Consider the following 72,089-nt stretch of genomic DNA (forward strand, 5'->3'; position numbering starts at 1 on the left):
CCCAAAACTCAAGCGAGAGAGCGCAGAAGCCTCCTCGCAGCGCCCGCCTGCCCGCCCGGACCCCACCGTCCAGTCCCAGAGCTCGACGACCCTCGCCTGCACCTCCTCTCCCATTCACCCGCGCTGCGCTGCCATTGGTCCAACTTCCTACCGATCCTCACAAGGCACAAAAAGGCGTTGCTCAGTGTGCTGCTGCTTCTGTTGCTTTATATATATATAACAAACCTCTCCCCCCCTCTCCCCTCCACCACCCCAATTATCCGTCCTTGTTCTCCTGATGGTGACTCTTCGCTCACTTGCAACGTGTCCTTTAGACTGTTCTCTCCTCTCCAGCGTACACGCGTCTCTCCCGCGATCCCTCCTCCCTTCTCTTTGCGCTGGTGCCTTGAGAGCTGGTACCTTATTTCCCTTCCTTCCTTCTCTCTCTCTCCCCCCTTTTTTTTGGATGCCTCGCAACAATAATACCGCTGATGACCATCCAAGAGGAAGCAGGTGGAGAATGAAGCATCCTTTGCCCAGGAGAGCCATGGCTTAGCTCAAGAAGGAAAAGGCAAGAGAGGCGCATTGGAAAAGAAAAATAATAAACACCACCGCGCGAAAGAGAGAGGAAGAAAAGGGGGTCAACATGAGTTTCCACAAGGAAGACGGGATGGGCAGCTTGTGCCACAAGGCTCTGCAGATCATCTCCGAGCTGTGCCTGGGAGGGCAAGTGGAGTTGGAGAAATGTTCGGGCATCTTCCCGCTGGAGACCACCAACCAAGGTATAAGCAGCGCAGGTAGAGTCAAGCCTCTCGCTCTCCTTGCGCATCCCTCGGCGCGCTCTGCTTTCCGCGTCCTCGGCCGCTGCTTCTCCCCACCTCGGTCTTGCCCACCCCTTGTGTTTTCCTCTCCTGTTGATCCTCTGTCTGCATCGCATCTCAAGGAAGGAGCGAGAGGACTGGAACCGAGAGGCGTGGGGTGCTGATGGTGGTGCTGATGGTTGGGGGGCGGACATACGCTTCCTTCCACTAATGGCAGCCGCGGTAGTGGGTTTGAGTGGGCGTCTGGAAAGTTCAACTTTCTCCTTTTTTTACCCTTCTACTTTCTTCCTTCCGCTGCCTCCCTCCTTCCCCTAGCTGGGGAGAGCGAGAGAGAAAGGAAAGGGAGTCATTTCCAAATTTCGGCAGGACATTTTCGTGTCCTCAAGGGGCTGGTGCGAGACCAAACAGAAACGTGTGTTTTGTTGTGGCTGGCTAGCTAGATGCACGTCGGAAAGTGGCCATGCAATGCCCCCCGGGGTGGAGGTTGTGCAGCCTGGCAGCGGTTCAGGCTCCAGCCGATCTGGAAGTGTTTCTCAAGAGCCGAGTTGCCGCTGACTCGGTAAAAGTAGGGGAAGGAATAGGGGAAATCATTCAGAAGCCACAGGTACTTCATATGTATGCTTCATTCTCCCTCCTCCGGAAAGGAAAAGGGAAATCTCGTGCTAGTGTATGGGGAGGACCTTTTATGTCTCTTATTTTTAATGGGAACCCCCCCTCGCCCTTTGGAAAGGTAAAGTGGAGAAAGACCCGGTTCTCCTAGTGAAGCACATTAAAACACAGGAGCTGATATCCGGTGAATCAGTGGTTAATTTCCTTAAAGCCTGCCTGAAAGCCTTATTCCGCTATGAGAGGGGAAAGTTAACATCTTTTCCTCCACGGGGATCTTGTTTGTGCTTGCAACAGCTGCACAACAGGCAGAAATGCAACTGGTGCAGATTTCCCCCAGGGCATAGAGAGGCAGAAAGTTGTGCATGTTGACTCTCAGTTTGGCACGCAGCTCCTTAAGGGTGCAGAGCCTCCAGAAAGGGAAGAAGAGGAGATGGTGACCCCATGAGAGGGAATGTGAGGGAAGGAATGCATTCTGGATGTCTTGGAAGCAGGGCAGTCCTCCTACCGTACTTGCTCCACTTGTTGAATGGCAGGACCTTGGGACTCTGATCTGGGACTGCCCTGCTCTGCTTTGGTTCAGAATCATTCCATCCTCAAGACAAATGCCATATATCTTGGCCAAGGTAGCAGAAATGCAAGAAAGAGTTGAAGGCATTTCTTATCTACCCAAAATGTTCTCTCCTGCTTGCTTGCTTCCTCCCATCCATCCCTTGCTAATGAACTCTAATGAGATTCACCAGAGATTTTAAAAGATAATGCCACCTTGTTTCAACATTTTCCTTTCTATTAAAAAAAATTACGATAATAATTGAAGGGCAGGAGAGAGATAGTTATTCTCTAGCTGTTGGGGATGGGGCAGATGAGCTTAACTTTTGGTTTTAAAACTCTGCTGAAGGATGTATAGATATATCTCAAGCATGCGCATGCACATATATGAATGATTATGCGATTGATCTCGCCGCCCTGTGGCCCTCTTGACATTCTTATCATAGCTGAAATTGGCACACAGTTTCAGTCAAGCTGCAGAGCAGGGCAACAGGTGGCAGAAAGGAGAAGCGCTTGAAAGTACCTGTTGCTACAGGAGGAGAGAGATTTTCATGAGAGACAGAGACAGAGAAAGGACTCCTGTCTGTGTATATTGGAGGGACAGGGAATGACTTCTGTTCCTGCGCCTTTCCTAACAAAAATTTCTTTTGGTTTTAAAAAATAATAATCATGCGAATGTAAAGCTTATGTGTGGATTAGCCATCTAGTCCAGAATTTTGTTTTCCCAGCACTGACCAGCCAAGATACCCCCCTAGTTCACAAGCAAAGGGATCATAGCTCAGTGGCAGAGGCACATGCCTTGTGTGTGAAAAGTCCCAGGTTCAGTACCCAGCATATCCAGATTATTGCTTTGCTTTTTTAAAAGGATCAGGTAGCAAATGATGTGAGAGACCTCTGCCTGACACCCCGGAGAGCTGTTGCAAAGTCAGAGCAGTAGACTATAGATGCACAAATAGCCTGACTTTGTATAAAGCTGCTTCCTATGTCCTCTTGCAGGTGATGGGCTTTGTACTGGCACTGTTATGTACCCAGAACCTGTTGTATAAGAAGTGTATCGTTGCATGTCATGAATCTACAAAGGAAAATGCAGGGCAGTGCCACTTGAGGAACAGCAGTGAAGGATCTATAGCCTTATAAGCACATAAAGAATATTCTGGCTATACCATAAAAATTACCACCAGCAAGCATCATTTTGTTGGGGATTTGTGTGCCATTTCAGCTCTATACAGTATTGGTGAGACAGTATCTCTTATGCAACAATGTAAAATAGTGATGCAACATTTTGTGGTCATCATGGTTAGGGGAGATGGTGCAGTGGTTAGAATATCGAGTTTGGCTGCAGAACATCCTTCTGCAGTGGCATTCTCCACTTCAGTCTTCCACTTGTGAGGATCAGCCAAAATTAAAATAGGTGGGTGGGGTGGGGAATACTTGCTAAGCATGATAGAATGATAGATACCACTAGGTGGGAAAGTAAACAAGCTCTTATTTTATGCTAGGTTGTTGCATGTCTGTATACCTGTAGATTAGTCATCTGGATTTGCATTGGGGCTGGGTAAGGGCTATGAAGACTTAACACTTCGCGGCAACTCTTTCAACAACCCTATATAAGAGTAAATTTTATTATTCTCATACAACATTGCCGGGGATCCCGAGGCAGCTGTCATTGCTTCTTCCCTGGATGAACCATAACACCCAGATTCTCAGCTTTCATTTTTAAAAGGGACCCCCCCCCCAGTATTTGTAGAATCCAAAGTATGAGACAAGATGTACAACTACTGTTCCTCTCTCCTCTCCCATTTGTGAGAAATAAGGCTGCTCCCCTGCTTTCAGTGTGTTACTTTGCCGCCGCCGCCCCCCGCCCCTGAAGATGCCCATGGGTGAGAAAACACTTACATGAAGGCCCACAGTAAAAGTCAATTGGGGGCCACAGCCAACGGTGGGTGGAGCCAGAGCTGATGGCAGGCGGAGCTAGATCCAATGTAGGAGGAGCCAGAGACAAAAGAGGGCAGAGTTCACAGCACTGCAGGATGAATGAATCAATTTATTACAGTCACAGACCAGAAATACAGACATACACAGCAATAGAGAACATGTAAACTACACATAGGTTCAAATTAAACTCTATAAGCTAGAGCATGGTAACTAATACAGATATAAAACAGTTAAAATGTGGAGGTTAAGGATTGCATAGCTCTTTCTCTCTGTACTACCCCATACTTTTAGAGTTGTCTGGCAGTGTCAACAAAGCCAGATGACATTGAGGGCAGTATGAAATGGGAAGCCCCACACCAGGTGACAGCCATAAAGGTACATGATGCAGTCATCACTACAAGTTCTATTCAATGCTAGGCCTTCTCAGAGTAGGTCCCAACTGAAGGAATGTCAGGGCTTGGCTTTGCACAGTGGCCTGCGGGGAGGAAATCGGGAACTGGGAACTGGTATCCAGCACCAAAGAGCAATCAGGTTCAGAAACATCAGGAATCCAAGCAGAAGCCAGGACCAGAGGAAAAAGTCAGGGTTCACTCCCACAAGATGTAGTGAAGGCCACCAACTTGGATAGTTGGATGGAGGAAGCCAGGATAGATCTGGAAGGATTTTCAAGGAGAGGTTGTAATTATGCAGTTTCTGGATATTTAGCTTATATTGGCAATGGCACAAATGATAAGAATGGTCTAAAGCAGGCATCCCTCAAACTGCGGCCCTCCAGATGTTTTGGCCTACAACTCCCATGATCCCTAGCTAAGAGGACCAGTGGTCAGGGATTATGGGAATTGTAGTCTAAAACATCTGGAGGGCAGAAGTTTGGGGATGCCTGGTCTAAAGGCACACAAGGTTACCTCATTGCTAAGTTTAGCAAATCTGGGTCTGGTCAGTGCCTCCATAGATATGGAGTGGTTCCTTGGAACCACTTATACACCACCTTAGGTTCCATAAGAAAGGTGGATTATAAATGCAATGCAATAAAATAAATAATTGAATTCTTTTTAGCATGACCCTTCCCTGGTTTTTATAGACGTGCATTCTTCTCTTCTGTATACCAACCAGCGTCTGTTATGTGCACTATTATACCTGGTTAGGGATAAGTCCAGTCGCTACACATTGCCACTCAATTTTATCCGGTGGGAATATTTTTTTAAAAACCCACAGCATGAGTGTGTATTTCAGCGACAAACTGACTTCTAATTATCCTCAAGGGGAAATGTGTATGTATTTACATGCACACATTTCCCCCCCCCCACTTCAATACAGAGCTATCAGATGACAGTTGTCAATGGTGTTTACACTGAGTGGCATTAAAAGTCAAATGCAGTTAATTAAAAGCTGCTTCTCCAAGCTGACACAAGGTAAGGAATACCATTTCTAAAACCTTGAATAGGCATCAGCATCTAAAACTTCTTAAAAATCCAAAACAGTGAGACAATCATAGATGTCCTCATAGCCTTTGAGTAATTGGTGCTGAACGGGAGTAATTACAGTGCTTATTCAGCAGTTACCCTTAACACCAAAGCATATTTACACTTTTCTTGTCCTGGAAGCCAGAGTACAGTTGCACTTTTCTTGTCTTGATGATTACATAGTTCCTTTACAATGTTGAGAGCTCACTTACCTGTCAGGAAAACTGAGCAACAATAGGTTCCAGTAAATCCAACAGGATCTCTAAATCTACTAGAAAGCTACACTCACCCAGTGCCAGGAGAGACCCCCAACTGAAATCCTGGGGAGCCACTGCTAGAGATTACAGACAGTACTGAACTATGTGGATCAAAGGTCTGGCTCAGTGCACAGCAGTCTTTCCATGACCTTCTGAGCACTGGCAGGGAGGTGGGTTCACTTGGAGAGAGAGGAGGGGGGTTTCCCAAGAGAACCCCTGAACATGGGGTTGATTTTATCTTGGTATGAGGCCTTGCGAGAACGATCTGCTTGATAGTAGCACAACCAACAGTTTTTCATGAAGATGGTTCAAAATGGTAATTCAGATAAGTTGTGGGGAGGTAGGATTCAAAATATAGGCTGCCTCTCAAGTGCACAGTGTCCAGAACGTTTTCAAAGGAACTGAAGTCCTCTTTTGACATAAGCAAAAGTGGCTGCCCTTGAAAAAGATAATGGTTGTGTGGGATGTTTTTTCCCCAAGCACTGTGCCATTGTACAGAAGTTGAAAAGGGAACTGTTGGCTACCCTATTTAGCTGAGAGCAACTGTTGGGATATTCTGAAATTGGCCTGCATATTTTTCTCAACAAAAACAAAAACAACATACCGTCCATGCACAGCGTGAGTCCATGTTACAAAACCATGGCACAGTAGCCCACCGGTTCCTTACAACAGAATATTGAATGGCAAGCAGTGCTTTTCAAATGTGTTTAGTGGTGCATTGGGAGGGGTGGAGCAGGGAAGGTCAACATGACCCAGTTTGACCATTATTATTTTTCTGATTCAAAACATAACAAACAAATTATGTCGGACAGGAAAACAGTGACAATCTCGCGTCTGAAATGGCATGAAGAGAGATGAAAGCTCTTTCTGAGGTTCCCAATACAGACAGGCAGGTCATCATCATGATATTGCATCCATCAGATGATGAGCTCGCATGGATGATATGGTCTCCATAAATGTGAGGAAGAAAAACAGTCTCTGTTTTTTAAAAAAATATTTTTATTAAAATTTTCACAAAAATAACAACCGTATACAAAGAATTAGAACAAGAAAAAGACAAGGAAAAGGAAAAAAAACAGGTAAAAATAAAGCAAAAATTCTAGTGTCACTTCACATAGTATAATGGGAACTCCTCGGGTTCCCCTCCCTGTGGTTCTTTAACACATTTATACTTAGCAAATTCTAACTCATTTTAATCATCTTGTATAATCTTATTATCTTCCTCTCATATAACATAATCCTAAATTCCACAGTCTATTTGCAACTTATTTTCTGATCTAATATGTTACTTTAGCATGTTTTTTTTAATACAGTTTAAAGTCTTTCCATTCTTCTTCCGTCACTTCCTCTCCCTGGTTGCGGATTCTTCCGGTCATCTCAGCTAATTCCATAAACTCCATCATCTTCATCTGCCAATCATCGATCGCTGGTAATGTTTGTAGTTTCCAGTTCTTTGTAGTTTCCAGTTCTGAAGCATGGTACAGTCTCTGGTTAACAACCAGTTATATTCCATGTAGGAATATGATGGTCAATGATGATCAAAACAGACCATCTTCCAGACCATCTTCCAGCCTACCTAGCTCTGTATCAGTATGATGTGCTTTCTCCTCTTCTCTCTATCTTTACCTAAGAGCAAAAGAACATAAATAGAGCCCTGCTGGATCTTGCCAATGACCCATCTAAGTCCAGCATCCTTTTCTAACAATGGTCAAACAGATCTACCTAGATAATTTAATATTTGTTCATTCTTATTCTTTTCTTCATCATCATCCACCTATAACAATGTACACAACAAAACATGGCCTAATTCACAAGCTTACAGGCTTCACCAACCATTTGTTTTGGGCTACAACTCCCACCCGCCCCAGCCAGCACTTCCAATGGTTAAGGATGACGAGTGTTGTAGTCCAACAGCTTCTGGAAGGCATTAAGTTGGGTTAGACTGAACCAAGATGAGACATGACACAGAAAAAAAGAAACAAGAAGAAATGAAGCAAATGAGAGGGTAAAGAATCTAAAGAAATTCCTGCGGAAGCCTTGGTTGACTACCCATTCTCTCAGGTCTGAATTGAGTAGCCCATTCAAAGCAAGTTCCAAGTACATTATGTGTTTGTTTTGTTGTTAACCTATTAATTTTGTCATATGGGCAGTTGTCATATATTGTAAAGGCATAGCCTCTAAATCAGGCATTGTACCTTCCTGATATCTGAGGTCATCATCTGAGAACTTTCCATGAATGGCCCAGTGCAAAGTGGGTGGTAATGAAGGAAAGTGCCTTCTCAACAGCGCCCCCACCCTGGGTGGAATGCCCTCTGCAGAGGGGCCCACCTGGGCTGGTGCCTACCTTAAATTATGCATGGCATTGAGATCACATCAGTGAGGCCGAGAAGGGGGGGGGGTCTTGTCTAGGCAGCCCAGGACCTCAATACACACTGCCTGGGCTTGTGCCCTGGGGAGGTCATTTCGGTGCTAACACAACAGTTTGACTTCATTCCCAAAGGTGCACTCCATTGTCTCTCGAGACAGACGGATGACGACGACAATCGTGAAAGTGGCCTCTGTCATTAGGCTAGAACAAGGGATCATCCACTGAAGTTAAATGTTGGGAGATTCAGGACAGACAAAAAGAAATACTTCTTCACACAGTGCTTATTTAAAATCACTCACAAAAGAGGCAGTGATGTCCACCACCTTGGATGGCTTTGAAAGAGGAGTGGATAAATTAAGGAAGAGTATATGGGACGCGAGTGGCGCTGTGGGTTAAACCACTGAGCCTAGGGCTTGCCAATCAGAAGGTCGGCGGTTCGAATCCCCACAACAGGGTGAGCTCCCGTTGCTCGGTCCCAGCTCCTGCCAACCTAGCAGTTTGAAAGCACATCAAAGTGCAAGTAGATAAATAGGTACCACTACAGCGGGAAGGTAAACGGCGTTTCCGTGTGCTGCTCTGGTTCGCCAGAAGCAGCTTAGTCATGCTGGCCACATGACCTGTAAGCTGTACACCGGCTCCCTCGGCCAATAACGCGAGATGAGTGCCGCAACCCCAGAGTCGGTCACGTCTGGACCTAGTGGTCAGGGGCTATCCTTTAAGGCTATCCTTGTTGGCTCTGCTGTCCCTACAGAGTTGAAAAAGTAATACCAGTGGCTGGAAACCACAGGGCAGGAGAGTGTGGTTGTGCCCAGGGCCTGCTTGTGGGTTTCGCACAAGCATCTGGGTGGTCACTGTGAGAGCAAGATACTGCACTAGGTGAACCATTGGCCTGATCCTGCAGGCTTTTCTTGTGTTCTTAATGCTTTTTTGCTGCCAGGAAGGTGTAAGGGGGTGGGCTTACAGGGAACAGCCACCCCCCATCAATTCCAGCTCTTCTAATGGCTCGGACAACGGCGGAAGGACAGGAGACAGGAAGCAGGAAGTGAGGCCCTACCTGCAGCCTGTGATATCAGCAAGGAAGGAGGGGCCAGCAGAGAGTTCCAGCGGGGAAACAGCAGAGGGGCGTCCTTTCAAATTCACCCCGGAACTGAGGGGATCAACAGCTCGCAAACACAGGGGGAGGAGATTTGGGGTCCCCAAACTACTCTGCTGGGCGAGGAGCCGAAAAGCGCCATTGGGGGACTCTGGTAGAACTGAGTAGACATGTTTTCATGAAGCTCTTGCCTTGTAAATGTTGTTGTTGTTTAGTCGTTTAGTCGTGTCCGACTCTTCGTGACCCCATGGGCCAGAGCACGCCAGGCACTCCTGTCTTCCACTGCCTCCCGCAGTTTGGTCAAACTCATGTTCGTAGCTTCGGAAACACTGTCCAACCATCTCGTCCTCTGTCGATCTGTCCATCTCGTCCTCTGTCCCCTTCTCCTAGTGCCCTCCATCTTTCCCAACATCAAGGTCTTTTCCAAGGATTCTTCTCTTCTCATGATGTGGCCAAAGTATTGGAGCCTCAGCTTCACGATCTGTCCTTCCAGTGAGCACTCAGGGCTGATTTCCTTAAGAATGGATAGGTTTGATCTTCTTGCAGTCCATGGGACTCTCAAGAGTCTCCTCCAGCACCATAATTCAAAAGCATCAATTCTTCGGCGATCAGCCTTCTTTATGGTCCAGCTCTCACTTCCATACATCACTACTGGGAAAACCATAGCTTTAACTATACGGACCTTTGTCGGCAAGGTGATGTCTCTGCTTTTTAAGATGCTGTCTAGGTTTGTCATTGCTTTTCTCCCAAGAAGCAGGCGTCTTTTAATTTCGTGACTGCTGTCACCATCTGCAGTGATCAAGGAGCCCAAGAAAGTAAAATCTCTCCCTGCCTCCATTTCTTCCCCTTCTATTTGCCAAGAGGTGATGGGACCAGTGGCCATGATCTTGGTTTTTTGTAAATAGCTTTCACAATAAAACCATTAAAGACAAGATGGTTTGGAGTGTCGTTGCTCGAGGGTAGCCAGCAACCTACCTGATAATACCCTTTCCTTTTCCCTTCCAAGTTACATTGTGATTCAAACATACATTTAGCACAATAGAATTTTCACCTCTGCTTGCTGATTCAAATTGTTTCAGGGCTGTTTTTGTTCTCTGGACTTTTTTATTTTAAAAAGGTAATGCATTTTGATATATTGCCATTTTTGTTTTGGTTACCTTGTATCATGTTTCCTTGTTGTGCTTGTTAAAATTTGCTGTTTGTGTTGTAAGCCACCCAGAGAACATTTGTGGTTTGGCATCATCAGCATCAGCATTACCTAAACAAACAAACAAACAAACAAACAAACAAACAAACAAAGGTCCTGGCCCTGATGCTTCAATTGGAAATTTAATTCCTCTACAACCTCAGAAGGGGGAGAAGCAATGGGAACACCTGGGTAATGTGTTGATGTAAATAAGGGATGAGGAACCTCAGGCCTAGGATCCAAATTTGGCCCTTGGAGACTCTCTATCTGGCCCTTGGAATCCTATCCTGGCCACACCTTCACTTGACTTGCTTTTACACCCCATGTTTTCCCCCCATTGTTAGAACCTGGTAGTTAGAACCTGCACTCGACAGTTCCTCTTGCTTGCCTGGATCAAGGATAGAAGGGGGAGGGGACTAGGCTATCTTACAAAGGTGAAATTTACATTTGTGGCTCTGACCAATTTTGCCTCTGGCCCTGCCTATCACTGGCATATGGCACTCAAAATCTTACCCAGAAGACCCTCCAGCTGAGATAGGTTCCCACACTTCTGGTGTAAATAATGCTTCCCTGTTTGCATCAGTATAAGCAGAAAAAGTTCATTTGGGATGCAAGAATCCCCTCCAAGAGAAGTTTGTGCATCATGTTTTCTCTTTAACTTTCTGCTTCTGCTTCCATTTGTTTTCTCTAGCCCTTGTCTTGCTCCTAATGTGCTCTCTGCTGCATATGAAATACGATCAACTCTTTTGTTAGAAACACTGTTTGTGTCATTAATTGTGTCATTATTCATCCCGCATTACATGAAGGGGTGAACTGTTGTCTCCTAGTGTGTGCCAGATGCTGATGCTCCAAGCTGGGTGGTGTAGCTATGGGATAGATCCAAATTGGATGATGTAGCTATGAGATAATTCAGCCTCATATAACCAACATGCTTAACTCTAATTAATGCATGAAAGGGTTAAGACCATAAAGTAAGCTGTCCTGCCAGGCTTATCTAGGTCACAAACTTGCATGGATGGCTTTTGGCTCCACCCACCATGGCATGGTAGCTGGTGAAAACAATAAGGATGAGTAACTGCTCCCCCAACTTCTGCTGATAACTGACCCTGGGGGAGGGATCTAGTGGGAGCTCATGGGGGTCATATTGGCATACATCTATCCTAAAAGCTAGAGCCTTCATTGTCAGAAGGTCACGATCTATGCAAGTTTATGTTGGACTTACATCTGAGTAAATCAGCAGAGGTTTTGGGCTGCAAAATTAATCAGTCTACCAATTATATCCATTACATCTTTGATGATTCTTGCAAGCAAACGAATTAAAGCTATCTGGATGATATCACCTTGTCTTCTTGTTCTTTGCAGACATCTCTGTCAGCTTGCTTGCAGTTGTCGTCAGCTTCTGTGGGCTTGCCTTGCTGCTAGTCTCACTTTTTGTTTTCTGGAAGTTGTGCTGGCCATGCTGGCGGAGCAAACCGATGACATCAAACGCTACAAGCATCCCTCAGAGCACCTCCAGCGCTCCCACTGAGTTTCTGGAAGCTAATGAGAAAAAGGAAATGATTAAAGAAAACGGGAAGCCCTCCACGAAAATCCTTGAGGCGGCAATGAAAATTAGCCACACTTCACCTGATATTCCAGCAGAGGTCCAGAATGCTCTGAAGGAACATCTAATCAGGCATGCACGCATGCAAAGGCAGATCACTGAGCCTGCATCCTCATCAAGGTAAGAGAAATAGAAACTAACACTTTTTAAAAAAAAAAAAGCACCTAAGAAAGACCATTTGGCTGAGAATTAAGGAATGAAAAGAAGATGAACATCATATTCTTAGCCTTGTGGCAAGGATATAAGAGACACAGGAACAATAACCCTACTGATATACATACTGATTTCTCTGACAATTTCAATCAAGAGTGTGTGTGTGTGTGATTGGCAGGTTTACATAGGTCATTTTTAAAGTCTGTATCTCCTGACTTTAAGGAAAGAGACCATAGCAGTAAATTGCACATTAGAGTTGCTGGTATATTTGTACAGTGAGGGGCAAAGCTCTTTTACATCCTAAGCCCAACCATGTTTATTTGGCTACATGGCCAATTAATACAGATGACTGTTTGCCGAAATCATAGGTTACCATGGTATGCAACCTGCAACCATATGGCAGCCCAGTTGACTGTATTGTCCTGCAAAAAATAAAAATAAAAATTGGTGACCAATATCTTGCCACACTTCATCAGAAATCTGGGGGAAACAAGAAGAGAGTAGTTAAATGTCCCTAACCACTTAGCAGGATGACACATGGTATATAACGGCCATAACAAGTGTTTTCCCCACCCACAGCAAAGAATTTTTCCACTTGGAAAATGTTTGCCTGTGTTCATGCTCTGACATGGTGATTTCAGTGACATTCCTTTCTAAATCAGTGTGATTCAGATGGCAGCCTAGATATCGGATACTAGTTGCACAATTCATAGAACATTACAGGTTTCCAACTTATGCTCCATGTTGCTTGCTATTGCTTGCTTGTTTTATCTGACACATTTATATTCCAACCCATGCAATGGCAAACTTTTGTGACAGCACTAGCAAATATTACATAACGTTTCCAGTCCTCCTTAATTCAAAGTACTTACTTTGAAATATCCCTGAAAGCTCTCATATTTCAAGGATTTGGAGAGTGCATGAAAATATGAACATCAATAAAAGGCGGTGTCGTGCTATTGCTGTGAGGGCCCCATTACAGTTGAGGCACAAAATATGTAAAATGGGACATAATACTGGAGCAACTTCAAATTTAACTGCTCTTAGTGATCAAGTCGTATTTGAAAATAACACCAACTCTTTTTAGCAGTTAACATTTCCATCCTTAACTGACATCAAGGCATCTCTGAGAACAATACCATTGCACTTAGTACCACCTGTAGCCATCAATCAAGGAAAGATTTTATGAATAGAGTGACAGAGGCATCTAATTTTAATGCACAGGGAACATCAAGGCGTGAAATACACATGTCCTCTGCAGATGAAAGGATTTAAGTAACGCTTTTTTCAGACACAGAAAGAGAAAATGACAGCTAGGAAGTGACAAGTGCCATGAGTGACAAGTGCCATGAGAACAAACAGATAATCATAGGTGATGAATGTAAAAGTTCTGACTTTCTACTCAGTGAATTATTTACATTATTGCATTTACGTGCAATAAATGCCTCTTTTATATTTCCACCAGAATAAACCAGTACAAATGTATCCAACAAGTGGGCACCATAATTGTTGAGTTCATGTATGAGTATAGTACGTATGAGTAAGTGACCAATGAGCTCTATGATATAAGCTCATAGTATAAACAAAATGCATAGGACATAACATGGTCTGACAGGCACAAGGGGAAGTCATGTTTGCATGGATTTTGTTTTTCAGCTGTGCAGGCAGCATATTTGTACAAAAGGACCAATTTCATTTTTTCCAATGATGCTTTACCATAAAAAAACATGGGGGAAAACATTTATTTTTATATGCACTGAACTATGTATTTCAATTATTTATATAAGTGTTCTAGTATATATAAGCATTCAAGTATATATTTTTTCATTGTCTGTCTGCCTGTCTATCTATTTGTAGGCCCCTTCCTACTCTACAAGTCTGTAATTCCATGAAATCTGAGTTAATACAAGTCTGTTTCCATACAGCTTTACAACAACCAGAACTTAAATATCATAGCCAACAATGGCCGATGGTTATGTTTTCCATTCATTGTACACATTAACCCACTGGTGCATGTAAATATAAGATTTGGTTTGTATACGAAACATGCTGGGCTGCATTTAGACCAATGGTTCATGCACCCTAGGGTGAAATATCATATACAGCTTACACTAGACAAATATCTTCCATTTGCTTGTATAAACTCTATACACACAGAATAATATGCATCAGTTGGTTAATATTTATTTTATAAAGCAATTGTTTTAAAGCTGAATGCTCAGTGCGTGGAAATGAACATGTATTAAAAAATTTATAGGCCACCATGACTTCTGAATTTACAAAAGCATTTACTTTTGCACTTGCTGATCAGGGAATATGCATTCATTCTTGTTCTACCTTTACCCATCTGAGTTCCCTCAGACCCTATCGCTGAGGCGGTCCAACCCCATGCATCTCAGATCTCAAAAAGACAGACATCTGTCAGGATGTCAGGAGCATTGGGGGACACACCCATAGCAACCCCACATTTACACCAGCATCAGCAGCCACCTCCAGGCACCAAATCTCCATTCATTCATTCATTCATTCATTCATTCATCCATCCCTCCTTCCCTCCTTTCTGCAGCTGGTATCAGAGCTTCAGCAAGTTGAGTGGCTGGATGGATTAGACCAGGCATCCCCAAACTGCGTCCCTCCAGATGTTTTGGCCTACAACTCCCATGATCCCTAGCTAACTGGACCAGTGGTCAGGGATGATGGGAATTGTAGTCCAAAACATCTGGAGGGCCGAAGTTTGGGGATGCCTGGATTAGACAGAGACAGAAGCTGGTTGAAAGTCCTTGGGTGGGTAGGCAGAGGGAGGGAGGAGTTGAACCTCTAATTAAAATCCAAGCTGAAGAAGAAGCGCTGTGTGTGTGTGTGAGAGAGAGAGAGAGAGAGAGAGAGAGAGAGAGAGAGAGAGAGAGAGAGAGAGAGAGAGAGAGGGATGCTTGCCTCAAATTTACAGCTCATATTTGTGGCAAGCAATATGACTAATCAAGATTCCTATCCTGAGCCAATGAAACCTGAAGCTCAGTGAAGTCTCTGTTGGCAGCTGGTTTGTTTGTTTCCCACCATAGTTGCCAGTGCTGTACCATATATTCTTCTGTTATGTATCCCTGCATGATAATAAACTTTAGAAGCTGAGGTACTTGCCTGGAATCTAGTTTCAAGGTGTTGTCAGCAACGTGTTGCATCCTATGTGCTAGGATAACAAACAGTGGTGTGTGCCTAGGCCTATGTAACCCTTTCTCTGCAAATCTTCCAAATTCTTCCTCACATTTTTAATAATAATAATAATAATAATAATAATAATAATAATAATAATGTTTATACCCTGCCCATCTGGCTGGGTTTCCCCAGCCACTCTGGGCAGCTTCCAACAAAATTTTAAAAATACAATAAAACATCAGACATTAAAAACTTCCCTAAATGGGGCTGCCTTCAGATGTCTTCCACTGGAATCATTATAAAAAAATTCCTTCAGTAGCACCTTAAAGACCAACTAAGTTTATATTTTGGTATGAGCTTTCGTGTGCATGCACACTTCTTCAGATATCTGAAGAAGTGTGCATGCACACGAAAGCTCATACCAAAATATAAACTTAGTTGGTCTTTAAGGTGCTACTGAAGGAATTTTTTTATTTTGCTTCGACTCAGACTAACACGGCTACCTACCTGTAACTGGAATCATTGTGTTACAAGCAAGGATGTCTTTGACTGACTCAATAATAAAACTGACTAATGAACCTAAGTAGTTTCCACTGAAAAGCAGCTTAGATAACCTCACATCATGATTTTTCTAGTTTCAATAATCTAATATGGAAGTTGACTGGTATAGACGGGGGGGGGGGTTGAATGTGAGAAATCTTAATTGGAACACTTTACATCCTCTTTATGTTTTATGCTATTAAGGAAGGGGGCTGCTTATGAAAAGAAATCATTTTTCAAGTCTCTGGATCCCCAACAAGCAATAAATGACACCAGAATAAGTATTTCCACTTTGCTGTTGTTTATCTCCGGAGTGCAATTTAGCTTCACTCCAGAGTCCATGGCAGGCTGAAGAATATCCTTGTTGATTTGGGGGGGGGGGGGTAGAGAGAGAGAACCAGACATTAATGGCAGGAAAGTGCTTTTGGGGCAATGTATCTTAATCCACTGTACCAAGGCGAGATCAACAGTGTTTTCTCCAAAAATAAAGTGAATTTAGGAGTGGAGTGTTTGAAGGTGAGGGGGGAAAGACTCTCAACCCTTGGCATGGCCAGACCAATACATTTTGTGGCCTGAGGCAGAGCATCAAATGTTGTCCCTCCCCAAGTCAAGGGGCATAACCTAAGGGAAGCCAAATGTGACAGATTCCCTCACTGAAAATGGAAGCTCAGTAAAGAGACCAATTTTCTGGGCGTTTAAAACTATCCCTGTGAATAACAGTAGAGATGTCTGCTCTAACTGTTTGTGGTAGTGTTTCTATATTAAATTGCAGCCAGGGGTTTTACTTATGTGAAGAATGTCTCGTGTTCACTTATTATCCCCCACTCAGAGGTTCAATGTAATGTGGAAGCACTTCTGGTGCAAAGCTAGTTCTTTTATTTATTTGCACTCAAGGAAAGTTTTGACCTTGACGGTTTTTCATGTGAGGCACAACGCTTCATATCAGGCAAACACTCTTCACCGAAAACTTTAAAATCTTAATCAGCACCCTTGTTTAACACTAGTCTCAGGATAGACTATTTCCACCTAGAATAGCTGCTAGTATTCCTATACCAAAACACTCTCATAGCCCCTTCTACGATTTCGAATTCCTCTCAGGGAATCAAACTGGGTTGCCCTGCCTAGCTGACCCCTAATCCTTATCAGAACAGGTCCCCCTTTCCTGCGTGCCCCCATCTCTTTAACTGTCAAGTGCTGAATTTTTGACTCACCAGTCCTTCATGATTAACTGACATTCTGACTAGCTCTGATTGGTTGCTGGGTCCATAGCTGCCAAGTTTTCACTTTTCTCATGAGGAAGCCTATTCAGCATAAGGGAAAATCCCTGTAAAAAAGGGATAACGTGGCAGCTATGGCTGGGTCACCAGCAGGCTGACTCAGGGCCTGTCCATCACACCAAGGTATTTTGACAGCCAAGGTTCTGGAGAGCGCCTCTCTAATGTTTCATAGCTTATTGTAAAACATTAAAGCAGAAGGGGCTAACCTGTTGTTGGACTCCCAGCTTCCACTACCTCTGATCATTGACCATGCTGATGAGAACTGAAGTCCAACAACATCTGGAGAGCCACCTCTGCATTAGCCACTGCAATAGCAGTGGTCGTGCAAGAGCTTTCCGAAACCAACCTGGCCACAATGCTTTGCTCTAGAGAAGGAGCTTATGTACCTCAGAACAAGACACGAGCAAGAAGGTCCCTGAGGTGAGCGACAGAAGGAGGAAGTGCCACTGCTGGAACACACATAGGTCGACTTCACCTCAGGTGCTGAAATGTCTTGCATTAATTCTCCCAATCTTTCAGTAATATGTGATAGTACAGTGGTACTTCGGTTTACGTACACAATTGGTTCCGGAAGTCTGTACTTAACCAGAAGCGTACTTAACCTGAAGCGAACTTTCCCATTGAAAGTAATGGAAAGTGGATTAATTCGTTCCAGACGGGTCCGTGGAGTACTTAAACTGAAAGTACTCAAACCGAGGCGTACTTAAACCGAGGTATGACTGTACGTACATGGGCTTTTTGTTCATTTCTTCTTTTGTTCATCATTTTTAGCCACTGTAGCAAACCTCAGCAGCGACTCACACAGCCTCACAGCCACTATGCCCAGAATGCCTTGCTCTGAGTAAATACCCCCTTGGCCTTTGTAAGAGAGGAGGTGGCAGGCCAAGCCATTGGACCAGGGATATGCCAGTTTGCCAGGAGGGAGGCACAACCACCTCCTGAGACAATTGCTTCCATTTCCCTAATAATACAACTGCCCCTGGATCTTATGACGTCCAGCCTTAATGTTTTCTCACAGTCTGTGTTTTCCTCTTGTACAGACTAATCCATGGCATTTGGAGTGGATCCTAACTCTGGTCTTCCTTGTGGAATCCATAGAAGTATGGGGGTCCAAGCATAGGCATGCACTGAAACTGCTCAACTGAATAATACAATATGCTTTTCGGATGCAAGACTTTCTTAGTACTCTGACCCCAGAGACCCCTCCATGTCAGAATTCAGGTTCAGCCACTTACAGCCCCAGCCTGACCCAGACAGAAGGAAAATTTCCAGATACAATTACTAGCAGAGGCATTTTTAAAAAAGAATGGTGGGGAGGTTAAAATGAGTTTTCGGGCTTTGTGAAGAGATGGAAAAGCAATAACATGCAAAATATTGCAGCCGTAATTAATGGCAAATTGTCTGAACTTCTTTGTCCTTGCTCTTAATAGAACAGCCAGGAAGGATTAAATGAAAATAAAAATGGATGGCAACTATTAGAAAACCAAGATTAAAAACAAATGATACCAAATAACACATATTCTCAGGGGGTGCTGACGGTTTACCCAAGGGCTCAGCAAGGCAAATTGAATATGTTCTACTTGTTGGACTCGATTGTTTTAACCAATCAAGGAGATTCCTTCCAGAGTTCCTGAGTGAGAATCTTACCATTTCTATAAGTACAAGAAAACAGGTTTTGAATTAAGGGAAGAAATGCAGAGGCAACACAGAGACATACCAGGTCAATGTGTCAGTTAAGCCATCGCTCATTCAAGCATTTCTACACATGTTGAAACTGAATGGAAATCAATGCAATGCAGAAGTAACCGATGTGCTCTCCAGCTGTTGCTGGACTCAGCTCCCATCATTCCTAACTAATGGTCGTGCTGGATGTGGCAGTTGGGAGTTGTAGTCCAACAACATCCTAAGGCAGGCATCCCCAAACTGCGGCCCTCCAGATGTTTTGGCCTACAACTCCCATGATCCCTAGCTAAGAGCACTAGTGGTCAGGGATGATGGGAACTGTAGTCCAAAACATCTGGAGGGCCGAAGTTTGGGGATGCCTGTCCTAAGGACACCATGTTGGCTGCCTTTGACCTGATGCAGGCATAGGCAAATTCAGCCCTCCAGATGTTTTTGGCCTACAGCTCCCATGATCCCTAGCTAGCAGGACCAGTGGTCATGGATGATGGGAATTGTAGTCCCAAAACATCTGGAGGGCCAAGTTTGCCTATGCCTGACTTAATGCCTGGTTCACACATGCCTGTTCAACTACCGGTGTCTCATCGCTTGGCTAATACATGTGGTGACTCATGGACAGACAGAAGTCATCACTTGATGCAGCAGTTAAATAAGCAGCTGTTATCTGCTTTAACTGTTATTTTAAATCTGGAGGTTTTTTATGCTGTAATTTATTGATTTGGAGGGTACCTGCAAAGGTAAGCTGGAAATCCATGAAAACAATCCATCAGCAATATATATGCACATGTGAATCAGCCCTGGCACGGGAACAGAGAACTTTATGGGAAAATATCTCAAATTGTGAATGGCGCAACATTCTATATAAGTGAGTGTTTTGAGCTCCCGTGCTGGTTCAGAGCATCCAAAACTGAGTCCGTGTGTCTACCTTGCACAACCAACAAATCAGATGAAGCTGAAGGAAAATGCAGTGGGTCGCAGTGCTCACCTTTGATTCCAAGAAAATGTGGGGTCAAGAAGCACTCCCGCCAGGCCCATCCTAAGCAAGCGAACTGAAAACCCATCAACCACAGACATGATTGTCTCTCTGAGAACCTCTGAGTCTTCTAGATCAGATTCGTCAAGTAAGTTTTTGGGCTATGGAACTTGCAAGAGCAGGGAGGGGAGACGGATGCAGGGACAGTTGTGGAACAGTGGGGAGCTGGGAAGAGATTGGAAGTCGCTGGATAAGGGTGGGGGCAGTTGGACAATCTTTAGTCTTCTGCATGCCTCTAAATGTGTGTACTGTAGAGGGTGACAGGGGGTGCACAGAACCTGCTGGAGAAATCCAGCTGGCTGTTTTCTCTTCCGTTGCTTCTCTGCAGTGAATTTCCATTTTTTTAAAAAATCCACTGTCTGAATTGAAACTTCGCTGCCATTCTATGAGCTTCCAACCTTAACCAGGTTGCCAGGTGTCTGAAGGCTTTTGTAGTCCAGGATCTAAGTGCTGGCAAAGGTTGGATTTTTTAATTTATCAAGGGAGCCAGAGAGATGAAGCAGTGCCCCGAGCAGTACAACAAATCAGAGTGCACTGCACCAGCCTGGGAAAACAGGGCAGCAGGTGTGAGCCATTAACGGTGCGGCATCCCAGCTACCTAATTGGCCGAGTTTCTGATACTTCGGCGCAGCAGTCACATGAAGGCCCATTGTTCCTGCAGACTCGGAAAAGCATTCCCATGTTGCCATGGGAACGGCGACGCACTTAAATAATTAACGCATCAATTAGCCCTATCACTGAAATGTTGTGACTCGGAAGCCTTGCAAACTGCCGTGGCATCGGGATATTGGCTTACTAGAGCGAAAGTGCCACTTTACATTACACCCGCCTGGGAATAGCTGTTAGTGGCATATATAACATTGCAGCACTTCAAAAAGATGGGAGGGTATGGCAGAGGGAGATTGCAATTTAGTGATTACATCATTCTGTATTTTGAAATGGGCGTTTTGAATTTCAACGGAGCATTTGGCAACTTGGAAAAGACATCTCACATTCCGTTGAAAGGAAAAAAAGCAGGGGGTGAACAGATGTACGGTTACTGTTTCAGATACAGGGCAGCTGAAAATGACTATGGCAATATAAAATCATAGAATTGAAGAGTTGGAAGGTGCACCCCAAAGGCCATCTAGTCCAACCTCCTGCAATGCAGCCACCCACAGCTAAAGACTCCCTGACAGATGGCCATCTGTTCAGAAAGCTCCAATGAAGGAGTCCATTCTGAGGGAGTCCATTCCACTGTCAAACAGCTCTGACTGTCAGAAAGTTCTTCTTTCGCCTTTCTTGCAATTTGAATCCATTGGTTCAGGTCCTGCCCTCTGAAACAGCTCAAAACAAACTTGCTCCATCTCACAACCCCTCAGATATTTGAAGATGGCAGCTGAATCACCTCCCATATCATCATCAAAAGACGGACAATCATAAGACCTTTGCCATTTAAATCTATAGTCTGTCCCATTCCATTGGCTCAGGCTGAGAGATTGCCTCCTCCTCCTCCTGCTGCTGCTGCTATTGCAAAATATTCATTATTCCAATGTCCAAACATGAGTGCTGTTGCTTCTCAAGGGCGCCAACTTGGGCCCCAGATTATGGGTGCCCAATGGCACCCACAAAGTAATGTGACGTCATGATGTCATGATGTCACATTATGTCAGAGTGCCGCAGCAGTGCTTCCGAGGCATCGTGGGGCCTCAGAGCTCACGTCGGAGGTTTCACGAGACCTCCAACCTGACTTCCGGATTCTACCAGAAGTCACGTTGGAAGCCTGACAGGCCTTGGACATCAATTCCAAGGTCCCATGTTGTGGGGGCCCAGGCACCCAGAGCCCCTGTAGAGTTGGCACCAGTGTTGCTTATGTCGTGAAAATAGCACCGTCCATGCACAAAAGGTAAGTATCCACAGGCTTTGGGAAACAGTAAGTTTGCAGAGGTCCAAAAATTAGACCCAATGAGGAGAGGGTCTGCTCAGCAGCTATGGAGTACCACCTGACTGTAAAGGGGGGAGGACTGGAAAATCAGGTGGGAGAGGGAATGGGATTGAGTATAACGGAGAGACTGAAACAGTGAACAGGAGCATACCGCACTGCACCATGTTAGTGCTGGTCTCATTTGTAGAGAATCCTAATCGGTAAAAGCTAAAACAAAGATACTTAACAGCAGAGCGTTAAGTTTTCCACTTGGCTGAAAATGGGAAGGGAATGAATGAGCCTGTTGTATCTCCCAAGATTTCTGCATTAAAGAGGCTTGGAGTAGATTACCCTTGTGGTCTCTACCACCTTCTGTGATTCTATCTCCCCAGGGATTGCATTCCATCATTTGAGTGCCACCACCCCAAAACCCCTTGTACTGTACTTGCCCATCATCTTTTCAGCGGAGATGAGACAGAGGGCAGGCCCTCTCATGCCGCTCTCAGGGCTTGGTCAGGGTCATATGGGTCAAATTATGGATGCCGTTAAAATATATGCAGAAGGGCCAAAGGGAACTTGGATGGTGGAAGAAATTAGAAGACCAGGGATTCTATAAATTAAAAGATATGTTTGATGAAGAAGGGAATTTAGTTACAAAAACAGCTCTTTTAGAAAAAATAGGAAAACAATATTGGCTGATAGTAGAAGGACTTTATGATTTAATAAAAACAGGAAGAGCAGAGGAGACAATGAGGACAGAAATGAAAATAGATATGGTGCTGAACAAAAGACAAATAATGGAGAAAGAGATAGCAGGGCTGATATATAAACTGATGATAAGAGAAAAAGACAGATTGACAAGGATAATCCAGATCAAATGGGAGCAAGAAGGTATGATTCATTCAAACACGGTACAAGAAATGATGAAGAATATAAACAATATCAAAATAGAAAAGTATAAGGAATTAAGTAGTTTTGTTTTGGTTTTACTAAAATGGTACAGAACCCTGGCATAAATGGCGTACATAGTGAAAGGATTTAGCCCCAGATGCTGGCATTGCGATTGCGAAAAAGGATTCTATTCACACATGTGGTGGGAATGCAATCTGGTTAAGGAAAATAGTGGCAGAGGATCATAAGGGTAATTTCTGGACTATTCCAAATAAACATAGAAATTAATAGGGACTTGCTATTTTCGGGAATATTGGGAAATAATAAAGTAAAAAGTAACAATCAAGAGTTGTATAAGATCATGATTTTAGCTGGAATGGCAGTTATTACTCTAGGATGGAAAGAAAAAGCTAAATGGAATATGGAAAAATGGAACGATTACAGTATGTTTTTGAATATGTACAATCAGAAATATTTGCACAGGTAGCAGCAGAGGATAGATGGGAAAATAAATGCCAAAAAATTGCAAACAAGTGGGCATTTTATAGGAATTGGGTAGAAAGGGGAGAAGCCAACCCGAATATACAAGCACGAATGAACAGACTGTCCACATGGTTAAAGATATGAAGAAGGAAGTCCTGATCAGGGGGGAGGGGGGAAGGGGAAAAAAGGCAAATTGTAAAGATACGTGGAATGAACTTACGCTTTAGTGAAGTTAATTAATTAATTAATTAAAAAATATGGCAAATGATGGTCCTGGGGGTAACCTGGCCCTGAGCTGTCATGGACTTTTCAAAGGAGCCCTTCAGTTTGGTTACTTGAAATAGACAACAAACATAGCTGGCATAGGTTCAACATTCTATGGCCCAGTTTGTGAGCTACATTTTGGACAAACTGGAGCTTCTGCAGCCACACAGAACATAAGAGCATGAGAAGAGCCTGCTGGATCAGGCCAATGGCCTATTTATTCCAGCATCCTGTTCTCACAATGGCCACCTAGGTGCCCTTGGGAAATCTTCAGGCAGGACCTGAGCACAAGAACACTCTGCCCTCCTGTGGCTTCCAGCACCTGGTATTGCAGTAGTTCAGTATGGATGTAACTAGGGCATGGATGGCAAAGGTCAGGTCCAGCTATTCTAAGTAAGGCCACAGCTAGCCAAAGATGCATAAAGCCCTCCTAGCTACCTCCACAAGCCTGACTATACAAACAGATATAACTAAACTAATATTGTTACATATTTGATTCCAGGATGCTAAATGCGCTTCTTCTCAACCTAAGCTACTTCACAGGGTTGTTGCTGGGGAGAGGAAATGGGATATTCACTGCCTTGATATCCTTGGAGTAGGATTTGTTGTTGTTGTTGTTTAGTTGTGTCCGACTCTTGGTGACCCCATGGACCATAGCACACCAGGCACTCCTGTATTCCAATGCCTCCCGCAGTTTGGTCAAACTCATGTTCGTATCTTCGAGAACACTGTCCAACCATCTCATCCTCTGTCGTCCCCTTCTCCTGGTGCCCTCAATCTTTCCCAACATCAGGGTCTTTTCCAGGGAGTCTTCTCTTCTCATGAGGTGGCCAAAGTATTGGAGCCTCAGCTTCACGATCTGTCCTTCCAGTGAGCACTCAGGGCTGATTTCCTTCAGAATGGATAGGTTTGATCTTCTTGCAGTCCATGGTACTCTCAAGAGTCTCCTCCAGCACCATAAAATGGTGATGGTGCTGGAGTAGGATACGAATGTAATAAATACATGAAATGGTTGCATGAGCCCAGAGTACATTTACACAGGGCCGTCTTGAGCAGATCGCGCGCCCTGGTGCTGAGGGGCGGAGATCGCTCCACCGCCTGCCCCGCCCTCGCAGGGCACAATTGGTTTCCTCCTTGCCAGGCCGGCGCCCAGCTTACCAGCCCCGCGCCGTGGTGCACTGCGCCACCAGGGGTCTACGAAGAGCCGGCCCTGCATTTACATATTGATAAACCACAGTTGATTGTTGCATCTGAATGCAGTCAGAGTGCTCAGATGAAATGTGATGAAGAGACAGGGGGGGGCGAAACAGGCTTGCATCTGTGCGGCTTGCACTTAGTTCAGTCTGACATTCCTGTTCAACAAAAGATGGCAACTTGAGGGTTTTCCATTTAGCAGACACTCTGGGTGTAAATGGAAAGAGTGCTTTTTCACGAAGCACAACACAATAGTTTTCTCATGGACAATTTGTACTCCCGGTATGAAAGAGCGAGCGTCACAGCTGGGTCTCTTCTTTATTTCAGTGCACTCTAAAAATGGAGAACCTGGAGAGTGCTGCACAGGTACAGGTACCTTCCCCATGCATGGATAACAGGGGAACATGCAGACAAACTGCCTCTTAATGACATTACATTCTGTGTACAAGAGCAATTGGCAGGCTGGCAAATTCAGCTTTGATAGGGGTGAAAGAATCTTGACTTAAATTCAATAGGGGGTAGGGAGAATGAGGTGTTAAGAACAAAATCTGTATGTCCGTGCGAAAGTAAAATAAATAGTACAGGGTTTTGTTCTTGCAAAAAGAAAAGAAAAGTGGGGGTTTAAAAAAACCAATATTTTAATTAAGCAATGTAATCTCCAGGGGAAAGTACTCAACAGAACACTGGAACATTGTCCCGTCCCGTCCCCACCTCATTGAATTCAAGTCCAGCTAAACAGCTGTGGAATATCTACTTTTGTAACCTGTCCTCTACTGCTGATGTTCTCCAGCTTCCATTCTCATCCTTGTCTGCATGTTAAAAAGAAAGAAAGGCTTCCTCACTTTTTTAGGTTGTTAACCATCAAGCAACCAGTGGAGCTTTGTGGGGGGGGGGGTTCACTTTTGTGGCACAGTCAGGTCACTGGAAATGCTTCAGATTAATACAGATAGCCATCTTATCAACAAAGCTTGATCTTTCAATGAATTGGATCCAGAATTCTTAAATGTCACTGAACTGCAACTCTCATCATTCCTGGACATAGGAACCAGCTCCTAGGGGCCAAGGTCTCTTCACACACACACACACCCCAATAAAATACTTGAGGGGGCTGCCCCCCAAAGTCGATGGGCATTGCCATTCAAATGGTGTATGCATGCCACATCATGTGATTGATTATGCAGGGCAGGATTTATCCCCCCCCCCAAAAAAAATCAGGTTTGCACCCTTGTCCCTGGAGATCTTGTTTGATTAATTCACTTTTAATGGTTATCATCTGTAGCAGCCAACAATTGCCTGTGAGGTGGGAATATACTATGCCCAATAGATTCTCTCACACATGGGTAGGCAAACTAAGGCCCGGGGGCCGGGGCCGGCTCAATTGCCTTCTAAATCCAGCCCACGGACGGTCTGGGAATCAGCGTGTTTTTACATGAGTAGAATGTGTCCTTTTATTTAAAATGCATCTCTGGGTTATTTGTGGGGCCTGCTTGGTGTTTTTACATGAGTAGAATGTGTGCTTTTATTTAAAAATGCATCTCTGGTTTATTTGTGGGGTATAGGAATTCATTCTTCTTCTTTTTTCAAAATATAGTCCAGCCCCCCACAAGGTCTGAGGGACAGTGGACTGGCCCCCTGCTGAAAAGGTTTGCTGATCCCCGCTCTCACATATCAGCATTCCTCGGTGGTCTCTGCCTCTCTTGAGCAGGGGTAGGCAACCTAAGGCCCAGGGGCCGGATATAGCCCAATTGCCTTCTCAATCCAGCCCACGGACGGGCTGGGAATCAGCATGTTTTTACATTAGTAGAATGTGTCCTTTTTTAAAAAAATGCATATCTGGGTTATTTGTGGGGCATAGGAATTCGTTCATTATTTTTTTCATAATATAGTCTGGCCCACCACATGGTCTGAGGAACGGTGGACCGGCCCACGGCTGAAAAAGGTTGCTGACCCCTGCTCTTGAGCAACTTGATACTCTCGTTTCTGCCTTTTGCTGCTCTAATACATACTGACCAGAAATAGGGTACCCATTTTTCATCAAGATTCTTTTTTCTAGGTTAAGCATGGCCATTCCCTTCAGTCTACCAAATAGAATTTGCTTTCTAAACCCTTTGTAATTTTTGTAGCTCTCCTCTGTATTTGCTGCTGCTGTTGTTTGCTGTTGTTTTCCAAATTGTCAACATTCTTCTTGAACTGAATCATTGAATTATCTTCCTGGATTACCTAGTGTTGTTAGTAATTGTTCTCTCCAGAGTGTTATAACAATAATGGAAACTTGTTAAATGTGAGTGGCTGATTTACTCCTTTCATTTTTAGCTATATGAAAGTTATTCTCTTTCCCTTTGAGATTATCAGTGTTAATTTCTTTGTCTTTGTGCATGCAGGCACAATTCCTTCAGGAGACATCTGCCAAGGCAAATGCAGGTGTCCAGCATTGATTTTAACATGGGGACAGATCCTGTTTTACAAAGAGGGGAGACAACTACCAGCATTGGAAGGATAAAACCGGAACTTTATAAACAGAAATCTGTGGATTCAGAAGGCCAGAAAGAGGATGTGAAAACTTGTGGGAAACTCAACTTTACCCTTAAGTATGATTATGAAAATGAGATGCTTTTGGTTACCATTGTCAAAGCCTTGGAACTACCAGCTAAAGACTTCACTGGTACATCAGACCCCTATGTGAAAATCTACCTTCTTCCAGACAGGAAAAAAAAGTTTCAGACACGGGTTCACAGAAAGACGTTGAACCCTGCCTTCAATGAAACCTTTCAGTTTCCTGTAGCCTATGATCAACTTTGCAACAGGAAGCTACATTTCAGTGTATATGATTTTGACAGATTTTCTAGACATGATATGATTGGAGAAGTCATTCTGGATAACTTTTTTGAGGTCTCCGATCTCTCTAGAGAGGCCACAGTATGGAAAGACATCCATTGTGCCACTGCAGTAAGTAGCAGCATATTTCAAAATGTGATACGTGATACAAAAATATCATGAATTATTATTCGACAGCATCATACTTTGTAGGACAAAGATCATTTCACCAATATACTAAGATTCAGTTCCATACTTTCCCACATCAATAATTGCCAGATAGAAAGATGGTAAATATCCTGCACTTTACAGTTGGGGGGGAGAATGTTCAGCCCTGTCCTACCTCAGATAAGAACATAAGTGTCCTGCTAGTTCAGATAGCATTCTGTTTTCACAGTGGCCAACCAGATACCTTTGAGACGCTCACAGGCAAGACATGAAAACAATTGCACTCTCCCACTCCTGTCCTTTCGGTAGCTGGTATTTAAAAGGCATACTTTTTCTGATCCTCAAGGTACACAGTTATCATAACAGATAGCCATTGATAGCCTTGCCCTCATGATTTTGTCTAATCCCCCCTTAAAGCTGCCCAAGTTGGTGGCCATCACTACAAATTCCACTGCTTTAACTAAACACTGTGCGAATAAGTACTTTTGTCTGTTTTACAAGAGACGGGTTAGTTATACCTATCCACTTTCTCCACACCATGAAGAAATATTGTGTGGGAAAAGTACTTTGTTTTGTTTGTCCTGAATCTCCTGACTTTCAGACTCATTGGATGACCCCAAGTTCTAGTATTATGACAGAGGGAGAAGCAAAATAAAAAAAAATTCCTTCAGTAGCACCTTAAAGACAAACTAAGTTTATATTTTGGTATGAGTTTTCGTGTGCATGCACACTTCTTCAGATACAATGCACACGAAAGCTCATACCAAAATATAAACTTAGTTGGTCTTTAAGGTGCTACTGAAGGAATTTTTTTTATTTTGCTTCGACTCAGACCAACACGGCTACCTACCTGTAGACAGAGGGAGAAGTTAGGCCTACCAAATATCTCCACAATATACATAATTTCATACAACCCTAAAATGGTTCACCTTTTCCCCAGCTAAGCTATTAAAAAAAAAAACTCCAACTACTGTAAGCTTTCCTCATTGAGTAATTGTCCATCTCCTTGATCATTTGTCTGCATCTTTTATAGATCCCAGTACAGGTCTTTATGGGATCCATTGTTTACTTCTTTCCCACTATAAAAAACGGTTCATCTGTTCCTAACTTTTGTTTCACTACCTTTGAACCAGTCACCACCTTAAAAAAAAATGTCCCGTCATCCTTTGGCTTCTCAGCTGCATGTTGTGAACGAGAATGGACAATGTCCATGAGAATGTCAATGAGAATGGACAGACATGGAGTCTGTCATGAAAGAAAATACCCTTGAGGCAGTCAAGGAGTGTGATGCTCTTTACACATTGGGAGCAGGATGTGTGCAGGATGGAGATAATCTCTTTCTGATCACATTAGAAATGCCTGCCCCTGAAATCATGATTTTTAATAAATCAATTTACTCTTAGATATCTAAAAAGAAAGCAATACACTGATCTTCAAGGAGGAAATAAATGGGCCACGGGTAACAGCATAATATCAGGAAAAGCCATAGAATGAACCTTAGACAATTAAACAGAAATACAAAAAAATAGGGTTGCGTACAACTTGGTTTGACTCACAGCAGACTCACTGAAATTAATAGACCTAAGTTAGTCATGTCCATTCATTTCAATGTATGGGATTTCAACAAGCCTTTGAAACAAAGATCTGTCCCGGGCTGGAATTGTTTAAAATATGTTTTTAGATGTTTTAATTCTTTTAGCCCTTGTATGTTTGCTGCCCTGAATTCCATTAATGAGACAATGACATACCCTCCAACATCCTGCTGATCAAAATCAGGATGCTCGAATTATTTTGGGCCCAAGTTCTCATGAGAGGTAGCTGACATCCCTCTTGGCAATCACTAACTGATGGCCACCTCCCTCTCTCCTTCACCCTCAAATGCTGAAGGCAGTGTGTCATTTTGGGGGGAGAAAATGGTGTCCCTCATCACCACCACCATTTTTTAAAATGACACCACCACACACATATGCCCTGAAACAACGCTGTGCCGGTGGCATTCAAGGAGACAGAGAATGACAAGTGCCAAGCAGTAGCCACCAAGAGCTGCTCTTCAGTTATTCTTAAAATAAAGTCCAGCAACATCTGGAGAGCCACAGGTTCCCAGCCACTGCTCTAAGCATCTCTGAGATACTCCATCAGTGTTTCACTGAACTGAATATGGAGAGAATGCTACACAAAAAGAAGGGGAGAGTTTCATGATGAATAGCACTCCTCAAATATATATGGGTGCCACAATAATATGCCTGTTCTTGAACATACAAATAGGTGTCAGCCCAACCTAATGCTGTGAATTTAAGGGTGCATTGCTGTCAGTCTACTCAGAAGTAAGTCTCATTTAATTCAGTGGCGCTTACTCATTTAGAGGCTGGGGTTGCAACTTTAATCAATGCCACGCTGCAACTTTCTCCATATCCTTTGATGCGCCTGTGACTTAAGTAAATACTACATCGCATTAAATACTTCAGACTGCAGGGCTTTAAAATTACATCTGATGGCTCTTTACAAATATCATAATGGCCCACTGGCATGCAAAAAGAGTGAGGCCATCATACCCTATACAGAGCCTCAAGGATCATCCAATGCTTCATTTTGAGCAGGACTTTTGTCCTCTAAAATAGAACACTATCGTTAGAGACCTGCTAATATGCATGCAGCTGAACATTATTGCTGTTCTTGCCTTCTGACATTAGTACAAGTGCCTTCAGCTCTCCGAGACACACAAGGCCAATTATAGTGTGTGGCTTACTGTGGCTGTATCCTGATTTGCTGGTAATGAACTGCTTTTTAGAATTTTAAATAATAACCTTGCCGCTTCGCAGGAAAAAAAAGAAGCACAGATTGAGAGCTCCAACCTTTCAGCTGGAAAAGAGTCATTGTGTGCAGCAAGCAAAGCTTTCTCTATAGCTTTAGTAACAAAGGTCAGAGTAGTTATCCAGCTAGTTCAGCCTGCTCTGGATGGCACCTGGTCTCCAGGGTCTTGGGTGGAGACCTTTTATTATTTTGCACCACTTCTATATGATCCACTTAATTGGAGATGCCAGGGACCAAACCTGGGCCTTTCTACAGGCAAAGCGGGGCCCCAGCACTGATCGAAGGTTTGCAGCCTTCAAACCTGTGGGCTATACCTTGGGGTTTTACTAAACCTGGGGTGTAGGGGGTGGGATGAGATGTACACTTAGAATTAAGGAGCAGGGTACATCTGTTCATGTGCCAAAACTATTATTTGCCAAAACTGAGCTCAAGAGTCATTTCACCCAAATATTCATTTCTGGTTGCCCCCCATGAAAACCCTTCTTCCAGCGGTCTACTTTAGCACCCCCACCCGCAGGTTCTTTTTGCAGTTGCCATTGTTAAACAACTGGAGGAAGCAGAAAGCCCTGGCGTCCCCCTGGCTAACCTACTACAAATCATTCAGAAATAGTTGACCTACCCCTGTTTTCTGGTGCCCACCCAAGTTTCTTGTTTCATCAGGAGCAGTTTCCTCCTTTCAATGGCAGCTCTGGGATTTTGGAGGCACTTGAGTTTCTTGCCATCAGTGGAGTCCAAGAACTCCTAGCTGTTCAACACAACCTCAAGAATCAGGGCATGCTGAGTTGCCTCAGCCTTGATGTTCACCACATCTGTTGCCTCTTACTCCACCCACCACTGGTGTGGAGGTCCCGCTGCCCAGCCCAGAAGGTTGCCCGTGAAGGAATGTGTCCCTCGAGCTGGAAAAGTTGGCCCACCCCTTGTTTTAACCTATGTTTTTGTTTGTGCTTCTTTTTTCCAGGAAAGCATAGATTTGGGGGAGATCATGTTTTCCCTTTGTTATTTGCCAACAGCAGGGAGGATGACCCTCACAGTCATCAAATGCAGAAATCTTAAAGCTATGGACATCACTGGCTCATCAGGTAAGCGCAATGTTCCTTTTCACTTACCTTCACCTGTGGGTAGTGATGACTCTCTGGGGAAAGGCTCTTGCCATCAGGATTTCAGGGCATTTGATCTTGAGTTCACAGACGAGGAGACTTAAACAATATGTGGATCTCTTAGGTTTCTTTCTTTCACTTTTGAAAACAAAAAGCAAAACTAAAGACAGTCTGAGTGGAAGCAACTGCTTAGCCTTCTCCTTTCCTGTCATTTCCCAACACCCACAGCTCAAAATTGCCTCCTCCAAGCTGCTTTTTCTTGAGCAGGGGGAAAGATTCAAGGGAGAGAGAGAGGAATTCTGTATCTTCCTTACATTGGTGATTGATTGATTGATTGATTGATTGATTGAGGAAGATTATTCTGAGCTGGAAAAGTACTCGGGGACACCCTTCTTCTGCCCAGATGAAACCTTCCCTCTGTTGGCTTTGGATTTAAACAATGTGTGAGACTCTGTGTCATTTTAGCTTCAGGATAACGAAAACAAAGGAATACCATCATGTGCTTTATTTCCTCATTCCAAGACCTTGACATATTCCTGATAAGTGTCACTTAGTGCACTACAAACAGCATTAGCAATGTTCTTAACTTGTGACAGCTTCTGTGCATTTTGCAGCTGCTTTAGGATGCAGTTCTAGAACATGCATACTTAGAAGTATGTTCCGTTTAGTTTGCTGAATTGAGGACCTAGCCACACTTCCATTTGTTCCGTGTTTTCTTCTCTTGTCTTGGGGCAGATTAGTACAAATTTTGTCTGGGATTCCGAGTCCTCATGCCACACCTTACTCTGTAGTGGCATAGCGTGGGTTGCCGTCACCCAGGGTGGGGCAAGTGTTGCATCCCCCTGGTAGACTGGGCAGAGGGGGGCACACACAGAGACCACAAAGGGTGAACAGAGCCCAGGAGAAGGAGAAGGAGAGTTTGGATTTGATATCCGGCTTTATCACTACCCAAAGGAGTCTCAAAGCGGCTAACAATCTCCTTTCCCCTCCTCCCCCACAACAGACACCCTGTGAGGTGGGTGGGGCTGAGAGACTTCAGAGAAGTGTGACTAGCCCAAGGTGCTGCATGTGGAGGAGTGGAGACGCGAACCCGGTTCCCAAGATTACGAGTCTACCGCTCTTAACCACTACACCACACTGGCTCTCCAGTGGCAGGAGGCACTTTCTTGCCTTTCTCACCCTCCCTCCTCAGTAGGTGGCAGTGGTGGGGCCTTCCCCCTTCCTCCCTCTCAGCCAGGCTGGTTGGCGCACAGGTGGCAGTGGAGAGGCATGGGGGTGGGGGGCACACTGGCAAGCACTAGGACTGGCAGAGCTCGGGGCTGCCCTCAGGCAACCCGCTGTTGCCCACCAGCCCTGGCCCCCCTGCTGCTGTTGCTGTGGTAGCTGCCTGCTGCTGCATCTAAGCCTTCTTCTGCCTCACCCCCACTCCTCTGCATCTAGCCAGTTTATGACAGTACCAAGAATTCAGTTTGTTTGGGAGGAGCTTATCTGAAGTTGCACCACACAGTCATTATCACGCCCATTCCAGTGCATTTTCCGATCACTCTTTATTGCAAACAAAAAAAAAGTCCGATTTTTCAAGGAGGTGGTCTCACAAAAGCACCAAATCCACTTTAAATAAGCAACTGGAACTTGCCGGGATGTTGGTTGAATCCCAGCCAAAAAGAGTGACAATCTGCACCCCAAATGTCATTGAACCTGGTTTGCTATGTTGGGCTTTTCACCACCCTGAATAAATGGGTGTCATTTCTGAATACAAGGACATAAGGCAAGCCTGCTGGATCAGCCAATGATCCTGTTTTCACAGTGGCCAACCAGATACCTGTGGGAAGCCTGCAAGCACAAGAGCACTCTGCCCACCCGAGATTCCCAGCAATTGGTATTCAGAGACATAATGTCCCTGACAAGGAAGGGAGAACATAGCTATCATGGCTAGCAGCCACTGTTGAGCACATCAGCTAGTGTATATTGGTGGTAGGAGAAAGGCTTTGCGTGCAGAAGGTACCAGACTTAATTCCTGGTGTCTCCTGCTCAGACTGGGAAGGATCCCTGCTTGAAACCCTGGAGAGCCACTGCCAGTTAGTGTCGAAAGAACTGAACTAGATAGACCAAAGTCTTGACTTGGCGTATCAGTCAGCTTCCTATGCGTTCGTGGTGGAACCAAATGCTTCCTCTTCTCTTCTACGTGAGAACTGTTGTTGTCCTCCTGCCCAGTTGTGTTGACCTCCGTTCCTGTTATCTCAGATCCATACGTCAAAGTGTCCCTGATGTGCGATGGTCGGCGCCTGAAAAAGAGAAAAACAACTACAAAGAAAAACACTCTCAATCCAGTATACAGTGAGGCCATCGTTTTTGACATCCCTCCAGAGAACGTGGACCAAGTCAGCCTCTCCATCGCTGTTATGGACTATGACCGGTATGCTGCATTTTTCTCTTTTTTGATTTTTTTTTGGGGGGGGGGCGGATTCAAGAAGAACAGGTGGTATAGTAATCTATTATTATTATTATTATTATTATTATTATTATTATTATTATTATTATTATTATTATCTTTATACTGACCTAAAGCAGGGACTTTCTGGGTATACAAGGTATAAGGCAGTCTGTCAAGTAAACTGCTCCTGAGCTGTAGACAACTTTGCATGTACAAAAACCTTGCATTTTGCCCAATAACAGATTGGTAGCCTAAGCAAGCCCAACAAGCAAGGTGTTACACACTGGCAGTAGTTTACCCCCACAAGCAACCTAGTCACCATATTCTGCACCAATCCAGACCCTCCAAGTGTCCCGATTTTCCAGAGATGTCCCTGAGTTAGAGAAGCCGTCCCGGTTTCTGATTTGATCCCAAAATGTCCCACTTTTTCTTAGGATGTCTCTATTTTCATTGGAGAAATGCTGGAGGGTATGGAGTTATCAGACCCCCCCCCCATCCATCTGAAGGCAATCCTGTATAAGGATTTTTTTATTAAAAAAATGCTTAATGTTCTATTATGTTTCTATAAATGTTAGAAGCTGCCCAGAGTGGCTGGGGCAACCCAGTAAGATGTGTGGGGTATAAATAGTAAAATTATCATTACGGAATGGGGCGTCCCTATTTTCATTGGAGAAATGTTGGAGGGTATGCCAGTCCTTGGACCAACCTCAAGGATAGCCCCACAGAGAGTGCATGGCAGCCTTAAACATATGATAAGTAAAGAAATAATGGCAAGTAGGTAGACACTTTCACAATAGATTAAAAACTGAGAAATAAACAACTATCTGGCTTTTAGAAGACATCTGAATGCAGCCCTCTTTAGGGAAGTTTTTAATGTTTGATGTTTTATCGTGTTTTTAATATTCTGTTGGGAGCCACCCAGAGTGGCTGGGGAGGCCTGGCCAGATGGGCGGAGTATAAATAAATAAATTATTACTATTATTATTGTTGTTGTTGTTGTTGTTACTATTATTATTATTACCACACTGGCTCAATAGGAAGCAAGCCCTGCTTCCCACCAAACTGCTGCTATGCAGGCTTGCCTCAGAATCCTGAATATTAAGGAGCCTTGTATTTCTTTACCTTTCCTTATTAAATGTAAAATAGATCTAGCTCTCATGGCTAATGGTGCTTTTAACCAAAAATAATAAAGGTTAAAGGGGCACATTTGAAAGTGTGCCTGGCAGTATAGAACAGAAATTCCACTGTTGTCAAGATACCAGCAAAGCATAATAGATAGACGGAGATGTGTTTATGCTGACACTTTGCCGAAGCAGAACCGGTGGCAGCGGGTGCCTCATTACAGCAGAATTGGAATGATTGTTTGTTTGATTGATTGATTAAAATGTAGTACTCTGTCTGCTTTTCACCACCATCAACACAAAGTGGGATATACACGTATACTCATAAGTGTGCCCCATAGAATTCAATGGGGCACACTGCAAGGTAAGTGTGTACAAGGTTGCATGCAGCCTTAATATTGCCAATAATTTACACACACACACACACACACACACACACACACACACACACACACAAAATTCCCAGTGCTTTGGGGTGTAAATATCTAGCTCAGACATCCCCAAACTTCGGCCCACCAGATGTTTTGGACTACAATTCCCATCATCCCTGACCACTGGTCCTGTTAGCTAGGGATCATGGGAGTTGTAGGCCAAAACATCTGGAGGGATGCCTGATCTAGCTTTTCCTGTCACAGAATGTGGCTCCTCTACCTATCATTTGCAATATTTGTGGACGCATAGCATTGTGGATACTTTTTAGACGTTCTGTTCTCCACCTTTAATCCTAGAGTGGGACACAATGAGGTGATTGGAGTATGTAGGGCTGGACTTGACGCTGAAGGCCTTGGAAGAGACCACTGGAATGAAATGCTGGCGTACCCTCGCAAGCCAATAACCCACTGGCATCCCTTGGTAGAGGTAAGAGGACTAAAGCATCTCTTCAGCAGCCTGTTCCTCATTATCACTATTTTATATAATACCTTCTTTACAAATAGGCCTCTCAATTTCATGAGGCAGCATTTTTGTCAAATAGAAATGTGAAGGGAGACCAAAAAAAAGAGGTTAAATGCAGAACAGCGTATGTAAGAAGAGCCTAAAAACCTTTTCCACCAAACAAAGGTGAGAAACCCTGTTTTGTATTAAACATGTCATTAAATTATTTGAAAAAGCCGGTAGAAGAGAGTACCAATTCAATTTTTCAGTGGCTTTCTTTTACATTCTATGCCACCTGTTAACAACATTCATACTGATGTATTTCAGACAAAAACAAAACCAGAAAATCTGGGACTGAATTCTCTGCTGTTTCTTTTCCTTTCTTTTCTATATTAAAAAATACTGAATAGGATCAGAATTACAGGAAAGTTTTTGAAAACACTTTATCCATACAAACACCATTTCCCCCAAATTAAATGACATTTGCTCTGTTAGGAGAGGCATATGACACTAACCCCACTGTAGCATGGACTAAAGTTAGGACAAAAAATATTACTGGATGCTTCTAAAATATGTGCAAGAGTGAAATCCAACTTTAATCCCAAAAGGCAATGTAAACATGTAAAGAGAGTATAAATAAAATGGCTAAGATACAATAATATACAACCACATCTATCCAGGATAATGCCTGAACATCAAACTGATGTGATAAGCAATAAACTGATAATGTTTGAGCCCAAACACATTGCAACCCAGTGAGTCTTCCTCATTGGTCGAGACATTTTTAGCACACAATTTGCCACACACAAAAAAATAGCCACTTGGCTAATCTATATAGATGATGAGGTGAACTGACCACACATAACTGCAAAATTGCTATGCACACCTGGGGCTCATGAATATAGAAGATGGTACTTTCATAAAATCCCCAGCGATATGTATTTTAGGGCATCCTCCAGATCTCCAGTTTTAGATATGGGCTCCACCACCAGTCTTCTCTGACCCCATGATAATGCACAATTTAATGTTCAAATCCAGTAAATATATCTTCTTTTTGGACCAACAGAAGCTTCTAGAAGACTCTCCAGTGGTCTCTCATGTTGAACAATTGGCAATAATTCAATCTTGATTAAATTTGGTGCCACAAGATGTGGTGGTGGCCTCTATCTTAGATGACTTTAGAGGGGAATTAGATACCTTCATGGGGTAAGATGGGTCTGTCAATGGCTGTTGATCACAATGGCAAGGTGGAGCTAGTAGTCCTTTGAATGCTAGAAGCTGGGGAGAAAAGTGGGGGGAGGGCTCTTGTGGACTTCTCTGAGGCAACTGGTTGACCATTATAAGAAACAGGACGGTGGGCTTGATGGACCTGTGGATGCAACAGGACTCTTCTTAAAATATTTTATTTCTTCTAGTTGCCAGGCCGAGCAACCAGTTTTGACAGTCAAGGATCTTGCTCATCACCAAAACCACCACTTACACCCTAGCTTGAACAGTGGATTCTTGATGACCAGCTTGACAACAAGCTCACCATGTCTATATGCTACAAAAGGTTTGGGTCTAGCTGATGACCTGCATCCAGATTTTTGCATTTTGATCCATTGTATTTCTACTGCATAATAATACCATTGATTCTCATTCTTAACTCACCTTTCACTTGTTAAAGATGTCATGAACAGACGTCATGATCATTTCTTTCTTTGTTTGAACAAGGCATTCAGAAGGACACAAATACAGGTGTGTGTAAGGCCTTGAAAGCAACATAATGCTCATGATAGCACAAATTGTGTCAACATAAAGCTTTCTGTTGTACTTTCCTTTCTTGTGAACTCGCCTCTAAGTGGTGACAATTTTATATATTACCTAGAGGCAAAAACAGGTTTGCCACTGGGTGAATCATGTTTTGGGAACTGCATTCTATCACAGCTCCCTAATGAGTGTGCCAAACATTCATACAGTATTTTTACATGTACACTAGTATTTCTTTAAATCCGCCCCCTTTCTGAATGTATTGTACATTCTGTGGTCCCAATACAGAGGGGGATTCAAAGAGCCTCCTCAGGGAAGTTCACATGAGCATCAGCACTTCCAAGAATCACAAATCCCCCCCCCCCGCGCACCACAGTCTCCTCCCAATTGTGCTCAGGAATCTGGGGTGCATACCAACACTGAATGGGGGTTGTATCCAATATAGTGCTAAAGTCACTTAGCAGTATATTTGTTCCACTGGTGAAATGTTTGGCACGAAAGAAATGCAGTTGCACCAAAAACTACATAAGCAGGTTGCTGGTAACTTTTCTGTAAAATAGATTGTGCAATCTGTTGTGCAACGAGTTTCCTTGAGCTCAACAGTTGGCTTTGATTCCTCTGTTGTGCAATGTGAAAACTTGCCCATCTGCTAGTGCATGAGCCCTTGTCCTAATACACAGAGGACATTGGATACAGCCCCTGTTCTCCATTGGGTTGTCCTTGTTTGCTTGGTTGAATCTGGGCCTGAGAGCCAGAAGAATGCCAGCTGTGCAACTGAGGTGCAAAGCTGCAAGGGAAGATTTAGTGTAGAGAAGAGCTTTTCCCCTTCTCTCCCTCATGCAACCCAGCTGGAAAGGTTGGTCTGCCGCCCAGTTAGCCATTCAGCCAAGGAAAACAGGAGCTGCTTAGCCACGGATGGCCAGCTGGCAACCCCCATCTGCTCCTGTGATTTCTCACACCCTTTCCCCAAAGTTTAAGAAATGCTGGTGTGCGCCAAGATGTCTTATGTGTAAATGTGAAACCGAAATGTGCAAAGTTACTCGTGTTAGGGCCAAATGTGTGCTGTGTTATTAAATGCACCTTTGCATTTAAAGTGTGTAGGTTGGCGGGGGGGGGCTTTAAAAATAATGCAGCCCCTGAGGATGGATCTGATAAGTATTGGGATTGTAGCGTTGGGGAAGAGGAGTTCTATCCCTCTTCCCTCCTGTGGTCCTGTCGAAGATTATTCCTCTGGATCTGCTATTTGCATTAGGAAATTCCCAATAATTATCAGCCCAACAATCCCTGCACACACACATACAAAGATGCATTAACCATCACACCAAGTTTGGCCTTTAATTTGGCACTTTAGCCTCTAGGGCTTTGATATAGCTTTGCTTTGCTATATCAAAGGGGCAACTCTTTGACACTTTATTGTATTTCAGCTTAACTTCATTGATGTGATTGGCCTGGAGGATTCATAATCAGACATTTGGATGCAACAAGAGCTTAGCATAAGCATTTATGAAGCTACAGTGTGAATTCAGGTCACTAGAAGCTGGGGCACACAGATGTTCAGGCAACCAGAAATGCAAAGCCTTCGAAGAGTAGCACATTTTGCGGGGAGGGGGAGGGGGGAGACGGAAGAAAGAAAAGAAAAGAAAGTGGCCATCAATTCAGGAAAGCAAAAAGTCTCTCTTTCAAAATGGTACCAGGGTGCATCTTGTTCTGGATTCAGATTCAGTGTTGTAGGTTGGAGGGCTAAAATCTGTTTTACTTTCAATGTAGCAGGAAGTCAGCAAGCCAAGCTTTGTTGTCTCCTAAATTTGAAATTTAAAAGTTGAAACTTGTGGAGCTCTGTTCTCCCGTGTTAGTTTATGATGGCTTAAAACATTCTTATGTTGACTGCTGACGGCATTCCACACAAGCACACCAGTCATTGCAATAGATGTGTGGAAAGCTCAGTGAATCCTTATATTCAGGAGAAGCATTGAAAGAAGCTCCAAAATTAAAACATTTGTGCAGCAGTAACTCACCAGAGCCGCCTGCTGTTTGTGAGACCCTAAACTCTTGTGCCTCACTTCAGGTGTGATAGAGATTTTATCTTCGTGCAGGAAAAATGTCGGCCATGAAGCAGCCCGCTTTCAGAGCTGGTCTTGCCATGAGATAGAAAGAAGTAGACAAGTGCAGAGTTTGATATAAGGTGTGAGGACTTCAGGTTGATTCTTCTTTCTGCAAATCAGTTGCCTAAATTGATTCGGCTCTTTTGCTGATCACATTTATTTGCCAAATGTCCAATCTATGTATGGGCTTCATTTCCAACTTCCATTATTTTCAAAAACCAATCATGGTACAGTCAACTTGCAACTTGTGCACATTTAACTTGGCTGAAAAAAATAAAAAAATTAACCGGGGCGAGGAAATATCACAATCCCACCCACCATTTGCATGCACATTGGGAGAGTATTTGGAGGTGCTGGGAGAGTATGTTTTGACTATCCATGATTTTGGCTTTACAAGCTATCCCCGGAACGTAACCCCTGCATAAGTTGCAAGTCAACTGTATACACAGTGGTTTGGATCCAGGCTGAAGCCCTATTTAGGCATTAGAAGTGCCCATGTTTGAAAAGTACATGGAGGGGGAGTCCCTGGTCCCAATATCTGCTCTAAGCCTTTGTGCATTTGCAAGGGATATTCTAAATACATTCAGCAATACGTGTTTAGAAATTTCTCTGCAGTTGCGACCTCGGATTATGCAGAATCTGAAACTGCCGGGACGATTTTAAGCATGTTTTCATCTCCTTCAGACCTTCATGCTTAATGCACAGAGGTTAGGAGTGATGGTGACATTGGGGGCAGGACCAACATGTGCAGCCTTGCTTCCCAAGCGCCGCCCCCCCACCCCACCCCCATGTTCTTTGAACACAAAAAGACGGGGTTTAAGTTAGTCACACTTAGGTCCCAGCAACATGAAATCAAATGTGGAGCATTAGTCATGACTAATCAATAGGACTGAGGTCAACAGGACTCCAGATCCTACCCATAGTATGTAGAGTTGCACCTTCAATATGTCTGATATCACTTTAATGAACCAAATTGGCTTTTTTTAAAGGACATTTGGGTGTTTAAAGTTATACTCTACTGGCAGATATGACTGATAACAAATGGTGGTGGTGGACAATTCTGTAGAGCAGGAGTGAGGAATTTGTGGCGCACTTGCTGGACTCCCATAGATCCCTGGTGCATGGGGCCCTAACCCATGATGGCTGGGGCTGATGGGAGTTGGAGTCCAAGTGCCACAGGTTCCCTATCCCTGCTTCAGTGGTAGCAAATGGCCAAGGTCCAAGTAAGCCTCCTTCCCTGTCTACCCCAACCGTTCCATAAAGTAGGCCACAAGTAAACCTGCCCTCCTGCTCTGCTGTTCCTGCTTCCCTCTCTCCCTCTTTCTATCCCTCTTCCCCGCTTTTAATTTCAGGGCAGGAAGTAACACAACTCTGATTGTTTTAGGCAGCATTCACAAGTCATGTGAAGGATGGAGGGAAACAAGGTGGTTTGGTATCATCTCCTTTTGCCGCCATCTCTCCTGTTTCTATCACATGGAGGGGGAAGAACAGGTGGATAACAGTGGCTTCAAAACTACCACACATAGACTTTCCAACCAGTAGTAGTAATCCAGATATTATCTAGGGTTTTCTTCAATATCCTGTTCCATTTTTTTTAATGGGTACTGGTCACAAATTGATGTTTATGGTACTAAACAACTGTAAGCTGCTTGTGCGTTACCTTATGGAAAAGTACCTCAAACTATCAACTTTATGGTCACAGAAATCTGTATGTGTAGATCGACCCTTGCAGACTTCTTGTGATGCACTCTTTGAATATGTCCTTTTTACTTGCCATCATCTCAAATACTTTCCAGATGCTCTTTGTTTTCACAAGCATCTGCATACTACCTACAGTTTTTTCAGAGCTATTCTGATTTTTCTCTTCACATACTCTCAGTAACAAAAGGGCCTTTCTGCTCTTTCTGCTATGTTTTTTGGTGGTGAAATACTGTAAGATTGAACTTCGATATACTTTGCACTGTTTTACGCCTACTATCCAAAAACAAAAAACCCTATCAAGTTCATGAACAAATGTAGCATTAGTGTTCTGTAAAGAACATATACTTTTTATTGTTTCGTCGGTTTCTACTGCTATGGCATAGCTTTTATTGTAACTTGGAAGAGATTTCAAGGGCCATTGTTTTATAAAAATTATTACCATTATTATTATTATTATTATTATTATTATTATTATTATTAGGTTGCACCTGTCAAAGTCATCACCTTAGCAATAGGATTTCTGCCTGCACAACAATAATCCCTATCCCTGTGTGATTCCCATGCCCCACCCCAATCTGCTCTGGAGGGCAGAACAGATCTAGAGGGGAGGAAGAAGGAGTTCCATTCCGGTAGAAGTCCTTGCGGAAATGCGACAACTTCATGGGATACAACCTACTGTTGCTGTTATTTTTATCCAACACCAAAGGAAAAATATTTAGTTGTGCCCTTCTCCTCAGTGTTGTCCATGTAATGATGCAATCCTAGGCACGCTTACTTGGGTGTTAGTCTCATTGAACTCAGTGGTCCCCAGTACAGATGTATGCCCACCCAACAGTCAGTTTGCATGTTGAAGGGGTGGGCAGCTGGGCACCTATCCCATCCTCACTCTTGTAGAATGGCCTGAATTGGAATCTCTCTCTACCCCCCCCCCCAAAAAAAATGGTAGTGGTAGAAATGATTCTATCAAATGCGCCATCATGGATACGGAATGCCTGCACCTCATGTTATTTTTGATATGTGGTGGGTTGTTCACATCTGCTTCTCAGCCATGCAAAGGGATCAGCGCATAGGTTAGGTGTTTAAAAGCCAGCCTCTGTAAATAGGAATCAGCTGCACAAAGTTACATGTGCATGAGCCAAATAGGGGTCTTAGGCACATGACAAGAATGCAGCCTACATGTCTGATTCATTAGCTCAGGCTTGTGTGTGAGGACTCCAACGCTCATGCTTAGATGAGTGAAAAGGAGATACACAGATGTTTCCATGGCACATTTGGGTCTGATAGCACTGAGCTCGGTGTGCTAATGAGAGCTGCACAAGCTTTGGATTAGGATGTATGGATACGACCCTGGGCATGACATAAACTAATTGATTTAATGGGAGTGAAGGCAAGATTGTATCCCAGGGTTCTGCAGTGCGGAATCAAACACTGGGTTCATGTACCCTGACCTGTAATATAGACAGACCTAGCAAAGAGGACCTATGTGTATAGGTCCCAGTATTCATTACAGGTTATACACACTGAGTGGGAGACTAGACAGTGCCGAAAGCTGATTCCTGCACCTAACCATGGAATTGGTCTATATGCCTAACCTGAGCGAGTCAGCATTTCCAGACAGCTTAATTAACGTGCATAGGATTGCAACCTATGCTACTAATAGTGGTATGCATTCCTTTGTGACAGCTGTGACTTGCATGCTTCTCTAAAACAGTGACGCTGCTTTGTTGGTACCAACACAAGTAGGAGACATCATTTTTTAGGAGGGATGTTCCTCTTGGTGTGCGCAAGTCCATCATGCATTGCCAACAAGCGTTGAAGAATTTTGTATTGCTTCAAAAGCCTGCACAACCTGTTTGAGCAGAGGTGAAAATGGGACAAAATAAGTGGTAATTCCACTCCCAAACTAATTATGATCCAATTAAGAAGACTAGTTATCTGTCTTTAGCCATAAAGGCTTAAATCCTTTCCACCCAGTTTTGGAACTAAAATGTCATCTGCCAGTCAACTGCTATTCATTTACCAGTGGTGTACCGTATTTCAGTAATGCAAGTATGGGTATTTTTTTCAAAAAAAAATCAGTCTTTGGGCTCAGTCCTGCACAGAACTGTGCATCTGTCTATCAACTGAGCTATCTACTGAAGTCAGTCAAAACTGCTCATCTGGTCATAGCATGTGCATAGAATCTTTGCAGGACACATAAATTCTTCCCAAGCTGAAAACTATGGCTAAATTAACATTAATTTCTCATTTTTGAAATCATTAACATGCTGACTATAGAGAGGAGCAAACAAATCCAATAGAATTTCTGGTTTCTCTTTCTTTACGTTTTGTTGGGTGACCCACATGTGAACTTCTTTTTAGCTATATCGCAAGCGGACAGGTGAATAATTGAAAAAAGGTTTTTCATCAGATTATTTTAGGGAGCAGTTGCATTTTGAAAAGTACATATAGATATTTTCAAGAACATACATTTGCATTTGCACTGAAGAAGTAGAGTTCATTCAGATATATCTGATATATATTCTTTGCTGAATATCAAGGCATTACTACCAATATAGAAAGCAGGGATCTGTGAAGGTTGAGCCAGGATTCGGCCGGAATGGGTTGAGGCAGGTCTGGGTCAGTTTGGGTCCACCTAGAGTGATCTGGCGCTTTCAGAAAGGGGAGGGAGTCTGACAGTGAGAAGGGGGCAGAAGAGAAAATGTGTGTCTTCTACACACACAGAGAGAGAGAGAGTTTGATTAGAGTTCAGAAACCTTCTTAAGCATACAAGAGGCAGGGAGTATGAGGCACAAATCTCCCCCTCCATCTCCTGCTCCCTGGTTACATGATGTGTGCAAGGCCCCCCAATCAGTTCAGCCCATGTATCCCAGTCAGGTCAGCTATTCCGAAACACCAGATTGGACCCCCCCAATCAGGTCGGGGGACAAATGCACAGCTGTGCCATTCACATAAGAATTTATATATGCAAAAAGCATCAGTTCACACTAAGAATGATTGTCTTGTCTCAGCAGGAGGAGAAACATGTGGGTACTGCCTAAATATTTACCTAAAAAACTCAGTCTAGGCGTTCCTGCTATATACCCCCTAGCCTAGTCTTCGGCAGTGCCGATCACCTCTATTTGGGAGCAGGGAGGGGAAACAGAAAGCTGGATTCCCCCCCCCCTCCATTATCTATATATTTTTCCACTTGGCTGAGAAAAGTTGTGTAGAAGAATTCGGCTGATCAAATTCTGAGATAAGGGCTGGGAAATTCAAAAGCCTCCTTACTGATCAATAGCCAAACCGCACCTGATTTTTATTTAGTTAAAAAAAAAAAACAACCACAGAATGCAAATGCTGTAATATGGAATAATGATTTCAACATAGCACAAAATACTCCGTTCTGTTTTGCTTTTGAAAAATACTACACTTTTGAATGATAGCCTAAAGGTTTTAATACTTTGCATGCCCTCAGGTCCTGGTTGTGGGCTTCTCAGAGGCATCTTGCTGTCCACTGGAAATGCAATGCTGGACTAGATAAGCTCTTGGCCTGATCCAGCGTAGCTCTTCTTATGTTCTTAACACCAACAGTATTTCCTATGTGTAGAATCTATAATATTGCTTTTAAATCATGACTTTCAAAGTCTATTTGCTGCTGTGCTTTCTCTATTTGCGGTAACCTGTTCTTGTGCGAAATTAAAACGACATTTTTTTTTCTTAAAAAAAGAAAAAAGTATACAGTAATAGATTACTTGACATTTCTTTCTATGTATGCAGCAAAAATGAATGTGTGCCGAGTGGCCAAATTATGGGCATTTATGGGGGTTAGTGTTCAGTGTAACAGTTTGTTGTGTTAACTATGGTGTTCAAACAGCACTATGCGTTGGGTCACTGCAAGAATTTGACAGTACGAGCCAAGGCGACATCACATTAAAATTTACTAGCATGAACTGGGAAGTGTCTCTTGTAAATGTATTTAATGTTGACATGTTCAGATTATAAGCACTGGTCCCTATGCAGCACTCATTCATCTAATGGAGCTTTGAGATATTCTGCTCTGTAAAGCACCACTGAAGTGAAAGGGGCTCGCTCAAAAAATGTTTGCCGCTAATGCTTAATTTCATCTTGAACGCTAGGCATATCCCTTTGAATGGAGGGAGCTCATCTGTATGCTCGTTAGAATGTTCATGTGAATCAGCCACCTCCATGGGGATGAATGGGAAGAGAGCTCTGTGGCAGAACTACATTGAGGGCAGCAAAAAGAAAACATGGGTCTGGGAGTTCTAAATGTTGCTTCTCCATTCCAAAGTGGTGAGATGAGGACAGGCAATGAAGTGGAGAAGCACTAGGCTGGAGAGGATATCTCCTGCTTCTCCTACCCAACCAATGTTTTTCACCGTCTACCAGATGCTTTTCCCAGTTGAAACCCTGTTGGGAGTAAAGCAGGTCAGAGCAACTTAGGAACACAGGAAGATAGGAAGCTTCCATATACCAAGTGAGAGTATTGGCCCATTAGCTCAGTCTTCTCTTTACTTATTGTCAAAGCTTTTTTCCAGCTCTACCTAGAGATGCCTGGGAGTGAATCTGGGAACTATTGCAATAAAAGGATGTACTCTACCCCCGAACTATGGTCCCTCTCAAAACAACATAGGGAGCTGACTTAGAGCACGTCAGACTATTTGCCCAACCAACTCAATATTGCCACTCACTGTCTGACAGTGACTTTCCACAGTGTCCAGCAGAGGTCTTGCCTGTCATTGGTTAACTAGAGATGGCAGGGATTGGCCCAGAAAAAAATTGCATGCAAAGCACTTGCTCTGCCACTTGCTAGGCTCACATGGCAGGCAGTGCCAATTAAACCTGACAGTAAGAATTTGCTACCAAGGAGTGTGGTGGAGTCTCCTTCTTTGGAGGTCTTTAAGCAGAGGCTTGACAGGCATATGTCAAGAATGCTTTGATGGTGTTTCCTGCTTGGCAGGGGGTTGGACTGGATGGCCCTTGTGGTCTCTTCCAACTCTATGATTCTAAACACCCTCTTGAAATATATCCCAATTGTTTTATGCTTAGGGAAGCTGCAAACTCATCCACTCCAAAAGGAAAATGAACCACCAAAAGAGGGGATAAAATAAAGTTCAGATTTGCCTAAATTGTGTTAGGAATAGATTCAGATTTTGAGATAATCACTATAATTTAAATTAGAAATTGAAGAGAAAGCTGCTTTGGATAGGCTTGCCTAGGAAAGCCATTTTCAAGGGCAGTTAAATGAAAATTACAAGAAAGGTATGTAATATGTTTTGTAATATGTTTCACCATAGTGGGGGGGGGGGATAACAGATCAGGTGACTGTTCAGTTGGCTGTCCGGGTGCTAACTATTGAGGGGCACTTCAAGGTTCACCCTTCTGATGGTCATCTTCAACCCTTGAAACAGAGGACTGTCTTCTGACAGCCTTTCATAGTACAGCCTGTGTTGTACTATGTAAAACACAGCTCATGGCCACCCTATTTGCAATGGAGAACTGGGGTTCCCCAGCCTGCATTTGCTGCTTTCAGTATAGTACCACGTTGCATGGGCACAGGCATTCACAAACCTGAAACAATTTTCCAGATTAAATGTGTGCTTATAATCTTCACCAAAGTTTGTATTTCTTCACATATCTCGTGTAACTCAAGCAAGCCATCAACAAGAAGCGTTTGCCTTGTTGCCGAAAATGGTGATTGAAATAACGAGATCAGAGCTTTCCAAACCTTTCATGTTGGTGGCACACTTTTTAAACATGCATCATTTTGCATCAAAGTAATTCAGGTTCTACTAGTGAAATAGAGTTGGGACGTTAACACAACCCTACACACCTACACACTGCAGCCAACACACAGTTTAGAAAGCTCTGAACTCGATTGTCACAGCCAGAATTCAGAATTCAGATGTGATGTATTACTTCGAAAAATTGTTTCTTTCTGTAATGGACCGTTGTTTGCATGAAAGATTGTGAGAGTGTCTGTCTTTACCAGCCCCCTTGCACTTGAAATGCCTATATATTTATATGGGAAATGAAGAAACAAAGTTTACTTTTGATAACAAATAAGAATGACATTATTTCTCAGTTTAAAATGTATACAAATTCTGCTATTTTCTTCTAAAAATTTTTTGCTGTACTTTGTCCACCTCACACTTCTGTGCCAGTAGGAATTGATGTAGACCACAGGGCATAGCACTGGGAGACCCTCAGTTCCACTCCACACTTCTATGATTCTACATCAGCAGGGCTCCCCACTGTCAGCTATCAAACTAGGAAAAAGTCCAACATACTCACAAAGGCTTTTCTTCCATTTATCACAATGGAAGCACTGAGGTTTTCAATTCTCCAAAAACACAACCTTCAAGGGCTTTACCATCCCCAGAGCGTTTCTTGCTCACACTACTGGGTTGGTCAGAAAATTTCTGGTCTGGGGAGAAGGATGAGATTTTCTACAGACAATCTACATGGGTAGGCAAACCATGGGTAGGCAAACTAACGCCTGGGGCCCAGATCTGGCCCAATCGCCTTCTAAATTCGGCCCATGGACGGTCTGGGAATCAGCATGTTTTTACATGAGTAGAATGTGTCCTTTTATTTAAGATGCATCTCTGGGTTATTTGTGGGGGAATATGAATTCGTTCATTTTTTTTATTTATTTTTTCAAAATATAGTCCGGCCCCCGACAAGGTCTGAGGGGCAGTGGACCGGCCCCCTGCTGAAAAGGTTTGCTGACTCCTGATCTACGCCTTGCCCTTTCATTCTGTTGTGTTGTTGTTGCTTTTTTGGAGGGGGGTGGCGGGTTAGGATCAGAAGAAAAATGAGTACAGGCACCTCCCCATTTCCATGCAGTTGGCATTTGTGTGATTGCTGACATGCACATTGCACACTGTTTTTTGGCACTGCAAGGGACTGGGGCAGGGCAGACGGACAGATGCACATTCCGCTGGCATGCACAGTGCCTTGGAACATAACCCCCATGTAAATGGGGAGTTGTCTGTATTTTAAATATACTGGCTGTCCATCAGGAATGAAGAATAGAGGCACTGATTGCCACATTCCAATTTATAATATACTTGCAAGGTGTTAATCATGTGACAGGTAAGAGCCCTTGATTACCTGAGGGTGCTCCCAGATTACCTGTTTATTGAGCGTGTCCCTTGACCTGTTTTATGGGAGATTAGATGACAATGGCTGTTCAATAAGCTTTCATTCTGATTTGTTTGCAATGGCATTGCATTAGAGCAAATGCTATCCCACAATTTCCAGGGTATTTCCCCGGCAACTTCCTTATCACAAGCAGACTGATCAACTAGAATTGTGCAACCTGGACATGTCAGCATGTGGTTGAATCCTAATAATAATAATAATAATAATAATAATAATAATAATAATAATATACCCCACCCATCTGGCTGGGTTTCCCCAGCTACTCTGGGCGGCTCCCAACCAAATATTAAAAACACAATATAGCATTAAATATTTTTTTAAATTCCCTAAACCCAAAAACAGTGACAGCCTGGAAGCATCAAAAATCTTAATCATGAATGCACCAAAAAAAAAATCCATATGCTCTTCATAACTGATGGACACTGTGTATGTTTTGTACTTGTGTAGTTATATAAAAAGCTCCAGGAGCACAAAATACCCTGGGGAAAAGTCAGCCTCCTAAAAGATGAACTGGCAATGACTGCTCAATTTAGGTGACATCTTTCTTCACGTTACTTCTCTTATTTCTTCCTCCTTCTCTTCGCCCAGACCTATTATTCTTTTCAACCAAGAGTAGGAGACATCAAGTGTTAAGGACAATGGTTGTCAAAAGTTGAGGGATTTGCCTGCCATCCCATTTTGCACGCTGCAAGATTCTCCAGGGACATTGTGTTCAGTTTCTCTCTGGACATGGAGTTCACAAACTCTGTCATATACTCCTTAAGAAAAATCATAACCACCTCAATGCTCTTTAGAGTCCAGCCAAATAGATTACAACGCTATACTGTCATAACAGAAGTTCATCGCCCCCAGGCTACCAAGTATGGAATCAACAGGTTTGCTTAGCAATCTGCCTTTGTAATGTTGGTTAGAGGTCCAGTCCTGTACCCAATGACAGGAGCAGAGGTGAATGTGGTCATACAAGAGTAGCCAATCGGGTGCCCCCAGATGTGATTGGCTCGCAACTCCTATGAGCCCCAGCCAGCCTATCAATTGCCAGAGGTGAAAGGAGTTGCTACCTTTGCCAATCAAACTCAGTCAAACAGGACATTGATAATCACTCAATTTCTCCTCCTTTATAATATTGTATTCAGGGAATCTACTCCATGGAAATGAGGTGGACAGAGTATGGCTTTTGATATATATTTTATTCATCAGAGACTATTTTGGCTTTTAACACAGATATAGATATATATATATATATATAGAATAGACATGCTTATTTTTTAAAAAAAGTGATTTTAAGGATTAACTGTCCAAAATGGGACGGTGGGGGGACTCATGCAGGGATAGCTAGCCGCTGGAAATCTTGAAAGCAAAAACTTGTAACAGTGCACTTTAAAAAAAAAAATTCTTTTAAAAAAAATTAGTTACAAAGTTAGTGTGCTACCTAGAGCCTGGTGCAATGCCCACTATAGACAATTATCCACACGGTTGATAGATAAGATCCTCCCAATGGATTCACAAGACTGGCCTTTCCCAACCTGGTACCCTCTAGGTGTGGGGGGACTGAAAATATGGGAATTGTAAACCAAAACACCTAGAGAGCAGCAGGTTTCAGAAGGCTGTGCTAGGCTTCTGAATCCCCATTTTCCTTCCACCACTAAAGTCAATGGACACCATTTCCAGATATTTACTTATGGAACTGCCATGTATGTTCTCTGGCCTAATGGAAGCTCCAGCGGGGGGAGGAAAATGTAGCACACTTCAATCTGGAATCTAGGGTGCATGCATATGGACACAAACATAACCCATTAAACCTTGCTTTACGGAATAATAGTCCTGTCCCAATAGAGCAGTGTTTCCCAACCTTGTGCCTCCAGCTGTTTTTGGACTACAATTCCCATCATTCCTGACCACTGGTCCTGCTAGCTAGGATCATGGGAGTTGTAGGCCAAAAACATCTGGAGGCACAAGGTTGGGAAACACTGCAATAGAGGATACTGGCTTGCATATGCTTCAAATGTGCTGTATTGCATCATTCAGGCATGCCTCCCACGTAATCCTATTTTATTACAATAGAGCTAAGGCAAGGCTAGGGGCAGCCACTATTCCTACGACCAGTTATGCCAACTAACTTTAGTATATGCATCAGTTTATCAGGCTCTGAGCAGCCCAAACTCAACTCAACTCAACTGCCTATCTGTGTGGAATAATCTAAGTCACAAGGCCAGGTCAATGTAGCCTATGAAGGACGGATTTGTTCTTCAAACCATCTGCCTAGTCTTTGCTATTTGATGTTGGCTGAATGGGATCTTTTCTGGTACCCTTTATGCAGTGTTAATTCTGTGACTTTTTCAAGGCAGTTTGTGGTTTGGTACTTAGCCATTGTTTATGTTGGCATTTTTGGCTTCTGCATTTGATAGACAGAATTTTTTAAAGCACACTTCTCCCACCTCCCAACACATGTTCCTGGCTTTTTGTATGCGTTATAAACCGCCGTTTGTGGAAACTTGAGAGTATATGATTGTTATTAATGATATAGTAACTGTATTTTTGCACTAGCCTTTAAGAGATGTACAACATGTTTCTGTATTTTTACAATGTATCACCTAGAATGTGTGAAAAAATCTATTTGTCAATTGAGAGAGAGAGAGATCAAACTATAATGACAACACCTCAAATATACGTTAACAAGTGTACAGTTTGTGATAATTTTATATCTTAAAAAAAATAAACATTTGATATAATTTTATTCTATTTGTTTCATATGTATTTTGAAGAAGAAATAAAGTAATCTAAAATTACCTACTTTGCATTTCTTGAAGTCATTCATGATGGCATGTTTGCTTATTTGTTTCAATACAGAGATAACAAATATAGAATTTGGCTATGAAAGACCAGCCACTGAAATCTAGAAATTAGTTATATTTGTATATTAATAAGAATTCATAACTCTAAAGGTCCTGAAACCAAGAATACTAAAATTGCAAATCTCATTAGAAAGCAACATAAACAATCTGCCATTTTTCCACTCTTCATTTTTCCACATTTCTGCATTTAAAAAATGCAAAGTTAAGTCCTCACGAAAATTCAATGGAGCTTGCTTCTAATAAAATGTGCATAGAACTTCAACTTAAATTTCAGAGGGTACTTATTTATTCCCCCTGACCTTTCTTGAGTCATCACAGATCAAACATCACAGATAGAACATTAATATGACCTCCCACCACCTCAAACACAAGGAAATAACCAGTGGGAATCAATTCACACACTCATCAGGTGGTATACATGCATTTCTGTTCAAGCCCCAAGAACAGTATAGTGGTTCATGACTTTCAGCTCTATTAATATTCTTTACTAGTGTTGAATGTAACCACAGCCTAGCATGCATTTCCTAGTATGAGCAAGCTTGGGGCTATGGATTGTGTCTGTGTTAAAAGTGCACTTATTGTTCCACCTTTGCAAATGTGTGCAAATGGTTTTGTCTTAGAACAGGTGACACAAGACACCAGAATGGATTTTGCAACATACAGAATACTGCAAACCCAAAACATTGTTTAATTACTGCATTTATTTCACCTTCCTGCTAAAGCACTCAAGCTGGGTTTATAGTTTATAAAACAGGGGTTGGAAATCTTTTCAGCCCAAGGGCCACTTTCCTTCCTGGGAAACCTTTCAGGGGCCACATGAATGGGTACAATGACCATTGCTAGAGGCAGCTTTCAAGGGGAAGGAGTCAAAGGGCAGTTGGGCCCAGCCAGGCCAGTGGGGGGCACTGCCCCCACCTCTCCTGCCCCCCGCAATGCAGCCAAGTAAAATGACTACTGATTTACTGCTATTTACTCTTCTGCTGCCAAACAGCCAATGAAATGTTGCAAACAGAAAGCATTTATAATTTGGATGTGATTTGTATGAACGTAAAATAAATTGCCCCATGCTGTGCTCATTGGATTCCTAAATGGAGAGTCCTGATTTATTGATTTGGATTTCTACTCTAATCATGTTTCTTATCTCCAGTGACATCAAAATTCATCTGCTCCTACCAAACTGTCCACTTAAGAAACAAAATGCAATTTACCTTGGAGGCCTATTGTGGGAATTCATGCTTGCAGTGGATAAACTGATTATTTAAATTCACTGCCAAATATTTGGGCGCAACTGCTGCTTTGGCTCTTTCCAGGAGAACAAGGACACAATGCCCATTGGGACAGGGCTGGTGTATAGAGATGAAACAAAATACACCCATTTTGTCCTTTACACATTACAAAATGTACAAATGTACACAAGTGAAAGTACAGGCAACCAAACAACATACAGTCGTACCTTGGATCCTGAATGCCTTGCAAGTCGAACGTTTTAGCTCCCAAATGACGCAAACCCAGAAATGAGTGTTCCGGTTTGAGAATGCTCTTTGGAACTCGAACGTCCGATGTGGCTTACACAGCTTCCTTGGTTTCCAAACACCTTGGATTCCAAATGTTTTGGAAGTCGAATGGACTTCCAGAATTGATTCCATTCGACTTCCGAGGTACCACTGTATGGGAAATTGGTCAGAAAACAACCCAAGAATTCTCACCTCCACGAAGGAACCCCCACCTCTTCTTCCAGCTAGATATTGAGCACCAGTCAACTCACAGTATAGCTGAGCCAGTGTAAGTTTGCAACCGTCTTCACCAGGCATCCCCAAACTTTGGCCATCCAGATGTTTTGGCCTACAACTCCCATGATCCCTAGCAAGATTCAGGCACATGAGCACTCTCGCCTCCTGTGGTTTCCAGCAATTTGTATTTGGAATCATTGCTGCCACGGAACATGGAGGTAGCTATTGATAGCCTTGTCCTCCATGAATTTGCCTAATCCTCTTTTAAAGCCATCCAAATTGGCCATCACTACCTCTTGTGAGAGGAAATCCCAAAGTTCAAATATGTGCTCTGTGAAGGAGTACTCTGTTTTAAATTTTCCAACATAAATGTATGCAATAACACGAACCTAAATATATAGATGGGATGCAGGTGGTGCTGTGGGTTAAACCACAGAGCCTAGGGCTTGCTGATCAGAAGGTCGGCGGTTCGAATCCCCACGACAGGGTGAGCTCCTGTTGCTCGGTCCCAGCTCCTGCCAACCTAGAAGTTCGAAAGCACATCAAAGTGCAAGTAGATAAATAGGTACCGCTACAGCGGGAAGGTAAACGGTGTTTCCGTGCGCTGCTCTGGTTCGCCAGAAGCAGCTTTGTCATGCTGGCCACATGACCTGGAAGCTGTACGCCGGCTCCCTCGGCCAATAGCGCAAGATGAATGCCGTAACCCCAGAGTCAGTCAGGACTGGACCTAATGGTCAGGGGTTCCTTTACCTTTACCTTTAAATATATAGATAATCTTTCAGCCACAATGTGATACCAGTTATGGCAACAGCCCACAATAAGTTTGTTTTTTGTTTAAAAACTTGTTCTACAGAGCCTGGTCTCCATTCCAGCTGTGACTGCTGCTGATCCACTCCTTCCCCATTATACTAAAAACTGATGCCCATCTGCAAGCTCGTCATCACTTGCTGACTTGTTAATACCAGTGATGACTCGTATGCATGAGTGCGGTATTAGAGGTGAATTAGCCTTTCCCAATGTCAACCCACAGAAATGTATTTTTGGTTTGGAGGCAGCTCACACACGTGACTGAAGGTAAGCAAAGATGGAAAGAGCCAGTGATGAGAAGTTATATAACTAAGGGAGTGGTGTGCCTCCCTTGTCTCATTAATGCCAGAAGTAAAGCCAAGGGATGGGAGACAGGACAGACAAAAGCAGTGTCGACCCTACCATTAGACAGAATGAGACAGCTGCCTCAGGCAATGGATAGTGACAGATCCCCACCCAGTCCTCTTTGCTGGAGGAGAAGCCTCCCTTAAGCTTCCTAAACTAGCCTGTTGCCCTCAGGTGAGGTGACGGACACTGGCCCATTGCTGACGTTGAAGTCCAGGTGGCTTCTGTACATAAAAACAGAAGGAGGGCACCATCCACTCCAGGCAGCAAAATGTCTCAGACAAAAGGGAGTTCTTCTTCACAAAGTGCTTAGTTAACCTGTGGAATTCACTGCAACAAGATATTATGAAGACCTTCAGCCTAACCAGCTTTAAAAGGGGATTAATCAATGTGGAGATAAAGCTATCAATGGCTGCTGTCAGTAAGAGCGATATGCTAACTCCAAATTGGGAGACAGTGTGCTTCTGAATGGCCAGTTGCTGGGGAACAGTGGCAGACAAAAAAGATCCCTTAATTTTCTGCTCATGGTCTTTCCAGAGGCAGCTAGTTGGGTAACAAGATGCTGTTCTAGAGAGGCCTTTGGCCTGACCTTGCAGGGCTCTTTTTGTATTCATTAGTGTAACCCAGTCCAAAATATTTCCAAAAGGGAAACCAGGGGTAAAATTCAGGGCATGAGCCCAGCCCACCTAGCTATTCTTGCATTGGGTTGTCAGTAGTTAACCTTTTACTTGAGATAGATTAGCAGGAACTTATTTTAATCAAAATAGCATATGTATAATATTTATGTCACCCATTAAAAAGGTTCTGGATTGCCTCAGATTCTTCACAGAATCATAATAGAGTTGGGAGGGACCAGGAGGTTCATCTAGTCCAAACCCCTGCAATGCAGGAATCTTTTGCCCAATTTGGGGCTCAAACCCATGGCACTGAGATTAAGAGTTGCATATTTGTTTAGCTCACTTCTTGGCCTGGGGTGCTCAATGCCCATGGGTAGCAAGGAGAGTCATGGCTTCATCTAATGTGTTGGGTGCCTAATATCATCTGTGGAGGGCCACCGAGTTCCTGAGCAACAATCCAAGCATGGATGAATATCCGTATCTGAAATAATTCAACATTTGATGCACTCCTACCCTCCCAGCCATCTCCCATCCAAGGGATTGATCAGATTTCCAGCAGCTTTGCTTCAGCAATACCTCAGTGTCAGATGGTTCCCGGACCAGCCTCTGGACCTCCACAAAATTGTGACAGTTGTTTTGTCAGAAGAGGGCTCAAAACCCTGTATTGGGCTATGTTTTCTTTGGAGATTTCCTGTCCTGCTCCAGACAGTACCAGTCCTTTGAAATACAACCTCTGATCTCCTCAGATCTCACTCATGTCAGTGGGCATTACAAATGACTGGTAAGTTCCTGGCTCTGGCAGTCCTGCCAAGGAGTTTTCCTCATGAAAAATGGTCTGATGCCTCCAGAGTAAGGAGCAAGCTGAAGAAGTGTTAAAACGGAAAAGGAAAGCGACTGGGCTCAGACCTCGCTTAAAGGAAGGCAATGTTCTCATATCAAGCCAAAGTTCAATTTGTTTCTTAAATTTCCCCCACCTCTCAGGGGTCAGCAAAGGTTTCTATGGAGAGCATCTTCAAAGCGTTCTGCTGGGTTGTTGAAAGAAAGCCGTCTCCCCTGGGAAGCTATAACTAGACCGATCGCTAGAAGGGAAATGAGCCTATCACTTCATCACTGCAAAAGCTCTCAGGGTAGGAGCTGATAGCAAGTTAAATAACATCTTTGCCCGTGTATCAGTTGCAGCCAATAAGGCCTAAAATAATGTATTTCGGCTTTGTGGTACCTAGTGTTTCAGAATTCAATTAGTCATCAGCAGTATGTGATTCCTCTTGTGATTCACTAGCAAAAAGCTTGCTAAGGCCAATATAAATCAGAATGTCCCAGGGCGGGAGCACGAAAGCGCAGCTAGATTTTTAGCAGCTGCTTTGCCCAGGGAGAAGGAAATCCAATGAGTTTTGTCATCCATCTTCTGCAGTGATGCTTGGATACAGCAGCAGTCAGAGTCATTCACCATTGCTTCAAAAATCTGTGACCCCTTTAGATTCTCTCTCTCTCTCTTTCCCTCTTTCTTTCTCTCAGTGGTTCTAGAATATGGAAAGAAGCATTATTCAAGCAGAGTAAGTGGTTATTTGAAAGAAGTTACAGAGAGTAATATCTCCTTCCAAACAATATGGAGCTACATCTTCAGTTGCATTTGGTGTCTGTTCAGAACCCAGGGGAAAAGCTTTGAAGTTTCACGACTGATGATAGTTTGTGGTGTACAGAAAGGTTCTTCCCTCCATTTCCCCATACTTTGGGGGCTTTCTTCGGTTCCTGCCAGGTAGGGATGGGGGAGAAATTGTATTCAGTTTGCATCTGTGGGTGAACCTACCTAATCTGCATTTCCCCAAATAATATGCAAGCCTGAACACAGCCAAAATTCAAAATTCGCACTTCTTAGAATTTTGCAGGGTAGTTCTCCAACCATGTAAGCCAAGTAATACATATATACATTTTTTTAAAAAAAAAACATATACAGTACTTGGGTAAAGTTAGTGGAAATAACATATGCAAAAAACATTAGGAAAAGTTGTTTTGCAATTACCGGTATGTGTATATTCAGAGAATATTCACACTAAAATGCTGGTGAATTTCCATGATTGTTGTTGTTGTTTAGTCATTTAGTCATGCCCGACTCTTCGTGACCCCATGGACCAGGGCACGCCAGGCACTCCTGTCTTCTATATATTATCTATATCAGGACATATCTATATCAGGTATGTCCAACAGGTAGATCATGACTCAACAACTTTGGCTTCCTTTAAAAATGCTCAACATTTTAGCCCTTCAGCCCCCCAAAACAGGGCTTTCCTCCCGCCTCAGAAAAGCTCAACAACTCTGACCAGAACCCCTAAAAAATGGGCCTGCTCCCAGCCCTCCAGGCCTTTTCCACCTGGCCTGGGAGTGTGAAGCCCTGATTGACTCCAACTATAAAAGCTGAGCTGCTGAATAGACTCTTGGGCAGGCATCCCCAAACTGCGGCCCTCCAGATGTTTTGGCCTACAACTCCCATGATCCCTAGCTAACAGGACCAGTGGTCAGGGATGATGGGAATTGTAGTCCAAAACATCTGGAGGGCCGAAGTTTGGGGATGCCTGCTCTTGGGTATTGTTGTTAATATTTTGTATCTTTATTTTAGATCTTATTATGATTTATGTGGAAATTGATTTGGTTGAGTACTTTTTGATGTAAGATTTATTGTTTATTATGCTTATTAATTGCATGTTGTTTTGTAATGGTATAATTCTTTTCATGTTGTAAGCCACCTTGAGCATGGTTTTAACTATGAAAAAGGCAGCATACAAATAAACTTATGTATGCATGTATATTTGGAGAACTGAGTTTAAGTTTGGAAAAATCATGAATTGACAGATTTACCCATCCTTACTGCTACCCACCCCACCCAAAAATGCCTCCCTTTGCTCTTCCCTCTTACTCTTCAGTAAGCAATGCTTTGAGAATCACATCAGAATGATGCTTGAGAACTGCATGGCATGTGAAACTCTCTGGTTTCTTTCTCCACCTATTTGCATGATGACTAATAGCCCTTTGTCCATCACATGAGTGATTATAAAGCCAGTTATTGTAATTATTTCCTGGGATGTGCGCTGTAAAATGTGCTCGGCTTGAAACTATTTGTTAAACAACACACAATGTGGAGCTGGAAGGGGGGGGTGTCCCTTTAGGTTCTGTTGTTCTTTCCTGGCAGTTTAATTGCACCACTGTCAGATAGATCACAGTTAACATCACTCCTCTCTCATCCATGCTGTCTGACTCTGTCTTTCCATTTAATATCCACATTTGCAAAGTATTAAAAAGCAAGCAACGATAAGTGATTAAACGGTGAGGACTTGAAATCACAAGGACTGTGTTGAAGGAAAGGGAGGGAGGAGACTGGGAGACACAATGGGCGATAAACACATAAGTTGTTGGAAACCAATATGTTGATTGGCATGCACTAAGATTAAGAAGATTTGGATTTTAAAAGAGTGGGCAAACAAATCTCAACTCTGAAATGAGCTTGCCGCTCCAGTCCAGTTAGGAGAAATGAAATGGCTGAAGGGCAACACCCTTAGCCATCAAAAACCTTCCTCCGTTTTTCAACCAAGTTCCCTTTGCTTGTGCTAAGCAAACTTTGAGTTTCAGCGCACACACCTTTTCTACCCCAAATAATCTCAACTGTAATACACATGGTGCAACAGACAAGCTGTTGTCTTCTTGCAAGTTTTGCCTCTTTCCTGTTTTCCAGTCTGGCCTGTGATTCCACTCCCACCCCATCTCTTGCTTCATCCAGGTCAGTAGAGCCCTAACCTTGCGGACACCTTGGTTCTCTCCAAGAGGCTACGGGTTGGCACATTGCAAACACACCAGTAGGATTGCCAGATAGGTTCTGCTGGTGAGTTTGCACTGACCTCTCCACTGCCTTGCCTCTCCCCTTCTTACTCCCAGGTACCAACAGCAACCCACATTCTGTAAAGCTAGCAGAGAGGCTCCACTGAATCCAACAAGCTTCTTCTTAATAGTTTGATGTGGGGGTTTTTTGGGGGGAGAGTATTAATAACTTTTTTTATCCTGACTTATTTTCTTTTTTCAGAGGGAGTACTTTGCCATGCTGAATTGTCTTGCGTCTATTCTTTGTTTGTTTGTTTGTTTGTTTGTTTGTCCGTTCGTTCGTTCGTTCTTGTTGTTTTCCAGCCCAAAGTGTGGTTTGCTCATAGTTAACAAGGTCATGTGAGGATGCTTCCAGAGGCTCAGATTTACACTTGGGTGCAACATTGAGTCAAGAAATCAATGGGAAAGTAGCAAAATTTCATAAAGCTCTCCTTAATGCTGCAGAAGCTGTTCTCATAAACTCTAGGAGGAATAAACAGTAAAAGCAGGAGCTATAAATTTAGTTGCCTTCCCAAAGATTTTGGTGTCATCCAGTGCTTCATCTGTGTGTGGACTTATATTTGAAAAGAGGCTGGTGATTTCAAAAGATGGCTTGTTTTTAAAAATTCTTCTGATCGTATGCCTAGGCCTCCAGGGCCTCCTCCTTTAGAGCTGATTTTGGGTTTATGTTTAGATCATGAAAGACAGTTTTTAAAAGTACATCTTCTTTTAAACACAAAGACCATCTCTACCATAGGGATATAGCCTATAGCAACTGTATAAAAAATGGAAACCTGAACACAAAATCAAAGCAGCTTTTGAGACAAACAATTCTTTAAAGCACCTGACTAATAAATGCATATTTTTCCAGCTTCTTGCTGCTTAGTTTTTTATTGATTTGGAGAACAGAGACATGCATGTCCACAAAGTCCTTTTTCCCCCTTGACATTCATTTCTATTAGCTATTCCCCTGAAGAAGAGTCATTTGCTCAAAATGCATTGGGAACCCTGGAATTGCTTTCATAAATCTTTGTACACCCCGTAGGAGTCTGCTGTTAGCTTTGGCAAAGCCTAGTAGAATTGCAGTGATATTTATTTTTCTAGCTTTTCTGGATTGCCTTAATACCAGAAGTATCCAACACAGACCAGTCCCCTTCATTCTCTGGTAACGCGAAAGCATCACCAAGTTATTTTTGCTCTTTTTACCACGAGTCAAGCCATCCATAGCTTGCCACACTTTACAAGTGAACCACGGTTGATTTCACATGTCGTATTACTTGCATCATAATTGCAATTACCAAATGAATAACATTGCTGCATGCACTTTAAGCGGCAAGAGACCCAGGGTTCATTTTCCTTAGAATGAAGATAAATGGAAACTGTGATGTCTTTGGGATATATAGTTTTATTTACACATTTATATGGCTTGGAGAGGTCCCGGGTTCAATCCCGGACGAGCCCCCAGTGGGACCCAGGTGGCGCTGTGGGTTAAACCACAGAGTCTAGGGCTTGCTGATCAGAAGGTCGGCGGTTTGAATCCTTGTAATGGGGTGAGCTCCCGTTGCTCGGTCCCAGCTCCTGCCCACCTAGCAGTTCGAAAGCACATCAAAGTGCAAGTAGATAAATAGGGACCGCTCCAGTGGGAAGGTAAACAGTGTTTCCGTGCGCTGCCCTGGTTCGCCAGAAGCAGCTTTGTCATGCTGGCCACATGACCCGGAAGCTGTCTGTGGACAAACGCTGGCTCCCTCGGCCTATAGAGCGAGATGAGCGCCGCAACCCCAGAGTCGGACACGACTGGACCTGATGGTCAGGGCCCCCTTTACCTTTACCTTATGGCCTGGACATAAAAGGGAGGCACTCACAGCATTAACACCCCAATAGATCTTGCTTCCCTATTAGGTTTCCAGAGAATTCCCAAGTCATAGCTTTGGGTCCAGACAGAACAGTCAGGCCTCCAGCTTCCAACATTAGTCCAAACTCACACACAGAATTCTGGCTATTGCTCTTCTCCCTGGGATGATGTGACATTCAGTCAGATGCGGAGGATGGGGAGAAATATAGTTTGTTAAGGGAATTGTAGCTGCTGTCAGGGAGCTAAAGTAATTTAAATGTATGCAACACCAGCTCTGGTTTTAAGCAGAGGAAGCATTTTGGATTGAAAGCACTGAAGGAAGGAAGCACTTTGAATCCCAACTGCTTCCTCCAGTACCTTGGTTGCACTGGGCAATGCTAATCAACTGATTGGTCCTTTGCAAGCATGGCTCCATGTCTGAACCAATCAGAAGTTCCCTTTAAGGTCCTGCTTGTTCTTTTCTAGCAGTGTTCATACCTTATAGCCAAGACATCTCATACAGGGTCTGGTTCGAGTATTAATTTGCAAGGGCTTAACAATTTGGGAATGGCTTTGATGGCCAATTTGGGACCTATGCTGAGCCCAGTTGGGCTAGCATGGCTGAGAGAATATCCCAACCCTGCTGTAATGGATGATCACTTTCTTCTGAAGAACTCAGCAATGCTCAGTAATTGCAATATAACTTCCTTAGAGTTTCTCACAGAAGCTGTATTCTCTATTTTCAATATTATTATTATTATTATTATTATTATTATTATTATTATTAAGATTTGTACCCCACCCACTCTGGGCAGTTTCCAGCATATACAAAAACATAATAAAACATTAAACATGAAAAACTTCCTTATACAGGACTGCCTTCAGATATCTTCTAAAGGTTGTACAGTCAAACCTCGGTTTGTGACTGCCTCTGTTTGCGACCGCTTCAGTTTCCGACCCCCACGGCCCCGGAAGTGTTTACATCTGGGTTCCACGGTGCTCAGATGTGCAGAAGCGATCTGCGCAGCACGCACACATGCAAAAGAGTGCCTTCGGCAAGTGACCGATTCGGGGAGCGACCGGCTGGTCACAAACCGAGGTACCACTGTATAGTTATTCATCTCCTTGACATCTGATTGGAGGGCATTCCACAGTGCAGGTGCCACTGCCAAGAAGGTCCTCTGCCTGGTTCCCTGTAACCTCGCAGTGAGGGAACCACCAGAAGGCCCTCGGAGCTGGACCTCAGTGTCCGGACTAAACAATGGGGTGGAGGTGCTTCCTTCTATTACCGCTTGTCAAGTATAATCAAGCCTACAGTTTAAATGTCGAGAATTAATGTCTAGAAGAGGCCTCTTTGCTCTTCAGCATCCAATGCCAGCAACTTATAAAACCAAGCAATGGGTGGAATCACAGACGATCACTGTTACTGAAGATGGGGATGAAAAGCTGATATGTACATGGCTTATTTGAAAAATAACACCCACAAGTGCCAAGCTCCTTCTCCCCCATGCCATCCTAGAGGTTCCTCTTGTTTTCCTGGAGTAGCTTTAACTATAGGAGGCCTAGAAGCAAAATCTATCAAGTTTATACTTCCCCCGCTAATGTCTGTCTGTCTCTCTCAGCTCTTTCTGCTCATGAAATTGACAATGACATTACAAGCTTTGACATTTTCCTGACCACAAGAAAGACAGCTGCAATAAAAAATACCAATAACTGGTAAACATCAATCAGAAAGATGGAGCACTGAGATTTCAAATTATATATATTTATATAATTTGAGATATAACGAAATGCTGCAGGGGGGTTGCACCTCAGCAGAAGAGCATCTGCTTTGCATGCAGAAGGTGCCGGTCTCAATCCCTGGCATCTCCAGGTAAGGCTGGGTGATAACTTACGGTAGGCTAGTCTGAAACCCCAGAGAGTCACTGCCAGCCATTGCAATCAATACTGAGCTGGATGGACCAATTATCTGACTCAGAGTAAGGCAGCTTCCTAAGCTGTTCAGGATTTTGCCCAGTCCATTCTATTCCCCACTCCTCAGATTCCATCCCCCCACAACTTGCTCAGTCCTCACTGGGCTGTTGGGGCCCCCTAAATATTGGGGGGGGGTTGGGGAAAAATGGCTGATCTCTATCTCTGGTATGGAGGGAATATTTTGTTTTGTTTTGTTTTAGATAATCTTTATTAGATTTACTTTAAAAAAGGGAAAAGGAAAACAAAAGAAAAAAAGAAAAACGAAAAATGAAAAAGGATATAAAAAAGTACAAAAATACAAAATACAAAAAAGACAATGAATATCCCCTCTTACTTATTCTAATATCTTCACTTCACCTTCTTACAATCCTTGTTTATAATTTACTCTTACCATTTCTAGATCTCATCTAGAAAATTACATCTTGTATCTCATTTCGTAGCCAGGCACTCACACAAGACCTTCACTGCCTTCACTGGTTCTGATTTGAAAGAGAGGTAGAGCTGGGTATCATCCGCATACTGATGGACACCCAGCCCAAACCCCCTGATGATCTCTCCCAGCGGCTGCATGTAAATGTTAAAAAGCATGGGGGAGAGGACAGAACCCTGAGGCACCCCACAAGTGAGAGCCCAGGGGTCCGAACACTCATCCCCCACCACCACTTTCTGAACACGGCCCAGGAGGAAGGAGCGGAACCACTGTATGACAGTGCCCCCAGCTCCCAAGCCCTCTAGACGGTCCAGAAGGATGTTATGGTCGATGGTGTCAAAAGCCACTGAGAGATCCAGCAGAACTAGGAAACAGCTCTCACCTTTGTCTCTAGCCTGCCGGAGATCATCAACCAGTGCGACCAAGGCAGTTTCAGTCCCATGATGAGGCCTGAATCCCGACTGGAAGGGATCCAAATGGTCCGCTTCTTCCAGGCGTGCCTGGAGTTGTTCATAAAAACATAGAAGCTCCATAGAACTCCAGATGGGCGGGGTAGAAAAATAAGTTGTTGTTGTTGTTGTTGTTGTTGTTGTTGTTGTAACAAATCATTGTTAATAAACTGATGAATTCGCCTACCCCAGGATCCACTCCATGTTATGGTTATGGGTTCCATAGGTTAATATCTACCAGTATATTGTGAGTTTGGGTCCACTTCATGGATGCATGCAGTATGAAGAGATCCTGCAGTGGATCGTACAAATAGATCGCACTGGCCACAGATGAGATGGCGAAGCCAGCCAGGATGGCGCAGCAGCAGTCTATAGCACTCATGTGAGACATTTGAATGAAGTGTCATCTGCTTTCAAATCCAACTGTGAGCAAAGTGCTATGTGACAGGGTGACTCTGCCTCTGTTCCCCTTAAAATAAAGGCGGTAGAAAACAAAGAGGGAGCATGGCATAGAAATGGGCTGGTACGCTAGCTCTGCAGGAAGTTGTGGATAATTGCATAGTGACTTGTATCTAAATTTATCTGACTAATGAACGCTTTCCTTGATAAGTAAGGCTATTGAAGGTCTTTGCTACCCTGAGTCTTTGTCACTATAATCCAATGACTTCTGAGAAGGTTATATCATTGCAAAGACCATTTAATTGCATTCCTCACTAAGCTGCATTTAGAATGGTTTAGGTATGTATGCATCTCATCTGTGTTATTTACAGGCGCCCAAATCCAGGCAGGGTCACTTAGGCAGACTCTACATGTATTTGCAATCTGGGTGAGTATTCCAATCACACGTGCAAAGTGCAATTCATCACGGACCAATTCAGAAACTGGGGAAGAACTGCATTTTAGTCTACCAAATAGCTGTTGCTGTTGTTGTTGTTTTGTAAATAACTTTTATTGTATTTTCAACAGTGCATTGCAGGGGGGGTTGTTCTAGATTACAGTACCCCTGGGATCACTCGAACTCTACAATTCTATGATTCTATGTCTGTATAGAAAAAATGACAAGAACATAGAAAAAGAGGAAAAGCAAAGAGGGAGAAAGAAGAAAGGTGTATGGGAAATGCACCCGAAAGACAAAATGTATCGAGGAGTATAGCATCTAGATCAAGGGAAGTAGTAGCACCACTGTATTCTACTCTGGTCAGACCCCACCTGTGTCCAGTTCTGGGCACCACAGTTCAAGAAGGATACTGACAAGCTGGAACGTGTCCAGAGGAGGGCAACCAAAATGGTCAAAGGCCTGGAAACAATGCCTTATGAGGAACGGCTTAGCCTGGAGAAGAGAAGGTTAAGGGGTGATATGATAGCCATGTTCAAATATATAAAAGGATGCCATATAGAGGAAGGAGAAAGGTTGTTTTCTGCTGCTCCAGAGAAGCGGACACGGAGCAATGGATTCAAACTACAAGAAAGAAGATTCCACCTAAACATTAGGAAGAACTTCCTGACAGTAAGAGCTGTTCGACAGTGGAATTTACTGCCAAGGAGTGTGGTGGAGTCTCCTTCTTTGGAGAGTCTCCTTCTTTGGAGGTCTTTAAGCAGAGGCTTGACAGCCATATGTCAGGAATGCTTTGATGGTGTCTCCTTGACAGGGGGTTGGACTGGATGGCCCTTGTGGTCTCTTCCAACTCTATGATTCTATGATTCTATGAGTTAGCGGTCTGTTTCCTCCCTGCCTCTGTTCCTTCTCCCTCCCTCTCCTGTTAAGTTTTTGATGGACTATATTTTGGTTTCTCATCGCTATTTTGCAATATGACTGTTTTGAGAAGAGTTTTAAATGTTTTGGGGGCATTGGAAGGAGGTGAATCCTGCCTTACCAGTTTGGGAGGATAGTGCTTGGTGAGGCATTGGGAAGGGGTGGCTAATGGATGATCTGCACATAGCCAGTCTTGAAAGCCTCACAGGTTGTCTATAAAATCTGACGGTTTGGGTAGAGTTTCTCTGAAGCTTGTGCACAGACTGATCAACTGCAAGGCTGTGCAAACTGGGGCTACCTAGGAGAGTTGCTTTGCCGCTCCTTGAGGGCTTCCAAGTGGCAGGTTGAAGTGTTTGCTTGGTATGAATGTATTGCTTGCTGTTTTAGAACAAAATCTTTAATCTTCTCACTCATTTGTGCATTTTGTATTGCTTCTCAATCTCATTTTAAAAGAACCACCTTGCCTTTGGCATGTCAAAAGGGCAGGGCAGTGGCAAGATCAACACTGCAGATTGGCTCCACCAGTCCGTATGTTTGCACCATCCCAGACTCACTGCCACCTCACCTCTCGCCATCTACCTCCCAGAAAGTAGCAGCAATGCGGCTGATCAGAGGTCAAGGAAGTGGCTGTCACTCACCACACCAGAAGCTACTGCATCCATGAATTGACCAGCAATAGGCTCATGTTTACATGGAGCTACTGACTAGAAGAAACAACTTATACACTAAGCAAGTTAGCTCTGAGCATGATTTATACATGCAGGCACAATTTATTAGATAGCTGTAGCTACATCCTCTCTGCTCTGTGACACAGCCTCGCCTCTGTGTCCCTAAGATAACTCCTGCCACTACTTAGCAACATCAGTTGCCTTCCAAGAACAGACATTTGGCTAGAAATGTTCCAATAGGGGCTCTAATAAAATAGCTATTTGGTCTATACAGTAATTTACCATCATTACCTGGCATTAATACAATATCCCAGGGAGATGGGTCATTATTACAAGTGTTAAACAGTGGAGAAACTCATGCAGAAAAAAGACAATACTTTGCCTAGTGCTGCCAGGCAAAGGCATGACTCAACAAGGACATGACCCTGGTTGTCAGAGAATGAAGGCCTTTGTTAGAAAATCTGTTCTCTTGGGAGTAGAAAAGGCTGCCTAGGCTACATCAAAATGGCTATGATCCTAAATGTATTTCTCCAGGAAGAAAGGTCCCTTTGCCTGAGGTACATTTCCTACATGGAGTTCTGCAACCGTGTGAACTGCATGATGGATTCTAGAATCAGTGGAGACCACTTGTTTTTCCTATGTACAGGGTCTACACACAATCTAGATCTATTGCCCTTGAAAAGTGCTTTTTCGGAAACTGGTTTCATTCCAAAAATAAAAGCTCAATGAAGATCAACTCTGCATTACCCCTCAGTGCATCCACAGCACAGAGGCATGGAGGCATGCATGTGCATTAAGATTGGATTGGCCATTGTTTTTCTGGCTAGGTTCCTATTCTTTCAGGCAAAGCAAACCAATAACCATGGTTTTGTCAACATGGAAAGCTAGTGTAGTGTAGTGGTTAGCATGTAGGACTAGGACTGGGGAGATCTGGGTTTGATCCCTGCTCAGCCATGAGGATTCACTGTCTCTTAGCCTAACCTACTTCATAGCAATAGCACGCGACATTAGCCGCAACCCATAAGTAGGTTTGTAGCTTCCTGGGAAATGCCCCTGTTTGACGCACTTTTGCTTAAACCCGTGTCCATTCGATTTGAAAAAAAAGAAGCCATGGTTAAGCTGAGTTGTATACATTTCAGGCAGCCATAGTACATGAGCAGGTGGCAGCTTCTGTGAATTGGAGTTTGGTGTGGGAAAACAAATCAGGTAATGGGCTTCAGGTGAAGACATCTCCCCCCTCTGATCTGAAAAGCAAGATAAAAAAAATTAACTTGAAATGCAGCAGGGCAGTGAGAACCTTGCTGTGTTTCAAACTGCTGGTGTGTATATCGATCTATATTCAGTGTGTGTCTGTGTTTGATTGTTTTTCATTGACTGTATTTTTCCAAGCAAAAGGGCGAGTTTTGCTTTGGTCTTCCCACTCTTGAAACATCCTCAACTGTTCCTAATGTGTTTGTTCTGAGATAGTCATGGTTTCCAAAGAAGTATGGGGAGTAGCTGTGTTGCAAATGAGAGCCACATGTTGCAGCAGCCCAGAGCACAACTTATAATGCCCCCAGGAACTAGGGTTGCCAGACTCAATAGAGGACAGGACTTCTGTGCCTTTAATTGCCCTGCTCTCTTTTGAGTCTGGAAACCTTAAAGAGAAACCAGCAGATCCTTTGTTTAATTTCCAAGCAAAGGGTCTGCTGGCTTCTCTCTAAGGTTTCCAGACTCAAAAGAGAGCAGGGCAATTAAAGGCACAGAAGTCCTGTCCTCTATTGAGTCTGGCAACCCTACCAGGAACAGATCCAGCTAAAGTCTGTGAAAGCAAAGGAAGCAGTGTTGTTTTGGATCGTTGATTTCAGTGGGCCAACAGTGCAATCCTAACCATGCCTACTCAGAAGTAAGTACCACTGAATTCAGTGGGGTTTACTGCAAGGTAAGTAGAGTTAGGATTGCAGCCTTAGGCATAACTAAGATAGCTCATGGCCCACTGATTTCCATAGGACCTTTGTGGTTCATTTTCTACGTTAAGACTCATGCCAGCCTTCTAAACACAGCTATTTGACATTCTCTTGGGAAAAGAGAGGTTGGCAAGATAGAATCGCAAGCTAGAGGAAACTGCAGCTGCCCAGATTTCCTTTATAGCTAGACTCAATCTGTCCACAAACATTTGTTGAAAGGAGCAAAGGCTAATGAGAGGACCAGTTGCGTGCTGGCAGAATTGTTATAGGGGTCGTGACTTATTGTGTGTAACAGGAAGAGATGAGGTGGGGCAGACATAACGAAACACAGAGGCTGAATAAAATAGTTGGAAGCTGTTAACAGCTGTTATTCTTAAGAACTTCTTCTTAAAGCCCTTTTTTTTAATTAAAAAAAATCTAGCTCAGCTGCAAATTAAGGTTATAGCAGTGCCAATAATTTAAGTCAGGTGAATCATGGCTTTAATCTACCCAGCCAATCAGCCAAAGGGGGAAGAGCTGGTTCTACCATCCATATAAAAAGAGAAGGAAGCAACAAAGAAGACTGATTTTGCAGGGAGCATTGGGGGGGGGGTCTATGAGGGTTTTACAGTAGGGCTGGTGATCCAATTTCCTTTTTTGAATCACTTTTCATTCTAAGGAGAGACATTACCTATACTGTAAAAGCAGTTTGCGACTTGAAAGGGGAACAGTTTAACAGCTTGATGTTGCTGAGGGTTATTTTAACAGCAGAAGTTGAAATATTGAAACCTGCTTTTACTTCTAAGGAGGGACATTGTGCTGTAAAAGTAGAATTTGTTACCACAGAAGGAGCAACAAGTAACAAGGCTTATTTAATAGTAGAAGCTGAACTATTGAAACCTTAAATTTACAAAGCAAATATCTCTCTAGATCTTCTTAGCAAACTCTCCAGTCCGGGCAAACCTTTTGTGTACTTGCACTCTCTCCCTTAGGAAGGTGCGAGGCAAAGATATAGGACTGGTAGAAAATTGCTTTTTTTTTCTAGATACAATTGTTTTATCTTTTCAAATCCTAGATAAGCTTTGTGAGGTGATAGCAATTATTTACCCAGGAAATAGTTGCATTATATTAGAACTATCTCCAAGAGATTGTAAGTGTCTGTTTAGAGAAACAATAGAGGCCCATGCTTCAGACTTCTATATATTGGCAGGAGGGGCAATTTTCAGATACACCTGGGTCAATTCTAATATTCCACCAAGTACAGTTAATGGTGAAAGCTCAGTTGCTTAGGCAGTAAAGAAAGCAGAGAATAGCACTCCTGCAGCTAAGCAAACCAGATGCCCATGAACTGAGAACAACAAACAGATAATATCTTAAGATGAAATGCTCAGTGTAATACTTGAGATTTATATACAAATTTATTGATAGGTGGTAGAACAGCTTTTTTTTTCCTACAGTCTAGTTTCCTTCTTCCACATCTGATATGTAGAGGCAGCCAGTGCCCCAAGATGCTGTTAGCTTAGAGCCCCCCAAACTCTCTCTCTCTCTTTCCAGGTCTTCCACAAAATGCAGTTTATTCTCTGCTGGTAGCCATCTAGTATCCTCCCCCTGGCTGGCATATCCTCTGACCTCACCCCTTAGCCGTAAGTGCATTTAGGAGGTGTTTTCCTAGCAAACAAACAAATACCTTGGAGCTTGGTGGACCATAGAGAAACATTTGCAGTCATTCTGTACTAGTCCCCTCTTCCCTCTCCAAACTTAAACCAGGTTCAAAAGGATACCTGGTAGTATTAAAGGCACACACCTGGTAGCTTTGCCTCCTAAAGAAACATACTCGACTGCTTTTGAATTCATCTTGCACTCTGTATTTGGAGAACTCTCTAGCATTTTTCTTTGCCTTTAAAAACGGTCCTGTTCATTCCCCCACCACTACTCCTTTTTCCCCTCTTGAAAGCTTGTATAGTACGGTGGCTAGAACTGAATCAACCAGAAGGTCCCTGCTTCAAGCCTCCAGGTGCTCCTCAGCAAGTTATGTTCCCTTGTCTGAAATATGCTGCCCCTTGATGATCCGTAAGCAGACCCCAATGGCACTAAACACTATTTATAAACTAATACAACAGAAATTGCAACCAGTTTCAAAATCTTCACCAGACGTGGCAGAATAATACAAAAGTTCGATATATACATAGTCTGTCACCAAATATCGCCGGAACAGTGTTTCCAGATAACCAGTCTGTTTCGTTCAATGCTTCATCAGCCAATCTTGATCAATTCTTCATCAGCTAGACTTGTAAGAATTCATAAGAGAAGGATGCAATTCAATTTCTTAACAAGCCAATCTTACATGTGAGTAAATATAAACGCTGTAGAAAACATGCTCTGGATCAGTGCTCATATGAAACTGTATGCATGCAGGATGTTCTAGGCTGCTACACAAAATGCAAGTTATTCTACTGATGCACAAAAGTTTGGGTGTGTGTTTTTTGTTTGTTTTTGGCTTAGCCTCTCCTTTTCATAATAATAATAATAATTTATACCCCGCCCTCCCCAGTGAGAGCCGGGCTCAGGGCAGCTGACATCAATAAAATTACAATTACAATAAAATGTAAGAGAAAAAAACAATTGATTAAAATGCGGATTAAAATACAATTTATATTTAAGAATTTTTTTAAAATGCAGCCTCATTTTAAAATGGCCCAAATCAAAACCAGGCCCTGCGGAAAGATGTCAAATCCCGCAGGGCCCTGGTCTCCTGTGAGAGAGCATTCCACCAAGTCGGGGCCAAACAGAGAGGGTAAACCCCAGGATCTTGTATGCAATCTGCCTGAACTGCAAGATTTTTGTAACATACAGCACCACTAGGAAGTGCAATCAGAGCTTTTAAAAGATTCTTATTATTTGGCGATCACTCATAGCTGAATAAGATTGTCTTCCATGAACATGAGCTTAACAGTGAGTCTGTAAGTGACTGTGGAGGCCAATTCTGGATCCACATGTCCTTCCATAGTGGGGACATTGGTTTCCAAGTGGGAGTTGGTCACAGTGAAGGTTTGTCGAATGTGCCTTCCTCTTAGCACCTTTCTCCTTTTCGCCCTGAGTTTGTGCTTCTTCAAAGTCCATGACTTCTTTGGTAAAGGCTGTTCTAAATAGCTTGTAAAAACAAGCATCACGTTACTTAACTCTCTTCCACAACTAATCCCCCTCTTCCAGATTTATTTAGCAAATTTGTATCCCACATCTTCTCACAAAAGGAGCCCATCTTTTCTTGGGATATTAATTCTTAAAGGTTAGAAACTGTTAAAGCTAATATGGGGGTCACTAAAGAGTTACTTTTGTTATTTATTATTTTTAACTTTGTTTTGAACCACCTATGCTCTTCAGAGGGTGGTATATATAATTTTAGCAATATGATTATGAAGCTGTGAACAAGGTTACAGCCAAAACAAGTTCATTATGAATACAACCAGAGCATCTGTAATTCATCAAGAAGCTGTATGGGAGGCAGAAAAACTCCACCTTGCAGTATCAATAGTTACTGCTGTTGTAAAATGATCGCTCTGCTTATTTTGCATAACTTTAAGCTTTAATTGAATTGTATCTTTTGCATCCTATTAACGCTTGACCAAACAGTGTTTTCCCTCTCTCTCTCTCTCTCTCTCTCTCTCTCTGCACTCATGTATATAAATCAGAGTGCATAAAAATAATTAAAAACAGAAACTGGATTGTTTCTTTTTAGTTTTAAATGCAAATACCAAGTTTCTTCTTTTAAAAAATATTCTATTTTATTTCAAGTTTAAAAGTTTTATCCAGCTCTACAGTACTAATGACTTCGCACTCGCCCATTGTCAAATGTTTAAAATCCAAATTTCATACATAAGCATTTTAAAATTCCACCAAATTATCATCCTCTTTAACACGTTTCATAATATGTTCGGGGGGGGGGAGGTTTCTCCTTCCATTCAAACCTTGCTGTGGACTTCACATATGAAAAGTAACATTTAATAGTTGCCTAGAAGAATGAATGTCTGCAGGTATTTCTTGCAAATATCTGGGAAGCTACACCTGCTAAAAAAAGTCTCCTCTGCTGCACAACTTTTAAAGATGCAGCAACTCTATAGCACTTTTGTTGACTTGTTTTTGTCGAAGGTGCAGCTGGACCTAGGCAAAGTGAAGTAGAAATGAACAACACCGGAGGGAGATTACGAGAGAACTGTTCAGTGTAAGCTGAGAGAAGCAGCAGTTTTGGAATGCTAAGCTATTGAAACTGTCCATGTGCTTTCCTCCCACCCTGCCCAAAAAACATTAGGTGCTTCCCTTTTTCTGCTATCATTTACCCCCTGCCTTTGCAAAAAGCACTTGCACACTGTTGCCAAGAATCATAAAATGGAATGGTCTTG

At 43.2% G+C, this 72,089-nt stretch overlaps 1 protein-coding gene across 1 annotated transcript; it reads left to right on the plus strand.

Annotated features, from left to right (window-relative positions):
- The first annotated feature begins 625 nt into the window (after positions 1-625).
- On the plus strand, positions 626-37,233 carry SYT10 (synaptotagmin 10). Its single transcript, XM_035127965.2, has 7 exons — positions 626-776; positions 11,620-11,980; positions 26,810-27,374; positions 31,180-31,300; positions 33,563-33,734; positions 35,602-35,731; positions 37,162-37,233. The coding sequence occupies exons 1-7, from the start codon at positions 626-628 to the stop codon at positions 37,231-37,233; spliced, it is 1,572 nt and encodes a 523-aa protein (XP_034983856.1).
- The last annotated feature ends 34,856 nt before the right edge of the window (positions 37,234-72,089 follow it).

This window comes from Zootoca vivipara, chromosome 10 (assembly GCF_963506605.1).
Source record: "Zootoca vivipara chromosome 10, rZooViv1.1, whole genome shotgun sequence".
Classification (NCBI taxonomy): Eukaryota; Metazoa; Chordata; class Lepidosauria; order Squamata; family Lacertidae; genus Zootoca; species Zootoca vivipara.

Excerpts from the sequence above, each read along its gene's own strand:
- SYT10 (XM_035127965.2), top strand. The coding sequence starts at position 626 with ATGAGTTTCCACAAGGAAGACGGGATGGGCAGCTTGTGCCACAAGGCT. Across the intron at positions 777-11,619 it reads CCAAGGTATAAGCAGCGCAG|ACATCTCTGTCAGCTTGCTT; the intron begins GTAGAGTCAAGC and ends TGTTCTTTGCAG. Across the intron at positions 35,732-37,161 it reads ACTGGCATCCCTTGGTAGAG|TTGCCAGGCCGAGCAACCAG; the intron begins GTAAGAGGACTA and ends TATTTCTTCTAG.